Source organism: Ursus arctos, unplaced genomic scaffold, assembly GCF_023065955.2.
Source record: "Ursus arctos isolate Adak ecotype North America unplaced genomic scaffold, UrsArc2.0 scaffold_2, whole genome shotgun sequence".
In the NCBI taxonomy this organism is placed as follows: Eukaryota; Metazoa; Chordata; class Mammalia; order Carnivora; family Ursidae; genus Ursus; species Ursus arctos.
Window position 1 is genome coordinate 63,759,830 of NW_026622874.1, and position 68,249 is coordinate 63,828,078.

General features: G+C 59.6%; 1 protein-coding gene and 1 long non-coding RNA gene across 9 annotated transcripts; both read left to right on the forward strand.

Annotated features, from left to right (window-relative positions):
• The first annotated feature begins 4,452 nt into the window (after window positions 1-4,452).
• Window positions 4,453-8,004, forward strand: LOC130544322 (uncharacterized). The gene is made up of 2 exons (XR_008960523.1): window positions 4,453-4,745; window positions 6,120-8,004. It is a non-coding gene; the product is annotated as an uncharacterized LOC130544322 (long non-coding RNA).
• A 790-nt stretch (window positions 8,005-8,794) lies between these two features.
• MEF2D (myocyte enhancer factor 2D) lies at window positions 8,795-42,132 on the forward strand. Of its 8 annotated transcripts, XM_026485125.4 has the most exons (13): window positions 8,795-8,973; window positions 9,615-9,745; window positions 26,275-26,466; window positions 27,045-27,248; window positions 29,231-29,368; window positions 30,296-30,506; window positions 30,689-30,745; window positions 32,201-32,391; window positions 32,856-32,876; window positions 34,015-34,144; window positions 37,286-37,502; window positions 37,935-38,241; window positions 38,488-42,132. In XM_026485125.4, the coding sequence occupies exons 3-13, from the start codon at window positions 26,413-26,415 to the stop codon at window positions 38,497-38,499; spliced, it is 1,542 nt and encodes a 513-aa protein (XP_026340910.1). In that variant the 5' UTR covers window positions 8,795-8,973; window positions 9,615-9,745; window positions 26,275-26,412; the 3' UTR covers window positions 38,500-42,132. The 8 variants fall into 8 exon arrangements, with proteins under 8 accessions (XP_026340910.1, XP_026340912.1, XP_044234991.1 ...); XM_026485127.4 differs by lacking the exon at window positions 9,615-9,745; XM_044379056.3 differs by lacking the exons at window positions 8,795-8,973; window positions 9,615-9,745; window positions 29,231-29,368 and adding exons at window positions 10,521-10,877; window positions 29,417-29,551.
• The last annotated feature ends 26,117 nt before the right edge of the window (window positions 42,133-68,249 follow it).

Sequence of the window (68,249 nt, forward strand, 5' to 3'; positions counted from 1 at the left end):
TCCTGAGTGAGAACCATTCGGCAGGACCCAATCAATCCCTGAACCCACAAGTTAATACGAGACAGTTGTTCTTCTAAGGTGCTGTGTACAGAGTTGGTCATTACACACAGACTCACACTCGCCGACCTGCTCAGGTGGCCTGCTGTCGGATCGATTGCTCTGAGACTGGCTTGTTTTTCTTGAAGCAGACTCCACGCCCCAACGTGGGGCTTGAACTCACGACCCCAAGATCAAGAGCCGCATGCTCCAGTGACTGAGCCAGCCGGGCGTCCCTGAGACTCGCTTTCATTGTTGGACAACCTGTCTCCGACTGCTGCGTGTCCCCGGGCCAGCCCGGTGTCTTGCTTTGTAAGGCCGTGCGGCATTCCACGCAGGGACATTCCATAACGGCGCACAGAGGGTTTCTTTCATCTGGGGCCGGGTCCTCAAAGGAAGACTTACTTGGGAGCCCACCGCACGTGTCAAATGAGTGAAAAAACCTCGGGGCCCCACACGCCCCTCACGAGCCTCCCTGGAGGGAGGGCTCTTGAGGAGCTCCTAGCTTTCCGTGACACCTGTAAAGATCCCCCCGCTGGGCAGAGTGCACAGCCGCGATGTTCGGTGTGTCCTCCTTTCCCTTCATTTGGGGTAAAATTGACATAACCGTATATTGGCTGCAAGCGTATGACGTCAGGATTCGGTCTGTGCGTGCCGGGAAATGGTCACCACAATTAGCCCAGCTAATGCCCATGACCACGCAGTTACTAACTGCCACTCCGTGATGAGAGGAGCTTCTCAGTCTCGAATGTACATTCAGATCTCCTGTGCATTTGGGTAAATGCGAGTTGTGATCAGCGGGTCAGCAGCGGGCTGCGCTTCTGGGCAGGTCTGACCACCTGCTGGCTGGGGTCCATGCGTGCCCGAGTGGTTGGCGGCTGGCCAACCCCAGCCACTGCCACCTTCTTCTCTGACCTTCCAAAACTGTGGTGTGGTTCAGCCTGGAGCCGTGAGAATCTAGCTTCCCTAGTTCCCCTGGGGCCTCCGGTTCTCCCCTCCAGTCTTGATACTTTCTCCAAAATGCCTCCCAGACCAGGCAAGGCCACCGCGATGTGTGCAGGCTGGGGGGCCTCAGCTAAGCCCCACGCAGTGCACACAGGAAGTTGTGAACGAGTGGGTGGGGAGTCTATTCTCACCGTTCTAGAACTCCCATTCTCTGGTCTCCGCTTTAAATAGGTCTTGCCAGAGGACCGGGGAGAAGACAGCCCCTCTGTCCCCTGCTGTCATTACTCACCTCTCCAACAGAAGACGCTTTCTCGGCTCTTTCTTGATAACTCTGGCTGCACGCCTGACTTCCTGCGCCCCTGCCACGAGAGAGGGAGACACCTCAGAGACTCCCCACTAACTGCGGCAGGCTCGGGGCTCCCCCAGAGCATAGCTGGTGCTCAGCCAACAAGATTGCTCGGGCCCTTCAACTTGCCCTTGGCCACAGGGGATCTTCGCCTTCTGTGGGGGATGGAAGGAGAGGGGCTTTGCTGCAAGGTACCGCACACACACACAGTTTGCTTTCTTTATTGTAAACTCTACGAGTATCAGCTTCCCATTATCACTGCAGAAAGCCAGGCTCAGAGAGGGTCAGTGGCTTGCCGAAGGTCACACAGCTAGAAACAGCTGAGCCGGGACGAGATCTCGGGTCTGCTTGGCCCGGCCTTCTCTGCTGGCTTTCTCTAAGCCTGAGCAACTCTGAGGTCGCTGTGTGAGCACACGGGGTTCTGAGTGCCCTCTTCTTCTCTATTAGCGCTTGGAACACTGAGTCCGTGAGGGTACTAACTGCGCTCTGGGGTGTCCCCTCCGTGCGGACTCCTGGGCCCCTCCAGCGTCCCTGTAACCCTGTAGTCAGGGCAACAGTGAAACCGTTTTGTCCTATGACCCTTGATGGGGCAACAGACAGGCCTGGCTTCAAACCCAGAGCCCCTTCTTGCTGTGTGACGACAAACATGCTCCTTAACCTCTCTGAGCTTCTGTTCCGTCGTCTGCACAAAGAGGATCAGAATTCTGTGACCGATGGGCTGTTCATCGTATGACGACGACGAGAGTGCGTCTCGGGCCTTCCATAGTGCCTGGCATGACGCAGAGATGAAAACAAGCCAAGCTTGTACCCTTTACCCCATTTTCTCTCTTTCTCCTGGGTCAGCAATCAGAAGGCCCCTATGTCTTTCCAGCAACACGGCCCTCGGGGGCAAGTCTGGGGTGTGGGAGGCGGGCAGCTAGCAACTTCCCAGCTTTACGGAGAGGTTCCCTGCAGAATTTGGGGACCACGCCAGGACAGACAGCAAGAGTTCCCAGGCAGTAGATGTGGGATGTGCGGTGCCCGCCCCTACCCACATCCCCAGTGCCCGTCACAGGCGTAAAAACGCTGGCTCCTCGAAGGTGCTCTTTCTGGATGGGAGCTGAGCCAGTGGCGGAGCCACAGAACCAGAGTGGTGACAGCCCTGTGTCAACACTGCGGATGGCCCGAGCTGCTTCCTCGGCCTGCCAGACATGAAGCTGGGTGGGCATGGGGGCCCCAAGCACAAAGAAGAGAGTCTGTCCTGTTATGGCTACCTCTGTCACACTCCAGTCCACCCAAAAATATACGGAAAATAGCCGAATAAAAAAGTGGCCTTCAGCCTTGAGACACTAAGACTTGCAGGTGGCCTCTCCTCTGGTGAGCCCCTCTCTCACCGGGAGGCTGGCAAAGGTGCCCTCCCCATCCAGCTGCCACCCTGGCACCCCTGCATTTCCACAAGGGCCTTACCTTGTCCTGGGCAGGGCAAGCCCTCCACCCCTCCCTGACCAGCGAAAGATGCTTACCCTGTCCTTGCTCCCCTGCGCCTCCTGCCCCCTGCCTGTCCTCAGAGCTAGCCCCACAGGTGCTATGTGGTCACAGCATCCTGGAGAAGAACCACACACTTACAGGTTCATCAACACACTTACTGGGTGACAAGTACATCCCTCCTCCGCAACTGGCCTGAGGAGGATGGGAGAGGGAGCCTGACCCTAGTCCACCCAGCTCTTTCACGGCCTCCCTGCCTCCCCCGCCCCTACAATCCCTGCCAGGGCCCCCAGGTACACAGTCTCTGGTTGCTTAGCAACGGCCAGCCTCTTCCCCTACCTCAGCACCCTCCCCTGGAGCTCCAGTAGAGCCGTGGCAGGGGCGGGCCGGCCAGGGGCGGGGGCGGGCAGCCTGGACTTCACAGGAGCTGCTGCCAGGGAATGTGTGGGAACAAGCCCCAAAATAGGCCCAATGTAAAACCCAGGGTCCTCTGTGAACACTGAGGTCCCACACTGACTCTTGGAAAGTCCTGCCCCAGCTTCTGCCAGCCTGAGGCTTCCCCTCCCACACTGGACGTCCCTCCCACCCCCAATTCTGCCCTGGGTCTCTGGGTCTGCCCCTGTGGTCTCTGCCTCTCCTGGGGCTCAAAGCCTGCCTCCTCCGGTCCATCCTGGGGGGTGGCCCGGCTCCTCCTGCTCAGACTGAGCAACCCGTCACCTGCACCAATCTCCTCGCTCCCAGCGTTGCCATGGTAACCATTGGCCACACCCCTCGTTATCACCTTCCTAGGAAAGGCCTGTGCTGGGAGGGGGTCACAGAACAGGCCCCCAGGGGTACCCAGCTTCCCCATTCCCCGGCCCTAGACTGCAGGTTCAGTGGAACTGACGCTGAACTTGAGGCCAACCGGAAGAGGATTAGGCCCCCCAAAACAAACTCCTTCCTGCTGCCTTCCCTCTGTCCCTTCAGCCACAATATCAGAGTCCCCAAGAGAAGCCCTTAAAGAGGCTTAGCACCTGTGACAGTCAGGAACCTGCCTCACCCAGAAAAGCCCCCCCCGGCCCCCACTGACAGAGTGCCCTCCAAGGGCACGGTGTCCCTCTTCCTGTCTGTGTCCACCTGGCTTGACCTCTTTACCTGCACTTCCTGCCCCCCCTCCCCAGTCCCAGACGCTGGGGTTTGATAATAGGATCTGTGGGATAAGAACCAGGAGTAGGAAGCAGTCAGCAAAGGGTTGTCTGAGGGGAAACACTTCCAGAGTAAAGGAAGGCGGGTGGGGCCCAGCTCCCAGGCAGGACAGGCTGGGAGGGGTGCAGGGATGAGGGCGTGCGGAGGCTCCGGGAGGGAGGCCTGGAGTCGGCCTTCTAGCAGAGGAAGCAGGCAAACAGATGGAACTTTCAGGCAGGAGGCCGGACCCAGTGACCTCACCCAAACCATGTGCTCTGCTCTTATCGCAACCTGGCGAGCCTCCCAGCTCTCCTGGGTCCCCAAGAAGGAGAGCTTTTTATAGTTCATTCCCCAACTTGGGTTTGAATAATTAAACAAGATGGACAGAAATAGCAGCTGGACAGCAAAGTTGGGTTATTTTGGGGTTTTCTGGAACACAGAGTGCTCCTGGGCACCACCCTACCCCTGCAGGGGGCGGAGCCAGCACCAAGCCTGACGGGAGATTCCTGTGGGGACCCACCCGTGTCCCTCAGCATTCCTGAGTTGACTGGGTTGCTCTCAAGCACAGGAGGGTCTCACCACTTCTTCCCTGGCCTTCAAGGAAAGAGAGGGCTCCCAGTGCCTCCAGCTCAGAGCTCCTCCCTTGGGAGGAACTTCCTTCTGTTGTCTGTCGGCCCTTCCACTTCAGAGATGGTGACAGATATTGAAAATCAGATCGATAAGCAGCTGCGAGCCAGGCTGAAGCGGGATGAGGTGGCTTCTGCTCCTCTGGCCAGCGAGCTGGACTCAGGTGGTAGGAGGTCTCGTGCCCTCCCCTCACTCCCACTACAACTAGGGGAGCCGTAGTGGGGACTGAAGCCTGGGGGGGGGGTGGCCATGGGAATTCAGAGCAGGGCAGGGGGATGGTGCAGGATGAGCCTGGGCTCTGGAGAGGAGAACGCCAGAGACAGACTCTTGTCTGGGCTAAGAAACCCTGCAGAGGCAAGAAGCCCCTCTCCTCCAGCTCCCTTTTAATGGCCTCTGCCCCTGGCAGAAGCACAGCTCAGGGTTCCTGGGTCAGGGTTCTAGCACCTCAGCTGGGGACGGGGAGAGGTGGGGAGGCCCCCTCAGGTCTTCACAGCAGACCAATCATTTGTGGCTTGTTTGCATAATACTTTTGGTTCAACCACAATGAGTAGGGCCTCATCCCAACTCCACCTTGAGGCTCCGCCACAGAGCTAAAAACCTGGGGGACAGAGGGGGCATTTGTAAAGTTTTCTCCCTTTGGGTAAGCACTTTGGGGGCGGGTTTGGAGGTTAGATTTCAGGAAATACTGAAATCATTCATTCATTCATGTTTACTCGTTCAACAAACATTTTAAAATCCCCAACTGTAAGCCTTGCACTGTGTTGGTTCTGGGACTAAATTAGTATGGCAAGGGCCTTGCTCTCTCGAAGCACACAGTTTAGTGGTGGTGGGGGGTGGGCATCCTAAAACCTACTCCCTACCACTGTCGAGTGCTGACATGAAATGGACCCCGTACAGGAGCTTCGGCTGCACTTGACCATCAGAGAAGTCTATGGTCCGAGCAGCATTAGCCCCATTGGACACTGAGCAGAGCTAAGATGAAAAGACTTGTTGCAAATCCTTCAGCTAGACAGCAGTGTCCATGGAATTGGAACCCATGTCTCCGGGATTCCAAGGTCTGTCGCTGAAGCACTGCCCCGTGCTCCCTAATGCACGGAAGGAAGCTGCAGGGTCCTTAAGCGCTGTGGGTGCTTAAGAGAGTGTGGATGTCTTTCTGAGGGTAGGCGCTAACCTGCCAGGTGGGGCAGTCAGGGAAAGCCTCCTGAAGGAGGCGGCTTTGCATTGGATCCCACCGCTTCTACAAATACCAAATACCTGTCCACCATGCGCTTTGCTCTTGGTGCCGTAGATACTGAAGAGAACGAAGTTCTTGCACTGTGGGCATGCTGGGCAGGGGTGAAGGAAGGGGTGACGTTATAACTGGGCGAGTCTTAAATGCCAGCCTCCTTTACCCTCAGAGTCATTCTGCTCTCCCAGGCGCAAACCCCAAACTTCTGGGGAATCTAGAGGAAAGGCCTGGCCCTCCTACTCTGGGAAGGAGCAGAACTCCTACCTGTCCTCCCTAACGTCTATCCTGCATTTCTTTCTGTTTCAATAGATTTCCCCACCTCTCATCTCATTCCTCTTTCTCAAGGCCAAACTCAGAACAGCAACCCGGCAAGCCGAAGGCGTCTGGCCCTTTAAGGCCACCTTCTTCCCCCCACGTGCCGTCTGGTTGGGCTGGCGACGCTGACGCACGCGTGACGTCAATGGCAGCTGGCGGAGTCTGGGCACGAGGAGCGAAGTTAGGCTGGGGGTGGGGGGGGCGAGAGAGAGAAGGCGGTTCATTTGCATTTAAAGGGGCCACTCCCGAATTAGTGGTCAGGGCGCTCAAGCACTGTGTATCTGGCAAACTTTCTGTCTTGGGCTATGAGGCGAGAAAAAGGCGTGGTACAGCTGAAGTCGAAGGTGACTTGAGTTTGCGATGTCATTTATGTCCTTCCGCGGAAAGGGAGAAATAGTCCGTCGGTGCCCGGACTGGAAGCACGTGACCTGGAGGGGGCGGATGGGGGGGGAGAGGGAAGGAGGGAGGAGCTGGGGAGGCGAATGTCAGGCTTCGTTTCAGCTGCCCCCACCCCCACATCCTGCCCACCCTCTTGCAGCTGCCACCACATCCTGCCCAGCCTGGGGCAGGGAACTCTTGTGGGGGGGCACGGACCGAGGACCCGGCTTTGGCACCCCTTTCCTGCCCCCTTCAGATCCAGGGTGGGGCCTCTGCCCTTTGCCCCGGGCCTGGCCCCAGGCACCTGGCACTGAGCTTGGGGCACAGCTCTGCCAGCACAGGCATAGGACAACTCTCCGCTTAACTCCGCCCCCCCCCCCCCCTCCGTCCCCTTCTGGCCCAGACCTGGACTTGTCTGGGCCCCGGATCAGAGCCCCAACCCTGGGCTAGCACAGAGTGAGTTATCAGTGGACAAATAGAGGAGGTATTCAATAAAGTTTTTATAATGTTAACGAAGATACACAGGTATGCACAGATTCATGTAACAGACATTTGCTGAGTGCCTTGGACTCCAGGCCCAACAAGGCCCTGAAATCCCAAAGCTGATTGAACGGCTGCCCTCAAGGATCGGGTGCCCTCAGGAGCTCAGGATCTGGTGAAGAAGAATATACTGGAAACCAAAAACGTCAGTGCAGTCTGGTGTGTACCGATGAGGTAGCCACGTGGAGTAGAGAGAACTCTACACAAAGAGAGGTGCAGGAGGGTGCGCAAGCCCACCCTGAGGATGTGCACACAGATGGACCGCCATACCTGTGCCGACAGCCCCGTGGACAAGGTGGAAGTCATGCGGAGAGATTGAAAAACTGGGAGGAAGAATGATCAGCCCAATAGAAGGGATGGGATGGGTGGAGTGGGGGTGGGGTGGGGATGGTCCCGAGGGCTGTGAGGAAGGCTAGAGGGGTCAGTGGAGCAGCCAGGCAGAGGCTGGAACAGCAGGCTGGAAGAGAAGCAGCTCTTAGGGACGAGGAAGACCTTTCCAAGTAAAGATAGATTAGGGTGCTTGGGGAGTGTGAATAAAGGAGCTGTTGGTGCCCCTTTGCTGTAGAAACTATGAAGATCGGAATCACACACTTCCTAGGACTTTGGTGGGCACCCGTCTGACTCCTCGGGGATTGTATAGCAACTTTGGGCTGGAAGATGACTTTTCTCTACAAAAGATGGGTTGGGAGCCAGAGGGGCAGAAGGAAAAAGGAAACCCAGGCACCTGAGCTGCTGATGTGTTTCCCCCTAGAGGATTCTGGCATGGGTGATGCAGGGGCTAGAAGAAAAAGATGGTGTGAGTCAGTTTCAGGAAGTCTTTATTATAATCTAACTTTCAGCAACGTTACTCCCTAGATCCTTTCTTAGCCCTCCATGGAAATCAAGACCTCATATTTGCTACTTTTCCTTTCCATGAAGTTCTCTCTATAAATATAAATATATGTAAATTCTATCCCACTTGTAACGTCAGCCTCTGCGACTCTCTCCTCCTCTGTTCTCTAGTGAATTATCATTCAGCATCTCAGGGTCCAGGATACTCCTCTCCCTCAGCAAACTCTTCCCTCCCCTCCTTTCTGTCTCCAGCTCCGGGCCCTTTAACACCCTCCCAGGTGACTCACCTTCCTTCCTCATTCCTTTGTTAAGGACCCAACATTCCAAGGCAGGGAGGACTAGCCAGCCAATCACAGCCCAAGCAAGCCTGCCTCTGGCTTGAGATTGGCTGGAGCTGTGGTTGGCGGGAGGCTCACCGCGCAGATGTATGAGAGGTTGGGGAGGGGGTTTCTGGAAATCAGGCGTTGGAGAGAATTTGTTCTGGGCTGCTTATGTTCTTGGAGAGAATCCTTCAAGAGGACCTAGGCCCGTAGGGCTCTCTGGCTTGGAGAGCCTTAAAACTGGAGAAAGGCTGAGAACCCATCTCTCTTGGTCCCCTGGGGGCTTAGCTGCCCCCTGCCCACTTTGGTTCCTCCCCCCCCCCCCCCCCCCCCCCCGTGATCTTGGGACCCAGTGGTCTGAAGGCTGCGTTCCCAGGCCTGTTCCTAAGAAGTCTTTTCCAGCAGCCCTGGATCTCTCCAGTCTCAACATTCTGCTTTCCCGACGTCGGAAACAGCCGGAAAATAAACACCCTGATGACTAAACGGTTTCTCCAGCTAGAGCCTGGGGAAGCACTAAAAATAGAGGCCACAAGTGAGGGGAGGTTCCCTACTTGAGGGGGGGGCACTTTCCCATCTTGCTACTGCCACAGCCCCAGCCCTGGCACAAGGCTCTGTTCTTCTCATGGTCCTAGGGAACAGAGCAGTCGGGCTCGCCTTGCTTGCCCTGAGGACTTGGGGGCAAGCTAGCCCTGCCTGGCAGGGAAGACTGACATCTTCTGGTGCTGGGGCCCCAACTCCCAGGTCTGACGGGGAACTGCGAAGCTACATTTGGGGACAAGGTGCGACACTGTTTAAATCAGGTTTCCTGAAGGAGGGGCCGGGTGGAAGGGTTGGAAACTGAGGCTGAGGAAATAGGAGCCTGCTGGCTTCCCGTTTTAGGGCATACAAGATAAGCTTCCAAACTACTGGCAAGGTGGTTTCACTGATCTTGCCTCCTTTGAGGTTTGTATGGGATGATGGGCCTAAAGGGGTCTCGGCAGTCCAGTCCTTAAGTTATTATAATGTAGCATGAGGCACTGTTCTAAGCAATCTACCTGCATAAACTAATTTAATCTTCACACCAAATTTATGAGCTAGGTACTATTATCACCGTCTTCATTTTACCCATGAGGATCCTGAGGTGCAGGGCGGTTAAATAAGGTGTTGATGATCACAGGTAATACGTGGTAGAATGGGGATTTGAACCAAGGCAGCTTGGCTACTCTGATGTTGATGCTTTCAATCACCATGACTTGCTGCTTCTCTCTGTGCATATTAGTGTCTTCACCCAGAACTTAACCCAGCACTTAACCCAGAATCTAGTCTTTGTTCAGTAAATCAGACCCAGCCAGATAAAAATCAGGGTGTGTGTGAAGAACTGAGTACCCTTCTGTTCTGCAAGGTTCTTAGAGATGAAGCAGTATTCTATCATTTCCTCAAGCTCCAGGTCGACAGCGGCAGGATTTGGAGTTAACAGGGCTGCCGGAGAAGCCTGACGGGCCAGTGGGTAGGCACAGCACTGCACTCCTGTTGTAGGGCACGTGAAGATTCACCAAGCCCCGGGGCAACTAGGTATTTTTTAATTTTAATTTTTTTTTAAAGAGCTACTACGGCTTCTTTAATAAGATGCTTTTGGGCGTTTCCTGTGCTGGGGGAAATTAAGGTCCCGCCCCTTTAAATTGCCCCCCTCGGCTGTAAGCGCTCTGGGGCCGCAGGCACTGGGGATTAGGTCACCCCAGAACTATGAGCTGTCGCTTTAAATTGCTGGGCGTCTGCCGAGCCGGGGCTGGGAGGGGAGGGGCCCGACACAGGTAGAGGAGCCAGTGAGCTCCCCAGGTAACCCCTGGCCGAGAACGTGCTCCTCTCCGCGGGGCTTCGGCGCACACTAAGTGGGGGAGACGGAGTCTAGTCGCCATTTAGCGTCTACTCTGAATTTGTCTACTTAGACTGCCTCCTCCAACTCCCCCGGGGCTTGGGGGCCGAGGGGGCGCACTCGCGTGCGCCAATGCGCGGCGGCCGCCGAGCCTCCGGGGAGGACCGCGGCGAGCGCACGGGGGCAGCAGCGCCGAGGGGTACCTCGCGCGGGCCGTCCCTCCGCGGGCGGCTCACCTCGCCTCCCCGCGCCGCCGGCCCGGCCCCCCTCCCTTCCTCTCCCCTCCCTTCCCCTCCTGGCCGGCGGAGGGATCCGCCGCTCCCGGCGCCGCAGCCTAGCCTGGAGGGCGGTGGGTGGGGCGCCCGGCCCGCCCGGCCGGCCGCGGGAGGCGCGAGGTGGGGCTGCGGCCAGGCCCGCCCCCTTCTGCCCCGCCCCGCCGGCGCGGACTCCTCCCATTGGCCCCCCTGCCTGTCCATCAGCCCCCGGGCCCCACCCCTCAAGCTAGGCTGAGCTGTGCCTACGTCGGCCTCGACTCCCGGGGGCTGGAGGAGTTACCTTTGGAGCCCGAAAGGAGGAAGGAAGCAAAATATCAACAACGCCGAGGCGGCTCGGGCGCTCGGCCCCGGTCCCCCTGCCCGCCGCGCGCCTCCCCGCCCCCGCGCCCACGGCGGGGGCCCAGGCCCCCAGGCGCCGCCCAGGGCCCTCGCGGACGCCGGCCTCTTGTTATTCCCCCCCGCCCGGAGCTGCGGCTGTCCGGTGTTGAAGATACCCCGGACCGGGGGCGAGGGCCACCCCTCCCAGCCGTGACACCCTCTTCCCCCAGCGGGGCCGGTGAGTAGGGAAAAATAATGCGCCTGCCGCTTTAAGAGGCCCCCTCCCCCACCCTGTCCTGGGGTTGGGGTGGAGGGTGGTCTGGACCGTCCCCCTGAGGGGTGGGATGGGGTGGCCCCCGGGTGGGAGGAACTCGCGGAGTGCGCTGTTTCCGTGGAGCGTCGGTGGGAGACTACGTGGAGGGCTGCTTGTTTGTGTAGAGGACTCGGCCGGGGGACAAGTGCAGGGGGCTCTAATTTCCCCTGCGTGTCGGGGTCGGGGTGGGGACCCGCGCTTGCGGGCGCGCCCGTCTGTGGGTGTTGGGGGTTACGACGGCCTGCGAGTGGTCTGGGAAGGGGCGCCATCCTCAGAGGGGGTCTCCGGTGACAGCCGGGAGCGACTGACATTTTAACAGCCGGCCCTCCCTCCCTCTCCCTCCTCGCGCCGCCTGTTCACTCCTCCTTGGCCCGAAATGGTGCAGAAGGGGGCCTGGGAGGGCGGCGGGAGGGTGGGGGCGGGGGGAGCCGCAGCTGTTTGGGAAGCGGGGGAGGGAGGGGGGACGTTGTTCAGATGACACCGGGGTGGTGGGTTGGGGTGTGTGAGTGTGTGTGTGTCCGGGCCCGGGACTGCCGGGTGCCTGTGGACTTGGGACGCCGAGTCACGACGGAGGTGGGCGCGCTCGACCCTTTCTTGGGACTTCCCACCCCCATTCCGAGACCCCCGATCTGGTTTGTCAGGAGCCCCAGTTGGAGAAACCCTGGCCAGAAGTTTGCAGCTGTCCAACATCTGGGCGAGAGTTCTCCCGTGCCTCTCTCCGCCAACGGCAGGCTGAGCTGGTCTGGGAGTGAGGGTCGAGGGAGTGTTTGGGGGGTTTTTGGGGAGGGAGGGCCAAGGAGGCCAGGCGGGTCTTGTGTCTTGCCCCCATGGCAGCCCCTTCTTGTCAGGATGGGGTCTCAGGGGCATAGGAGAAAGAGCCCCTTCTCCTTAGTGGTTCAGCCGACCTCTGGACAGCCTCTGGAAGTCTCTCCCTGTGTGGGGAGGGCTCCTGGGTGTGGGCACACTTACAGCCACTGACTAGGTTATCCCAGGTTTGTCCTTCTGAGGGGGCGGCTGTCTGTACCTCCTCTTAAACAGGGCATTGTTTGTGGTTTGGGGGAGGGTACAATGGGGGATCCTCTGCCCCCCTTCCCTGTGCCCAGTGCCCTTTTTGAGGTCTCCTTGTTGGCCTGGTTTCTTTGGTTTGGGGGATGGCCCTCCCCCACCCCTCCCCCATCCCCTCAGTGGGTCTCCTAGGCAATTCAGGGACCAGCTTTGACTATGGGAAGTTTGCCGTCTGGGGCGGTGACCTTGGGCTGCTCTGGCCTCGAGATAGGAGGGGAGCCCAGGCCAGCTTGAGATTGGGTGTTTTGAAGTTAGGGAGCTGTCCACCTCCCACTCGTCTTCAAACCCCCAACAGGGAAGTCTTGGTAGCCAAGGAGAGCATTGAAGAGGCACATGTCCGCTCACAGATGTCCAGCCTGCCTGTGGCCGCTGGGTCACACCCGCCCCAGGACTTAGCCTGGTTGTCCCAGCTCCCACGGCCTGCCTGGGAATGAATTTCCTTCCTGTGGTTTCCCAGTGTGTTGGGCAGGAGATGGGGGTGGGGTGGGATCTGTGTGAGGGTGGCCTAGGACCCGTTTACGTGGGGTGATTGGGGAATACTAGAGAGTATGTTTGGCTCTTTCCCAGTTTGTCCTAGGACAGGCATTTGGACCCTGGGGTCTCAATGGTCCTATTCTCTTTGTCGTATCTCCCCACCCCCCAACATACCCTGTATGTGCTTGTGTACCTGTGTATGTGTATGTGTGTGCGTGGACATTCGTAAGGGAGGGGTCTCTGGTTTCTTTGGGAAAAGGAAGGGTTGTCACTTACACTCCTCTACGCACCAGAGAGGTTGAGCTTTTTACCTGAAATCACACAGCAGATCTGTGTCAGGGCTTTAGTCTAAGTGCTGGTCTTTCAGGCATGGCTCCATAGTGGGGAGAGGCCATGAGAGGGCAGACACAGTCCTTGCTCTTGGAACCTCTGGTCCAAGGAGAGCAGCAGGACCCAGTCAGAGAGAGCATCCTGACCCTTCTGGTGGGGGTTGGGCACGAGAGGTTGTCTCCGGTACCCACTGCCTGGAACAGAGTGGTGGAGACTAGGAACTGTGGCTCTGATGTACTGGCCATTGTCCCCCCCACTGTCTGCCTGCTGCTCCTGGGCTGGAGGGTCTGGGCTTCCCAGCTCTGCCCCTCTTGGTTCCAGGCTCTTCTCACAGACTGGGAGATAGGATAGTCTTTCTGGCTGCTGTTATATAATCTTTCTCCAGCAGGGTGGTTTTTTTTTTTTTTTTTTTTCCTTTCTTTCTTTCCTTTTTTTTTTTTTTTTTAAATCTTCCTTGGTCTTTCCTGGGCGGTGTGATAGGGGAAGAAGATGGAGGGTAAAGTCCTCAGTGGGGGTCTGGAGTACCAGTAGCAAGGAGGCTAGGGGAGGCCCCAGGCTCCTTCTGGGCCCGGGGAAGAGGAGGCCTTAGGTTAGACCCTCACTGATGGTGACCTAGCCCCTCCCACCCTCCTCCTCCAACCCTGCCCTGGGTGGGTCTCTGTTGTGGGCATCCCTAGCCCTTGTGCCCCCAGAGAGGCCTGGCCTTCTGCTCATCTTACTAACCTTCTCCCCTGGCCACCTGGGCCGCCTGCCCTCCCTGGCTGGTACCAGGTCCAGAATCTGAGTGCTTACCCTGGCCTGGTGTGGGTGGGCCCTGTGTTGGACACTTGGCCACCCACTTCTCTGCCTGTGTGGGAGCAAGAGGAGTCCCAGACGGACGGGTGGGTCCAGTCCAGCATTTCCCTAGTCGTATTTGGAGCCAGGCCCCCTGCTTCTCTGCCCTTCTAGTCCAGAAGGTGGTGGCCTTACTGGAGAAGAGGAGTAGGTTGGGGGTGGGTGACAGAGGCCCGGCCTCGGGTTGTTCCGTGTGCATAGTGGATACGAGGGTCGGATATGCGCCTAGGGTCCATCATCAGGTGTCGGGATCTGGGTTGTGTGGCGCTGTGGTGGGGGGCTCTCCCCACCCCATGGCACCATGGCTGGGACTCTGGGCTCTCTGAAGCCCCCTGGTTTGAGGCAATTATCCCGCTTTTTACAGGGAAGGAGGAGGTGGGGGAGGAGCAGGCATCGCCTCGGCATCACTGTAATTGCTGGTGGCTTTTATGAGCCAGTCATGGGGCCGGAGTCCGGCCAACCGTCTGTCCTTCTGTCCCAGTTTGGTGACTTACTCATGGTGGGAGGGGGAGGTGTGAGGTGCTAGTCGTTCTGTGTGGGCAGCTGGACACCTTGCTGTCTTGTGGTGGGGGCTGGCCTGCCTGCCCACCACTGCAGCAAGCAGGATGGAGCTCAGACTTCAGGGAGAACTTACCAGTGGCTCTAGATGACGGCCGGAGGTGGCTCTCACTTGGCCTAGGAAAGACAGGGATCTCAAAGTGCTTGCTTCTGTAGCCACCCTTGGTGGCTCTGCTTTCTGAAAGGCCTCGGAACAGTGGCCTGGTGGGGATGGGGGATTTATTTTCTCTTCTGCCCCCTTGCCTGAGGCTGAGGAGAGCTTGTCCTGGAGCCAGCGAGGGGCACTGGGTGGGGGTCTTGTGCAGACTGCCAGGCCCAGACGCCCCTGGCAGGCCCCCGGCAGTTAGTGGCACGCGTGCATGAAGGTGTGCAAGCACATACACACGGGTGTGTAGACACCCACGGAGCAGATGCTGCCCCGTGGGGGGTGAGGGCTAGTGAATGGGAAGATGATTAAGGGATTGGAGGCTGGGGATGGGTGGGGGACCAGGGGCGAGGAAGCAGAGGCCTGCAAGGACTTGGAAGAGGGAGGGCTGACTGGAGCAGGAGGGATTGAGGTTAGACTGCAGGTGGGTAGCCCCAGAGCATGGCTTGCCACTGGAGGAGCCCTGGCTGACTCCCATCACTGCCCCTGCAGCACCCCCATTGCCCCTCCCCGCAGCCCTTGCTCACACTGCCTCTCCCCTCACACGGCCCACACGCCCTGGGGCAAGTCGGCTTTCCAGGTGGACTGGAGTTTTGAGAGCCTGGTGGTGATCAGAGCACCTGGGAGGCCTGGTGGCTTGCACTAGTCTCTGTCTCCCTCCCCACTCACTCTGATGAACAAGGCCACCCCAATGTATCAAGGTTGCATCTGAGCCCGCGGGCGTTGTGGGGTAGCTCCCTGGCCCGGAGGGTGCCCAAGGCCCTTGGCATCTGATTTTTCCTTTTCTTGAGGCTGTGGCCGCAACCTCCCCTTCCTGGGAGCCTAGTCATGGTGCTGGCTGGTCGTGGCTGGTGTGGAGACTGGAGGATGTGCTCACTGAGTCTGCACAGGACCCCGAGAGCCTTCGCAGGGGTGGGGAGGCCGCTGTGCTTGCCGTGTGAGCTCTCTCCTTCTTGCTGTAGGCTGGGAGGGGAGGGGCTTGTCTAGAGCTCGGCCTGCTGCTGGCCACACCCAGGCGGGACCATATTTACTCATTTAAACTCACCCTCCCAGGAGGCTCTGGGCTCTAGGCCTGGTCACTGACCTTGGCTTGGTGCCTCTGGCTGGGTGCTCTGGCCGCTCCCCGGGGAGCTGGGCAGACCAGGGAAGCATATAGAAAGGGAGATGTTTTTTGCCCTCTGGTCAAGGGACCTTTACCGTGGGCAGTACCCCATTCACTCTTTCTTTGGAGACCTAACACTAAAGCTCTTGAGATCCCTGGGAACCGGAGGAAGGAAGCTTCTGTTCGCCCTGTCCCTGTGTTCTAGGCTCTGTGTCGGGCATGGGAACACAGGAAGACACGTTGGTTCCCCGGCATAACTGTTTTTATAACTGGGGAACTGAGTCAGAGATTTCAGTGATTTGCTTAGGGGTCATTGCTCCGTCCCCTTGCCTCCCTGCCACATGATCCAGCTGGGGTGGGAAGACCTCACAGCCCCTCTTCCCTGGTGAAGAGGAGTTAGGGGCTTTGTCAGAGGGTAAGGGAAGGGTCTTGCCCTGCAGGAGGGGCAGTGGAGCAGAGGCCCAGGGAGACCTGGGAGGAGGACGAGGACAGCACATTAAGGGAAGGGCGGACTCGTAGGAGTCCCTGGCTGAGGGCAGAGGATGAGGGCAAGCTGAGGGAGATGCTGCTTCGGTTTCCTGAGAAGGAATCGTCCCCTGATGGAGTGCCGTGGGAGAAAGCCCCCCCCCCCCGCCCTGAGCAAGGACCGAATGACACCTCAGTACCCGCTCGAGCTGGGTGTGAGGAGCGAGCGGCTAGTCGGGGAAGTCGGGCCACAGGAGCTCAGGCTGGTCTGAAGGCGAGAGGCCTGGCTGACAGGAGCCTACCCAGCCCAGAAGTTCGGGACTCTGTCCTGGAAGGAATTGCTCGAACTCCCCGGGGGAGGGCAGCCCCGTCCTGCGGTGAGCCCACCTCCGCCCCTCATTGCTGGCAATGTCAAGAGCTGCCTCTCCTGGGAAAGGAAGGAGAGTCAGTGGGGGAAACATAGGGTCCTCGAGAGCGGGTGCTTGGAAAGTGGGTGCCTCTTTCTTCTAGACCCCAGCTCCAGCCTGGCCCAGAACTTGCTGGCTCAGGCAGCCACCCAGAAGGTGGGGTGGGGGCAGGCAGTGCCCTGGCCGGGACCTGGTGTGTGGGAGCTGCCTGAGGGGGCCCTGCGGGGGGCCTCCAGGCCTAGGGCTCAGTCTGACACGGGGATGGGCTGGGGACACCGAGCCCAGCCCTGCCTCCCCAGCCAGCTGTCTCCCTGCCTCAGAGCCTTCCCTCCACCTCCACCTCCCGGTGAGTCTTAGCAGATCCCCTGGCTGCTTGCTTCCTTATTCCTTATGATTTCCCCGCCCCACCCCCACCAGCAAATGCTCGGGGTTGAGGGTTGGGAGAATGAGGAGTAAGAGAGCTCATCCCCAAACCTCTAGAGAAAACATTTGGTGGGGGTGGGTGGGGGGGGAGGGGTCTGTCTCGTTTCTGGAGTCTTCCTGCTCCAGGCTCTGGTGGATCAAGTAACATGGAGGCAAGGGGATGGTGCAGATGACCTCAGACCTCGAGTTTTTCACCTTAAAGCATGCGTGTGTTCTGTGTCTGGTGAGAGACAGTGGTTGAGGGTGGCCCCAGAGGAAGGGCTGAGACCGAAAGGGGGGCTTTAGGCCTTCCAGTCACATCTCTCCTTGACCTTTGAGCCCCTTTCCTCCAGCCCCCACAGCTGCTTGCCTCTCTGCTGACTCCCTGGTGTACCCCCCAGGCCAGGCCCGTGGGGCCCAGACTGACCCGGTGGGGACAGGTGTCCTAGCCCAGCTGTTCCCTCTTGTTTCTCCCACCTGTCAGCCAGGGGGTGAGGAGGTGAGGGACTGACTGGCAGGGGAGAGTAGGAACCCCTTGGCCCGCTCACCTGCTCCCTGGGGGCGTGCGGGGTGGGGGGGGTGGGGGCTGGTGGTAAAGTGTGGCAGAAGGATTGAGAGTAGATAGCGGGTGGGACTTCCCCACTCAGAGCCGGATGGTGCCAGATCATAGGCAGAGAAGGCTGGTTGGTAGCCAGGGGTCCTGGCCGGCAAGCCCAGGGGTCTTCGCACAGTAGGTTCATGGAAGGGTGGGCTGTGAATTGAATCTGGGGGCACGTATTTGTGTCGCTGTGTGGAGGTCCCCCCCACCCACCGGGGCCCCCTCCATCTGTCTGGGGATCTTAGCCTCACCTGGCGCCTGTCCTGCAGGCAGCGAGCTAATCGTGTAAGAGCTGCCTGGCCGGCCGCCTCGGGAGGCCCACGCAGCCGCGCTGCCCGCCCTCCCCTGCCAGGGGCTTAGAAGACTGTCCTTCTAGTCGGGAGGAGACCCAGCCACCGCCCTGAGCGGCTCCTTTAAATCCTCGGTGGCTCCCCGAGGTCATGATGTCTCTAGGAGGATTTGCTCTCTCTGATTGGATTGGCCTCTTTGGGCCCCGTCTGTGACTGTAGGTGGACGCTCACGTCCTAACCCTCCGCCTTCCCTTTCGTCAGGACGTCAGGACGGGCGCTGTGCCGTGTGAGGGCCCGGGCCTTGGGCCTTGTCTCCTCTCCTCGCACTCCTGTTCTAGCAGTCAGGTCAGGGCCCAGAGCCCGCCACCCGCCGCGGCCAGAGCAGCCCTGCCCTGGCTCTGTGCACAGGAAGGAAGGGTCCCACCATCGCCTGGAACAGCGTCCTTCTGAGACTACCTCCCTGTTCTCCACTTTTTTCTTTCCAGCCCGCTGTTCCTTCGCTCGGGGGCTTGCACTCCATAGTTACCCCATGCCCTCATTTCCATGGGAAGTCCCTCCCCTGCTCTAACCACCAGCCCACCCGCTTGCCGTGGCAGGCAGCCCAGACATGGCGCTGGTGGCATCTTGCTCACCCAACGGCTCTCAAGCTGACCCGCCCCCCAAGGCCCCAGCTGCCACTTTCACTTCTGTCTCCTGAGACCCCAGAGGGAAGTTGGGTGGGGAGGTGGAAGGTGACACACTAACCGTCCCAACCGCTTCAGATGGCCGGGGGCCCCCGGCCACCACTCTCGTGTAGATGACCAGAGTGGAAGGACTGGCTGCAGCGGGAGGGATGGAGGTTAGAGAGCAGGAAGGCCTTCCCGGGATCGCGGACCGCTAGGCTAGGGCAGGGCTGCAAGGGGCGCTGCTCTAACTGGACAGGCAGACAAGAGCTTCTCGAGGCGGCCAGGGGACGGGTTGCCTTCCAGTCCCCCTTGGAGCATCATGCCGGGGCCTCCACGCTCCCCGAGATGTTACCAGCTGCCCCTGCTTGGTTGGGTGACTTCTAACAAAGCACATTTGAGCCTCAGAGACTGCTTGGAGGCCAAAACTGCAGGGCTGGGAAGTCCTCTCTGTGGCCTAGCATGTGTCTTGCCTGCTGCACAAGCTTGTCTCCCCTCATTTGGAGGGTTGGAAGTGGATTTTAGAGATGAGGATAGAGGTGAAGGTAAAGGACAGCCAGCCTGTCCTCCTGCTGCTCCAGCCTGGGCACTGAGGGGTGGGGTGGGCTGCTTCTCCTGGGAGCCCCCAGGCAGCTGACACCGTGAGTCTCATCTGGTTCCTCTGCTGCGATGCTTGCTTCCTTCTCAGGGTCACACCCCCACCCCACTCAGAGGAGGGACAGGCGTGGAGGGTCCCCTGGGACCGAGAGCTGAGACAGTACTACGGGGATTCTTTATCGGTTCGGGGATGCTTTCTGCAGAAGGTGCCTGGAACTCCATCCTGAGTGCCTAGGTGCGCTGGGTTGGGGTGGCCCAGTTCCTGGAATGGGAAGTTGAGCCTGATGGAGTAAGGTCAGATCCCCATGCAAATCCCCATGCAAATGAGTGGTACTGAGTCATTACGGATCAGTCTGCTGGGTAGAGCATGAAGCAAGGCTCAGGCTTGGGTTCCAGAACCGGCCCCACTAATGACCATGACCGTGACCGCGGGGGGCAGTCACTACCCAAGCCCTGGGCCTGATAGGCATTCCAGATGTGTTTGGCAGCTGGGGTGGCTGAATCTCTGTGGCCAGGGTCCTGGTATGACCCACCTGGTACCCGCCCTAGCTGACCATGAGCCTCCGTCAGCCCTCTGCCATCTGTCATGAGGGTTACCGTTCAGAAAGCACCTCCGCCTTTATCAGCCCCATCTCTCCTGTCTTCTGGACCACACACTGCCCTTCCCCCTAGGCTGGAGGACAGTGGACCCAACCAGGCAGTGTCTGGAGGAACCTGCTACTGACCTCCCTTCCTTTTGGACCTCTGTAAGGAGCACGGGAACCAAATGTCCTGGCTGGAAGGGCACTCGGGTACCTACTCCCCTTCACCCACCCGTTGTGCTGACCAGTGGGGTGAAACCTGGCGGCGGCAGTGACTCGTTCAAAGTCACACAGTCATTTAGGGCAAGAGCAAGGACTAGAACCCAGGTATCCAGAATCCCCGCCCAAAGACCCTGTGCTTCCCTGGGCTGTTCATTGCCCAACCACGTCCATCCCTTTTCTGCTAGGATTCAATCTCCTATTACCCCCAGATTCTTCCTGAGATCAGGCCCAGTGGCTCCAGAAACTTGCGAGGACTTGGGGGAGGGGTGGTTCCTAGGAGCCAACCCAGAGGCCACCAGGGGAAGCCAGAGCTGCGGTGGGTGGTACTGGAGCCCGGGGGGTGGGCTGGCCGCTGCCTGGGTAGGGCACTGGACACCCTGGCTGCTGCAGGAAGGATGGGAGCTAGACTACAGGAAGGACAAGCTGGGGCGGGGAGGCAGCGGAGGAGGCTCAGGAGACAGACCCTCACTGGAGAGGCATCTCCCGGGCAGAGAACAGGATGACCCCATCCCAGGGGATTTGCCCCGCAGGAAGCCTAGGGTGGGGCTCGGGAGAGGTGTCCAGCGGAAGCTGCAGGGAGGGTGCCCAGCGAGCTGGCCCTGTGGCTGCTCCCCTGGCTAGTCCGTCCCTGTCCCTTCAGGCAAGGCTGCAGCGCCGGCCTCCACTTGCCTTCTTAGGGCACCTGGGACCTGAGACCACCCCTGCCCTGGGTCCAGCTTTCCCGGACTGGTCCTTTCCCTCCCCCCAGCCCGCCAGCCCGCCCCCAGGTCCCTGTCGGTGAGTTAAAATTAGCTCAGTGCCCAGGCTAAAAATAGCCCCTGCCCAACCCTGAGGCTGCTGGGCTGGGGGAGGGGAGTTCCCGAGGGAGGGGAAGATGGTGGGAACCAGGGGTTTGGGAATGGAGCCTGCCAAACAGAACTTTGAGGGGAGGAGGATGGGGATGGGGACGGGGATTGCCTGTGCCTTTGAAAGCAGACGCTGGAACTCTGGGTTGAATGAAGCGGCTGCCCTGGGCTGGGGGAGGGGGGTGGAACGGAAGAGCAGAGAGGAACAGGGGGCAGTGCGGGGAGCAGGCTGGGGGCGTGAGAACTGGGCTGGGCGGGTGGGGGGGGCACTGCCCCCACTTCTGAGGACTTAAGCAATTGCGAAGGAAGGCCCCCTGTGTGTACCCCAGGGCTGTGAACCCCAGCACGCCCTGCCTGCGCCCCGTGTGTTAGTGTTGGGGCTCGCCTTCCCACCCCGTCTTCCAGAGCGCACCTCCATGGGTCTCTGATTCGAGGGAAGAGGCCACAGGGCCAGGAGAGGGGCCAGGAGGGCTGCGAGCCCCGGGCTGGGGTGGGGACCCAGAGGGCCTCTGGGCTCGGCTCTGCCCACTGTGGGGGCCCGCGTGCCCTCGCTGGGACCTGCCCTCCCCTGGTCTGTGTCTTGGCTGGACTGCAAGTACTCAGAGGGCAGGCCTGGCGGCCCAGCAGGTCGTGCCCAACGCACGGTGTCGGGGTGCAGTGAAACTGCCTCCGGCTCCCTGCCTGCGCCTCCGAGGCTCGTCCTGTCCCGGCCGGGCTCCGGGCTTCGCCCTCTCTGCGTGGGCCCTCTCCTTGTCTGTGGCTGCCTCCGCCTCACACGCAGCCTTCCTCTTGGCCTCTCTGCCTCTCTTTTTCGCCCGTCTGTGTGTCTGTCCCCCTCTACCACCCTCCTCCGTGTCTGCCTCACCCACGCCTCCTCCCTTGTTAGTGAGCAGGCTGCTTGAGGCCGCCTGACTGTGGGGGTGACAGGTGGATTGGATTGTCACCCCCTCCCCCAGCGCCTGCTGCTTATTTCATGCCCTGCAGCCCAGCCACGGGGAAGGGGCGGGAGGAGGGATGACAGCTGTCTCCAGCGCCTCCTGCCTTCCCCTCCAGTCCCCAGCCTGTGGCCTGGAGCAGCCTGGGAGGAAGGGCTGGAGGGCCTGCCTAATGAGAGCTGCCTTTCTGACCGCACGGAGAGCAGGGTGGAAGCCCAGTGCTCTGTGACCAGAGGCTGCTCACTCAGGCTCTCTGGGCCCCGGCTCCGCTAGGGCAGCTCTGGAAGCAGATGCCCTCCAGTTCCTGGGGGCGCTGGGCCCTGGGCAGGCAGGTGTGGGGGCCGTGGGGAGGTAGGAGAGAGGAGCTGGAAGACACTTCTGGGCTCCCCAGGAGGGGCGGCCGGCCCCAGCTGCAGCTCCTGGAGGCGGCCCTGACCGCTCCCCCCGCACTCTCCCCACTGGCCCCAGGCCACCCTCACACAGGAACTGAGATAGCATCATTCTGAAACCCGAGAATGGTTTGAATATTGCTCAGGTACCAAGAGGTGTTAAATTGGGGGAGGCAGGGGCTTGTTTTTTCTCCCTTGCCCCCTCCAGCCTGAGACCCCCTTTAGGGTACATTTTGCATATTGTTTGCACCTCATTTGCATGTAAATACAGCCCACGGGTTCCTATTGGGTCTGGATCCCAGCTTGGACAAATGGCTGTCCACAGGGTCCCTCTGGATTTCCCACCATCTCTGGTTCCCTCAGCCCCTCCTCCTTGTCAAGGGTGTTGTCAGATGAGCCTCTCCAGCCCTGCGTCCTCTCTGTTCTCCATTTGCCGAGGCTTCTCTGCCACCAGCCTTCCCTAAGAAGGTGGGTCTGTGCCTGCCTCCCCAGGGCTCAGCCCAGCTGCCATCCTCCCTCCCCCTCTGCTCTCTGTCCCCACTCCTGCCCCCAGGAGGCCCACCCTGCCCAGTTCTGTCCTGCCAGCACTGCCTTGAGTGGGAGAAGCAGAAGCCGCCGGAGCCTTCCAGGGGCTACTTTTGGTGACACAGATGCCGCCAGCCCAAGGAGTCATAGCTGTGGCCTGAGGTCAGGCGGGCCCCGGGGCCACTGGAGCCGGAAAGCCATCCTAGCCGAGCCCCCGTGTCCATGGCATCCTGCTAAGCCCCCTCCAGGCCTGGGTTCCAGGACAGACAGCCAAAAGTCAAGTCTGGGAGGGCTTTCTAGAGGAGGAGAGGGCCGGAAAGGAGAAGAGGCATGGGGGCTGGCCAGGGAAAAAGGTGCACATCTGGAGAACACATGCCCAGGCCTCTGGCTCCTGGCAGTTGGTGAGGTCATTAGGCAGAGGGCTGATTAAGGAGGTCCAGGTGTTCATTAGGATTTTCCTAATTGAGTAGGAGGGAACCGGGACAGGATGGGCCTTCCTAGCTCGGATAGGGTCAGTACAGGGTCCTCTGTGCCCACCCAGGGCCCAGCCACCCTTCTTCCAAAGTATGGAGTGAGTTCATGTTCTTGCTCCGCGGCTCTCGGATGCTGCAGCAACGGAGAGTGGGTAGAGTGGATAGAAGGGTTTTGAGATTATTGCAGACTCAGCCTCCTCTGTAGGAGGGCTTCTGGTTAGATAGGAGGAAGGACTGCCCAAGGCAGGGGCATCTCGTCCTCTGGCAGGGTTGGCACAGAGGTAGGGGCATCAGTGGGCAGGGGGCCCAGGATATGTGGAGTTAGGAAAGTCCTTGGGGGCTACACTGGCAGAGACTGGGGATGGACGGGGCCTGGTCTTTTTATCCCTGACTCCTCTCTGGCCAGAGGATGCTGGCGGGGGGTGGGGGGGTCTCTGTGGCTTCCCTGTCTCCTCAGTCCTGATCCCTCTCGCATCCCAGCTCCCCCAGCATGAAGCGGGGGTGGGGGGGTGGTGTAGGAGATCAGCCAGGGAGCCGGTTGCCAGGCGACAGTTGCCTAAGCAACCCCATCCTCTCCATCTCCATGTGCTCAGGGCTGCTCCATAGAAGACTTTAGAGTCTCACCCTGTGCACCAGGCAGCCTGAGGATGGGGAGGGTTGAGGCCTGGCCTGGAGAGGCAGGCCTGCTTGGAGGGTCGGTGGTGTCCAAATGTCCAAGTTCAGGGGCAGAGCGAGGGGATGCGGGTCCTGCAGTGGGACTGACTGGAGTGAGACCACAAGAAGGACTTCTCAGGGGGTTGCAACAGGGAAACGGTCCCTTCTCGGAGCAGACCTTTCCCAAGCTGCTCCTTACAGGGGGTGGAGTGGCGAAGAGGGCGGGTGCGGGTCCTGCCTCGGGAAGCTCCAGCTCCTTGGGAGCCAGGCATCGAGTAGAGGCGCGGAGTTGTAACTAGCGTACGGTGGTGGTAAGGGCTAGAAGGGAGAGGACAGGGTACCCTGAGAACCAAGGGAACGAGGTCAGACTGCAGGAATGACTTTGCAGGGGCCACGAGAGCGCAGAGAGAGTTCTCTCCCCACTTGGAGGAAGAGATAGAACTGGCCCAAGGCCGATAGAGGCCACATCTCAGCAAGAATTTGGTTCTGCACAAAAGGCAGTGAGAGGGAGGTAGGAAACGGGGTAATGGAGGGAAGGTGGATGCTCTGAGCAGGGCAGTGCAGCAGTGACGGCCTTAACCAGTCCCCACCGGGCTTTTCAAGGCCGGCCAGAGAATCTCAGTGAAAAAGGCGTCTCTGTAGCCCCCTTGTCCTCCGCATGCCCTCTCCACCCTCCCTGCGAGCCCAGACCACCATGGCTCTGAAAAACACAGCTTTGGGGTTGCCCTGGGAAGCAGGGGGCTGAAATCCTTGGGCTGGGGCCTTCCAAGTGGGCCTTTGGCAGAGATGGGGGCCATAGGCAAGGAATGGGGTGGCTGCCGGGCCACTCGGGGCTGCCTGGGCTGCGTTGGTGTTGTCCCAGGGGGTGGGTGAAGGGGGACAGTAGGAGGCTCAGGGCCCACGGAGCACCTTGAGGACAAGGAAGAGAGAAAGAGGTTCTGGAACCCCGCTCTGGGGAGAGAGGGGGGTGGAGGGTCCCTCTAGTTGTGAGGGAGCGGCGTTGTTTCCTGAAGATCTCGGGACAGCAGAAAGTCTCTTTCCAGCTGAGCTAGGGAGAGCCTGAGGGACAGTCCTGGTGACGGGAAGGGGTGGAAAGGGGTACTCCTGGCTCCTCCCAAGTCCACAGATTCCCGCCTCCCCTCTCCCCTGCCCTCCGTGGCCAAGGTGACAGGGCTGAACTTGAGCATCTGTGGTGGTACCTTGGGGGCCATGGTTGAGGGTGGCTGGAAAGGCTCCAGGAAGACTCAGCAGCCCCTGGAAGTGGGGGCTGCGGAGGGGCTTCCAAATGACAGGTGGGGGACAGTGAGAGCCTACTTCCCTGGACTCTGCAGTAGGGTCTCTGCCTAGAGCTCTGTGGAAGAGGGTCCCTGAAGGGGCAGGCTGGACTTCTGTGGACAAGGCTCTCCCCTGACCCAGAGTGGCTTCAGAAAGCATGGGCCTCCTGCTTGCTGCCCCCCCTCCCCATTCTCCCAGAAGGCTCCAGCTCTGATTCTCCTGGATTCACAGAGCCGAAGGGGCCCTGGGGTCGTCGTGTGCCGCCATCCCACCCCGGGTGCTTCCAGTCCCCGAGGGCTCCCCCAGCCTGTGTGGGCACTGCCCACACCGGAGCGCAGGCATTTCCTGGGTCAGGCTGGGCTTCCATCCCCACGTGCCCTCCCATCCTGGACTCGTATGGTGCAGGGGCTGTTTCCCGTCCTGGCTGTGGAATTGGAGCCCTTCACCCTTGGGCCACGACTGGTTTATAGGCGCGTGAGATGGGGAAGCCCGTGCCTGGCTGCCAGCGGCGTCCTCGGTGCACGCCCGCGGCTCTGTGCTTGCTCCGCGCTTCGAGGTTGGGAAGGGCTACCCGGACGGAAATTGGGTCCTAGACACAGCGTGCTCCGCCGGGGCGGGAGTCGGCAGAGTGTGACTTCCAGGCTGCATCTGCCCCCGTGCCTGTTGTTACAGATCTGGTTGTAGCGGAGCTCTGCCACCCTTCTCTGTTCACCTGCTGTGGCCAGTGGCCGTCAAGTAGTTGTCCAGAGCCGAATGGCCTGCAAGGCCCAAAATAGTCATCGACCCCCTTACGAAAAAGCTTGCAGACTCCGCTCTGCAGGGGTGGTGTGTTTATTTATTTATTTTAAGCAGCAGGATTGTCTCTTCAAGCAAAACTTTTAGGCGGAGGCCCACTGAGTGAAATGGCTGTGAAGCAGCCCTGGGGGAGGCAGAGGGGGGCTCTGCAGCCCCAGCCCCACTCTGGGCCCCCAGGCTCAAGGCTTCCATGAGGCAGGTGTGAGGACCAGGCTGTAGCCTGCTCTATGTTCCTGAGCCAGGGCCGCCAGAGCATGACCATCCTGGCACCAGGTACCCCGTGGTAGCCGTGCGCGGCCTCGGCAGGTGCTCTCCGCACGGGGCGCCAGGACTGGAAGTACCATCCTAGGCCAGAGGGGCAGCTGGTGGACCCAGATGTCTCTACTCCAGGAGGGTCCTGGGGAGAGGAAAGGGTGTGGGGCATTCTTCAGGACCCAAACCCTTGGAAGCTGGCTCTGTGTGATCCAGAACCCGAGAGAGGCAGAGTTCGTGTGGAAAGAGCCTGGACCAGAGCCTGGGCCCTGGGTGTGAGTGCCCGCTTGTGCCCGGCTGTGGCATGCCGTTGCCTCAGGGCACCCCCATTTCTTCATCCTGAGGATGGGGTGGACACCGCCAGCCTCTCCCAGGGGTGCTGTGAGCCTGGCCTGTGTGCCGGTGGTCGCCGGGGCTGACCGTCCTCTCGTGACCCTCCTCTCCCAGGACGTTGTGCAGAAGGTGTCCTGCAGACCATGAACTGAGCCCTGGTCCCAGGCCGTTCATGAGCACAGTGTAAGGTGTGCCGAGACCCGCCACGCAGCGATCCCCTCCCCTCCCTAACACTGAGGATCCCCGGAGAAGATGGGGAGGAAAAAGATTCAGATCCAGCGAATCACTGATGAGCGGAACCGACAGGTGAGGAGGTCTTGGAGCCATGTAGACTGGGTGAGGGCAGGGAGCTGGCCACTGCCTCCACTTCTTCCTGCCAGTCCAAGAGGGCTTCCTGGAGGAGGGGGCCTCTGGAGGCTATTATTTATGGAAGGGGAAGGACTGAGTTGGGAGGAGAGTAACCCCCACCTCCCCACAGCTCTTGGAACCCTGTATCCCAGAGCTCTAAGGCTCTGCTGCTGTAAGCAGGTGGACCTGTGTGTCTCCCCCCGCCTCCCCCCCCCCCCCCCGGCCTACTTCCCGCCCAGGAGTCATACACAAGCCTCAGGCCGTGCCTGGGCATGCCCTGTTCCCCATGATGAATCCCCCCCCACCGCCCCAGGGGAGGATCTGGGAAGCCCTTCCGTTTTCCTTCCCTGACCCCTTCACAGCCCCTGGCACAGAGGTGTGGATCCTGTCCATCCAGATCCTCTCCCTTCGGTGAGGCGGCTCCAGGCTGCATCTTGGCCATACGTTGGCAGAGAGGCGCTGGCCTGTTTCCCCCCAGACCAGGGGATCCAGGCCGGCTTTGACTGAGCCAGACCTGCCCCCCCCCACCACCGCAGGTGACATTCACGAAGCGCAAGTTTGGGCTGATGAAGAAGGCGTACGAGCTGAGCGTGCTCTGTGACTGCGAGATCGCGCTCATCATCTTCAACCACTCCAACAAGCTGTTCCAGTACGCCAGCACCGACATGGACAAGGTCCTGCTCAAGTACACGGAGTACAACGAGCCGCACGAGAGCCGCACCAACGCCGACATCATCGAGGTGGGCCCGTGCAGCACGCACGCGCTTGTGTGCACCCGGGCCGAGAAGGCGGGCGGGGCTGCCACCCGGCCTGTGTTCTCCCCGGCCCCGTGTCCACCCCGGCCCCCTGCCCACCCCGGCCCCGTGTCCACCCTGGCCCCGTGTCCTCCCCGGCCCCCTGCCACCCCGGCCCCGTGTCCACCCTGGCCCCGTGTCCTCCCCGACTCCCTGCCCACCCCGGCCCCGTGTCCTCCCCGGCACCCTGCCACCCCAGCCCCGTGTCCTCCCCGGCCCCCTGCCCACCCCGGCCCCATGTCCTCCCCGGCCCCCTGCCACCCCGGCCCCGTGTCCTCCCTGGCCCAGTGTCCACCCCAGCCCCCTGCCCATCCCGGCCCCCTGCCCACCCCGGCCCCGTGTCCTCCCCGGCCCCCTGCCACCCCGGCCCCGTGTCCTCCCTGGCCCAGTGTCCACCCCAGCCCCCTGCCCATCCCGGCCCCCTGCCCACCCCGGCCCCGTGTCCTCCCCGGCCCCCTGCCCACCCCGGCCCCGTGTCCTCCCCGGCCCCCTGCCATCCCGGCCCCGTGTCCTCCCCGGCCCAGTGTCCACCCTGGCCCCCTGCCCATCCCGGCCCCTTGTCCACCCCGGCCCTGTGTCCTCCCTGGCCCGCTGCCACCCTGGCCCAGTGTCCACCCTGGGCAGGTGTCCTCCCCGCCCGGTGTCCACCCCGGACCCCTGCCCTCCCCAGCCCGGTGTCCACCCCGGCCCACTGCCACCCCGGCCCAGTGTCCACCCCAGCCCGGTGTCCTCCCCGGCCTGCTGCCCACCCAGCCTCCTGTGTCTTTGCTCATGCTTGTCAGGCTGGTGGGACATTCCTCTGCTCTGTCTTTCCTCCAGTTCTCTTTTGCTCTTCTTGTCCATCCTTGGTCTGTTCTTACATCCGACTCTGTCTCTGACTCTCTCTTTGTTTCCATCTCTCGTGCTCTGCCTCTGTCTCTTTGTGGGCCTCTGGGGCTCAATTTTAAAAAAGCCAACATTGCAGACTGTTGAAGGACATAGGCTTTGGAATCTGTGGTGGCCTTTACTGGCCGTGTGGCCTTGGGCCGTGGTGCCCACCTCCACGGAATGGGGCCAGCCAGCTTTGAAGGGTGTGGTGGGACTTGAACGAGACAGCCCGGTTCCTGCTTCTCACCGGGGTGTGTGTGCCTTCAGGGAACAGAACTTCTGCCAGTGAGGCGGGTGCCTGGAAAGCCACAGGCTTGCCTTCCCGGAGAGGGACTTGAACTCCAAGATTTGGAGGAAGTTATCTTAGTTTTAAAATAGAGAAAACAGATTTACGCTAGACTAGAATGTAAAATGTACATTCGTTATTCACTCTAAAGGCAGAACGAGTATCTGTGAAGGGGGAAGTGTGGGGTCTCCTCGAGACCTACCAGGTGTTCCCTGACGTGACGTGGGCCCCTGCGTAAGGACAGCATATGGGGTGTCACACAGTAGGAGCTTAGTAAATGCTGGCTTCCTCTGGGCCTTCCTCCTTTTTTCTCTCCCTCTATCTCCATATGTTTCTCTCTCCCTCTTCCTCTGAGCAGAGCCCAGGGACCAGGCTGGGCAACACCAGCCCCGATTGCCCTCCCCGTGGAGCTACCAGAGGGTGGTCAGGCAGGGGCTGGCCCTGGGCATCCGCCCCCAGCCCGTCCCCCCAGGGCCCCTCCCCGCCTGTCGCCTTGGAAGCAGGGGTCTGTGCCAAGTGCACTGCGCATTCCCTGTGGTGGGCCCTGCGGCTTGAGGCCACGTGGTGGTGCCTCCCCCGCCCCCAGCACGTGTTCCCAGGCTGCTGCAGGGCGGGGAGGGGGGGTGGCCGGGAAATGCTGGGGACCCAGAGGAAGGAGGTGGGGAGAAAGCAGGAGGGCCCCAGGGTCGGGCAAGGCAGCGAGGGCGGCAGGGATGGCGGGGGCGGGGACCCTCTCCCCCCAGTGACAGCCGGCTGACGCCTGGTGCGGTTGCAGACCCTGAGGAAGAAGGGCTTCAACGGCTGTGACAGCCCGGAGCCTGACGGGGAGGACTCGCTGGAGCAGAGCCCCCTGCTGGAGGACAAGTACCGGCGCGCTAGTGAGGAGCTGGACGGGCTCTTCCGGCGCTACGGGGTGAGCCCCACTCACTGCGTCTCTGTCGGCCCCTTCCGGCCCCCCCAGGCGCTGCACAAGAAGCACAGGGAGTGTGAGAGCCCCGAGGTGGACGAGGTGTTTGCCCTGACCCCCCAGACGGAGGAGAAGTATAAAAAGATAGACGAGGAGTTTGATAAAATGATGCAGAGTTATAGACTGGCCGTGAGTAGTCGCATGGAGCGGTCTCCCCGCGGTGCATGGTGTGGCTTCGCGCCGGCCCCCGGCCGCCCCTGACGCACGTCCCGCGCTGAGCCGTGCCGGGGCTGGCGGTGACCACCGAGGCACCGCTGACCTGGGTTGTGGATGCCCGTGACCCTTGCTGAGACTCCTTCCGGATGGAGCACGGGCCGGGAGAGGCCTGGAGCGCCCCTCTCGCCAGCAAGGCATGTGTAGATGACGTGAGGGCTTTAGATGGAAGGAAAGTAGGGGCCGTGTTCTTTGTCCAGGTCTTCTCGGGGCAGAGTCCCCGTGGGCCTGTGTGGACACCCTGGCCCAAGACGCTCGGGAGCGACGTTAAGGGAGCGCAGGTGAAACGGGTCCTGACCCTCGGTGCAGGCCTTCCCCAGCTGCGTGGGTGCGTGTGGGTCTGTACTCAGGCCCTCTAACCTGCTCCCCGTGTGTCCTGCCTGGCTGAGGACTAACCCACCTCCACTGGGGGCCTCCAGGGGTCCCTGGTCCTGTCTGCAGCGAGCAGTTCTCGTTCTCTGGGCCAGAGCTCGATCCCAAAGCACTCCCTCCAGCCAATTTCCTCCGAGAGGGCCCAGGGCAGAGAGCCTGAGCTGGGGCCCTCAGACACGTAGCCCAGAAACAAGAGGAACCCTCTCCTGCTCTCTCTCGGGTACAGTGGGTCTGGGGCGGGGGGAGGGGGGGGCCGGGCCTGATCCTGCCTCTCCATCCTCTGTCTAGTCAGCTGTGCCGGCCCCCAACTTTGCCATGCCCGTCACGGTGCCTGTGTCCAGTCAGAGTTCACTGCAGTTCAGCAACCCCAGCGGCTCCCTGGTCACCCCTTCCCTGGTGACATCATCCCTCACGGACCCACGGCTTCTGTCCCCCCAGCAGCCGGCGCTGCAGAGGAACAGCGTGTCTCCGGGCCTGCCCCAGCGGCCGGCCAGCGCAGGTGAGCAGGGGACTCGGGGATTCCGTTTCCAGCAGGGGTGATTCCCTTCGACAGCACGGCATTCTGTCGCTCGCTTGGCTGGCTGCTGAGGGACGGGACCGGAACTCCTCCCCTTGTGGGTCCTGGGCCCCGCTGTGGAAGGAGCCATCCTGCCAGCTCACCATGGTTCTGTTTGTCCCCAGGGGCCATGCTGGGAGGAGACCTCAACAGTGCTAACGGAGCCTGCCCCAGCCCTGTCGGTGAGTGCGGCTGCCCGCCTGCCTGCTCAGCGGCCTCATGGGCCCAGGGACCAAGGGGGACCCTGATGAGATGACAGGAAGGTCCCAGGGCCCGAGTCGAGCCTGAGGGCTGCCTGCAGCCCTGACTGGTGTGGGTGATCATCAGAGATGTAGGCTCAGGGAATCCTGGGCAAACTGGAAGAAGGGACCAACATTTCTAGTTGGAGAAGATGCAAGTCTTCTCCACTGAGTGGGGACATCGGTGGGATCTGGAGGTTGCGCATGTATGATGTTGCTGACGCGCTCCCACAGAGACCCCCGGCCACCAACAGCCTCTCCCCTGCCCTGTGCTGTTGTCCAGCCGGTGATTGTGACTTCAAATGTCACCATTGACGTCACACTGACATTCCTGCCATTCCCGAGTGATCCGGGAATTGGGATGAAGGCAGCCCCACGCTTCCAGGGGAACAGTGTGCTCTCAGGGGACAGAGCAAGGTGACACTTGTGACTGTGGTCGTCCCCACTTCTCTGGGCTTTAGAACCCCCAGCTCAGCCCCAGGCATTATCTCATGCCCCCTTGGCAGTGCTCATGCACTGGGGTCGGGGAGGTGGAGGGGTGGGTGGCCACCCTTTCCTCTCCAGGGAGGGCCGGAGGAGTGCCTGCAGACTTCAGGCCACGGCGATCCTTCCAGGCGCTCGAGCCCGGCACGCAGAATGCAGGTGGAGGCCTAGCGTGGCCTTCCAGCCAGTGGCGTGGCCCTGGTTGAGTCATTGTGCTTCTTTCTGCCAACCAGGCCTCGAGTTTGCTGTTTTGTGAATGGGGCTGAGCCACGCACGTCCCGTCTGCCTCGCACAGTTAGCGTGAGGGTTAAATGAGATCGTGTGCAGGTGGAGGCCCCATGTACACTGTGGCGGAAATGCACAAGGTCGTTGTCACGCTGGTTGTTGCCAGTCTCATTGTGGTGGTGGCTGTGTTATCCCGTGTAACCAGTGACAGCACTGCCACCGGCAGATGGCTCGTCTTCTCCAGAGCCGCGGGCGTCCTGTCGCATGCACCCCGTCTCCTGGCCAAAGCTGCAGTCTGAGTGGTCGGGGTTCCTCGGGGGTCCTCACAGAGGCCCAAGTCCCAGGGTGCCCTTCCTGTCTGCAGCCAGGTCCCTATGAGCCAGTGGGGCAGGTTGTGGCATCAAAAGGGCTGGACGCCCTGTCTGTGAGACCAGAAGGAGGGAAGCGGGAGGGGCGTGGCCACTGCGGCTGCCGGCTCCAGTGCTCCTCCCCCTGTGCACACAGTGCTTAGAGGTGGGGGAATAACCCCGTCATGCAGGAGTGAGGGGGCCTCTCCCCTCTCCCAGCACAGGGTGGTTTTCGGGGAAGATCAGAGAGCTCAGCACCCCGCGCGATTCTGAGCATGGACTCCTGACACACGGCTCTAGGGCTGGGTCCGTGTTTGTCCTTTGACCCGTCTCCTCCTCTCAGGGAATGGCTATGTCAGTGCTCGGGCTTCCCCCGGTCTCCTCCCTGTGGCCAACGGCAACAGTCTCAACAAGGGCATCCCCGCCAAGTCTCCGCCCCCGCCCACCCACAGCGCCCAGCTTGGAGCCCCCAGCCGCAAGCCCGACCTGAGGGTCATCACTTCCCAGGGAGGAAAGGGGTTGATGCATCACTTGGTGAGTGGGTGTCTGCACCGAGGGGCAGGGGCTGGGTCATGGGGAAGAGCCAGCCTCCAGCAGGAGAGATGCAGGCTAGCCAGTAGGTGGGACTGCCCAAGGGAGACTGTAGAAGCCAGACTTCTCCTGAGCTCTTTGTCCCTAGAGGGCCCTACGAGAGGTTGGAACGTGGACGTGCCACCTGCAAGGGCAGGCAGGAGGGACAGGAGGTGGGAGAGAAGGTTCTGGGCCGGGGAGGATGATGGGAGGGATTTGCCAGCACAGCAGAAGGGTGAGGCTTGGATTGTGAAGGTGGACGTGGGGTTGTGGCATTTTCTGGAGTCGGTCTGGACAGCCAAGAGCTGTGTCCCCGGCTGGACCGCCGTCCCACTAGAGGTAGATGGGGCAGCTGCGGGGGCCAGGGTGTGAGGGGTGGGCGGAGGCCGCAGACTGAACTGCCCCCTTGGTTTTATTTCTGCTCCCAGACTGAGGACCATTTAGATCTGGTAAGTGAGGCCCTGGGACGTGTGCCGTGGCTCGGAGCCCTGGGTCCTCCCGCGGCTCCGCGCGGAGCATGGAGCGCGCGCCCTGCCCTCCGCCGGCGGGTGCGGGTGTGCTGTTTGTTTGGTTGTTTGCCGGGAGCCGTGCTCAGTGCCGAGTGGGGTACAGAGGTGAATGGGGTGGGGGTCGGCTTAGATATGCATGTGTGTGTACCTGTGTGTCCGTAGGTGTCTTCCTGTGACGCTGTGTTCGTACAGATACCCCTTTCTGTGTGTGTGCGCGCACGCGCGTGTGCGGGCGGCGTGGGCCAGCCCCAGGCCTCAGAGGGCCCGCCTGGACGTGCCCCGGGAAGCCTGTGTTGGGGGGGCTGGACCGGACTTGCCCTCTGGCTCGGTCCCACTGAGCATGCTTGGAACCCAGGACAGGGGCCTCCTTAGGAGGGGAGCCAGCCAGGCCGTGACAGCACTTTCCAGAGGCAGCTGAGGCCCGAGGCATGGCCAGAGTTGCCAGCGGCGGGGGTGCGCCGCCTCTTCCCCGCCTCCCCCTGCTCAGTCCTGCACGCAGCCCGCCTCACATGCGCTCAGGCACATGGGGCCGCGCACGCGCTGTCACGCTTACACACTCACCCTTAGCCAGGAGTGGGGCGGGGGCTCCTCCCTCCCCAGCTCCCTGACGGGAGGCCAGAGAGGCTGGAAAAGGCAGGCGGGCTTTGGCGGCCAACACGGCGGCAGTTTCGGCCCCAGCGTGGAGCTGGGGTAAACAAGTGACTCAGCGGCAGATGGAGCTGACAGCCCCACACACGTGTGTGCACACACGCAGGCACGCGCCACGCCAGGCCCCGCGTTCCCCGCGCAGATGCTGGCGTGCTCCAGCAGGGCGTGCGCGGCCCTGGGGTGGGCCTGCTGTTGCTCGGCCCCGCGGCCCGCCCGCCATCCCCTGTGCAAGTGTGCATGCCTCCCTCCCCAGGCCTCAGCCTTTCTGGGAATGCGCCAGCGTGTGTGTGTGTCTGCAGGCGGCTCCGTGCTCAGGCGTCCCACCTGGGCCGTGGGAGGCGGGGGCACCAGCTTGGCCCTCAGAGTGGAGGGCCAAGGGGAAAGCAGTCCACCCTCCTGCCACCTGGTGACAGACCGTTTTCTCCTGCAGAACAATGCCCAGCGCCTTGGGGCCTCCCAGTCTACCCACTCGCTCACCACGCCAGTGGTTTCCGTGGCAACACCGAGTTTACTCAGCCAGGGCCTCCCCTTCTCCTCTATGCCCACTGCCTACAATACAGGTGAGTGCTCAAGCCCCCCAGCCCCCCTGTAGCTGCTTGGCCTTGGGGGAGCAGACCAGAGGGGTAGCAGGAGATCATCCTGGGGAATGCTCCAGTGGATTTGGGGGATCCCCTCCTGATGAAGGTTGTCAGAGTCAGCAGACAGAAACAAGGGTGCACACTGAAATTTGAATTTCAAATAAAACAATGAATAATTTTTTAGGGTAAGTGTGTGTCAAAGACATTCTTCTGCTAAAGTGTTAAAAAATTATTCATTGTTTTGTCTGAAATTCAAATTAATAACTAGGTATCGATCATTTTAATATAGGACCTAATGGACAGAGGAGTCCCTGCCCTTAGGGAGCCTCCTGTCCGAGGAGGAGCCGGGCCAGAGGTGGGCTGAGCAGATGATTCCAGTGGCCCAGGGCTGGGGAGAGGGAGGGGGGCATGGTCAGTTCAGCAAGGCTTCCTGGAGGAGGAAGAGGAAGTGAAGGAGAGAAGACAGGTGGAAGAGGCCAGAGAGAGGAAGCCTGTCAGGAAGGTTTGCCCAGCTTGGGGAAAGCCAAGAGGGGGCTCTGGGCAGGGGGAGGAGGGAGGAGAGGGCCTCTCACCCTGGTAGTGGCTCCATGGCAGGGTGATGGGGAGGGGAGAGAAGTCGGGGGACCGATGAAGGTTGGGGAGGGGTGTGAAGGTGGAGAGCTGCTCGGAGACATGGGAGAGGTCTCTGGGTGGGAGAATTCAGACAGGACATCCAGTGGCCGGGCTGTCCTGGGTCACCCAGTGTCCCCTCCCGGGAATAGTCGGTGGCACTCTCAGCCATCCTGGCCTGCACGGCACGCACGCTGCGGTGTCAGGAAGGACCTCCCATGGGGAAGTGCCTTGTCACCTCGTGTCAGAGCATTTGTTTCCCGCCGCCGAGAACTCAGCCTTCCCGCCGGACGGGCTTGTGCTGGGGCTGTTTTGTGATGAGATCAGACTAGACGAAAAGGCCCCTAAACTTCTCCCACCTCCCCAAGGCCCCGTTCCAGACACCTGTACAGATCCTCGCACCAATTGACCTATTCGCGGTGGGTGGAAATCTAGAACCTAGCCGCGGACATAGGGAAGCCCCTTGGGGCAGGAGAGAGCTGGAGCAACTCCGCCGTGGTGAGGGGCCAGACGCCGCCACGTGTGTCCGCTCGTCCCTGCGCCCGCTGCCCCTTTGTGTGTGGGATCCCGAGGCAGCCGCAGACGGCAGTCTCATCATCTGGAAGAGTCCCTGGCGGGCAGGAAGTTTGGCAGAGGGCGGCACGGACCACATTTCAGGGGCCACTGTATTTGGGAATCCCGAAAAGCGGCGGTGGTTTCCTGCCGTCTTCTCCGGCCCTCGCGAGGCTCTCGAAGCAGGAGGGGAGGTTAGCGGGTGTCTGTGAAGCTGGGACAGGTGCCCGCAAGGCCAGACTTTAAACTGTTTGTCAGTCTGGTGTGAAAGTAGGTTCTGACCCTGGGCCTGCCCTCGGGGCCCTGCTGGGAAGCACCGGCTCCCTTACATCCTCCCCGAAGCCGGCGCTCCGGTTCCTCTTGCTGCTGCAGTCGGCCAGCGGCCTCTGTGTCGACAGCGGGTGTTTTCAGGGGACCCCACGTACATAAACAAAAACACACTGCTGTTTATCTGCTCGCCGCACGTAGTCCTTGGCCCTGGTTCAAGTTCCGGCTGAGGGCGATCTGGCTCTGGTGATGTCCTGGGTAAGGGACACTGGCTGCAGAGGGCTGGCTGTGGATGCGGCAGGGGCAGAGCGAGTGGGCTGCCAGGCAGCCCGTGGGCCGTGCTCCTCCTCTCCAGGACAGATGGGCCAGAGTGTGGTGGCGACGTGTGGGACGGGAGTTGAGCCCCTGCCACTCCGTTGCGGAGGGTTGGCTCTTCGAGGGTGGGCGTCCTTGTCTGTACAATGAGTCCGAGGGGCTCCTTCCTGCCTTCGCTCTGCCTTTTTAAGTGTGAGCATCTCAGAGCTGCTGGCTAATGTTGTTCTGAGACCAGAGGCAAGCAGGGAGCATCTCTAGGCGAGACTTTGGGTAAGCAGCGAGGAGCCGGGGTCTTGCCGTCGCTCCGCCACTGGCTCTGTCTGGGACCCGGGGCTCCCACTCTGGCGGCTGTAGCGGCCGCGTGTGAATTAGTTAACAGCTGCAGGCCAGTCTTCGGAATACGTCCTGCATGCCAGACGCCGTTGTGCGCGCCCCATGTGCGTTCTCTAGCTCCTCAGTATTCACGGCCGGGGGTCCAGGTGGCACTCCTCTGCCTCCGAGCAGTCGCTTGCCCCAGGTCACGGGGCCTCGGGAAGCCTCGCCCTTACCCTTCATCTTCTTGTTCTGTTGCACGGCGGGGCCGTCGACACTGCACAAAGGCGGAAGCCGCAGCCCGTGATCCCTTGAGTAAGTGCACAGTGGTGGGACCGCGCAGGCTGTGCCCGTGTGCCCCCACAGTGCCATCGCCCTGAGCTCCTCAGGGGGGACCTTTCCTAAACTGTCCCAGACAGGCTGCAGCCGGGAACGCCCCAGCCTGGTGTCAGTTGTGCAAACACCAGCTTCTTCATGAAGACAGAAATGGTAGAAAGCAAGGAGCACCGCCTCGCAGGGAATGTGCCAGAATCCTGGCCGGGCATGCTGGGGGCAGGGTCCCCTTGCCACCCCTCTGCTGTGCAGGCCCAGCAGGGCACACACGTGTCTGCCGGGTTGACGTGCAGGCACGGCAGCCTAAACCCTTGCCGCAGCTTTTACGAGCTGACAGTCTGGAGACGGGGGACGCGGCCGAGGGTGTAAGGGTGGTGATGGTAGTTTGCTTCCGTGCGCCATCCCCCTCGCGTCCCCACGACGCCTGCCCCAGAAAAGCACGTGAGACCTGGCAGCTGAAGAGATGACAATTAGACGTATATTAGACCCTCCTGACTTCTTTCCCCTTCTTTTTTGAGTTGACATTCTGAAAGTGATACCTACACGTGGTTTAAGAAAAAGAAAAAGTTAATACTATTTTAAAAACGCGCCTCTCTTCATCCTGCTAAGAACTGGCACCTGCCGCCTGTGACGATGTGCATTCCCTTAGTGGGGGGTGCCAGAGCCAGAGCCCCGTGCGGTGTCCCTGCTAGGGGGGCTGCTGAGTCCTTCCCTCCTCTCCCCCCACCCCTGCAGATTACCAGCTGAGCAGCGCCGAGCTCTCCTCCCTCCCAACCTTCAGCTCGCCCGGGGGGCTATCGCTAGGCAGTGTCACCGCCTGGCCGCAGCCCGCGCAACAGCCCCAGCCGCCCCAGCCGCAGCCGCCCCAGCCACCCCAGCCGCCGCAGCCGCAGCCCCAGCCGCAGCCCCAGCCGCAGCCCCATCTGGTCCCCGTGTCTCTCAGCAGCCTGATGTGAGTCCCAGGGCGCCGCGGCGGGAGGCTCGGGGAAGGCAGAGTGGAGGGTGGGGAGAGGAGGCTCCTGTTGGAGCCGGTGCTCCGGTTCCTCTTGCTGCTGCAGTCGGCCAGCGGCCTCTGTTTCGACAGCGGGTGTTTTCAGGGGACTGGGGGTGCTCGGTCACCAGCAGACAGCACGGGACTTGGGACACTGAACGGCAGCCTGGGAGACCCCCCCTGGACCCCTTCCCCAGCCAGCCCGAATCACCAGGATGCCGTGGGTGACACGGGACAGAAAGAACTAACATGGCTCCTTCCCTTTTTGCCCCTCTTCTTCCCTCACTTGGCCCCTCTCCTCCTGGCTCCTCTGTGTCCGTGTCCCTCCCCACCCCACCTCCTCCCTGTCCCTCCCGTGTGCTGCACCTTCTCTGCTTCTGTCCCGGTGCCCAGCCCGGGCAGCCCTCTGCCCCACGTGGGGGCCGCCCTGACCGTCACCACCCACCCCCACATCAGCATCAAGTCGGAGCCGGTGTCCCCCAGCCGGGAGCGCAGCCCTGCGCCGCCCCCTCCAGCTGTGTTCCCGGCTGCCCGCCCGGAGCCTGGCGATGGCCTCAGCAGCCCTGCCAGCGGCTCCTACGAGACCGGGGACCGGGACGACGGACGGGGGGACTTCGGGCCCACGCTGGGCCTGCTGCGCCCAGCCCAGGAGCCCGAGGCTGAGGGCCCCGCCGTGAAGAGGATGCGGCTGGACACCTGGGTACTGTAACCTGTAGCGCCACCCCTCCCGCCTGCCGGTGTGTGCCGCACCCCGGGACTGCCCCCCCAGCCCCCACCTGGGCGGCCTCTGGGCCCTCTCTGCCGCACCGCAGGCCAGTCTGCCACGCCGGCACCCTCAGAGCCGGCCTGCCCCCAGGGTCCTGGCCCTGTGGGGAGAGGGGAGTGGGGGGCGCCTAGCCCATGGCCGGGGCCCTGACACCCCGCTCTCCATCTCCTCTCTCTGCAGACATTAAAGTGACGATTCCCACTCCCCTCCTCTCAGCCTCCCTGACGAAGAGTTGACAATCTCACCGCCCACCCCTCCCCGCCCTGGGCTCCTCCCGCTCGACCCCCACTTCCTTTTGTGCTCCGTGTCCTGTTGACGGTTACATTTGTGTATAATTATTATATTATTATTATTATTATTATATTTTTTTTAATTTGGATTCTCGCTTTGGAGAGGAGGACGCTCCCGTCCCCTCTTTCTGCACCCCCTGCCATTTTCCTGGCTGGGGGGGCTGTTTTTTGCGGGAAGGGGGGGACACTTTGCACGTTGTACACATATGCTGCAGGAGGGGGTGGGGAGCCTGATAGGCCTTTGGGACAGGACAGGTGCGAGCCCTGCATGCGGAGCCCTCCCACCCCATCCCCCAGATAGAGGGAAATAACCAAAAAACCTACCAAACAGCAAAACCCCTTACAATAGACTGAAACCCCGAAGTCGGCTTGATGGGTGGGTCTGTGTTCCGGGGGAAGTGAGGCACAGGTTCTGAAAAGGGTCTCTGCGTCTGGGCTGTTCCCGTGGCCACAGGCTCTTGGGGCGGAATACCCAAGCCTGGCCCCCCGATGCCCCTGCACACACAGCACTCTCACGGATTCTTGCGTGAGCTGCACCCCAAGGTGTGGGGGTGCCAGCCAAGCTTCTGGGCTGGGAAGGCTGCCTGGGATTCTGAGGCTGGGGGCAGGGTTTGAGGTGGGGGCCCCTCAGAAGCACATTTGGAGAGAGAGACGGAGAGCCACGAGGAGGGGCCGAGAGCGCGGTGAGGGGTGAATCGGGGCCCCCTTCCTTCCCTCGCAGTGTCTCTAAGATATACAGTGCAATAGCTCCCCGTCCCTCGGCTGACACCAGCTCCAGAAAGCAGGCCACAGAGTGCAGGGGGACGGGGAGGGGAGACAGCCCCAGGGAGGTAGCTGAGCAGGCCCAGAGCCCTGGCGTCCAGGGGCAGGCGTGAGTGGGGGCTCGCTCTTCCTTGCACGGACACATCCCTACAGGAGGGACACGGGGGTGGCAAGAGGGTGGGAGGCCCGCCTGCCTCCTTTCCCCCTGGACCCTCCCCAGCCCCCTCCCAGCTCCTCCCGCCGCTGACCCCACCTCCCTGCTCCGGGCGTCCCCCTGGTCGGCTACCTCCTGTCCCAACACCCCCGGCCGCAGCCCACCTTCCCTCTTGGCTACTGTAATTGTAAATAGCAACCTTTGGAAAACGTTAGCAGTGTAACAGTCCAGGAAACTGTTTTTTTTGTTGTTGTTGTATTGATATGAAATGAGATTCTATTTTTGTCAAAGTATATTGTAATAATAATGACTCAAGCGGCCGTACTGTACAGATGAGACTCTTCTGCTGTTGTTCTTGCCCCCTTCCCGCCCTTCTCCGCTGCCACCCGTGGGGTCTGGGACCTCAGGCTGAACCTCAGATCAAACTGGAGGGGGCAGGCCCCCAGCCTGCCATCCGGAGAGGTCTGGCTGGAGCGGGCAGGTGGCGTGTGCAGGCCGACGGGGGTCTGCCCCAGCCCTTCACCTGCACCCAGCTCGCTCCCTGGGGGTGTCATCCCAGTGGGACAGTAGACAGTAGACAAGGCCCAGCTTAGTGGTCCTGCCTCTGTGACCCAGCCGCTCGCAGTATTCCGACACGTGATGCAGGGAAAGAACCAGAGGCAGGGGTGTGTGTGACCACACGTGTACCCGAGCGTGTTTATGAGGGCATCCGCTATTTGTGTGTGTCTCTGAGCCCGTCGGGGCCTATGCACGAATCTGTGTGAGTCGAGCTCCGAGGGCATGTCCGTGTGCGCGTGCCTGGGTGTTTGCGGAGGGACGGGTGGCCGCTGTGCTGCACAGCCCTGGCTTCCAGCTCCACGCCCCTCCGGCTTGGTGCCTGCCGCCATCCCTGCCCCTGCCCCAGCCTACCCTCTGCTTTGACAGGTTTGGACCACAGTTGGGGGCTCTGGCAGTTGCCCCCTTTGCTTCTCCCTGGGACCCTGCCTTTCCTGGGCTCCACGCACAAGTGGCTACCCAGTCCCTGGTCCTTTGCACACATGCAGCCCCCCTTCCTGCTCTTCCCCTACCCCAGTCCTGCTTTCAGGGTGACACTCGTGTTCCTACTCCTTCTTGAAGCTTCTTTGTCTAGGCCGTGATCCTTCCTTACTCAGAGTTTAAGCCCCACCTGCTGATTGGGCACACGGCATGCCCCAGCCTGCTTGGCGGGTTCCTAGAGGGAGTTCCAGTCGAGGAGACTTGATCAGGGCCTTGAAGTTCGCCAGGGTATAGTGTTGCGCTCGCCTGCGTCCCCAGCGCCTTGCCCAGTGTCGGCCGCACAATGCTGAATGGGTGCGTGATGGGTGCTCAATAAAGCTCGAGTGACTGCTTTCCCTTCTCAGGCTGTTCTGCCAGCAGTCCGCCCACCTTTGGAAGCTGGCTTGGCCACCACTAGACACGCGGTGGGGACGCGAGCCCCTGCGGTTCACGGTGCAATATTCACCAGTTTTGCCCTCTGCCTTCGAATGGCAAACCTGGCTTTTGATTACCGTGTGTGTGTGTGTGTGTGTGTGTGTGTGTGTGTGTGTGTGTGTGTGTGTGTGGTGTGTGTGTGTCTGTCTTCTCTCTCCCTGGGGGCAGGGGGGTGGGTCTGTGAATATGTGACTTTTCTGCAATTCAGTATCCCAAGGTTTCTCTTGGGGGTAGGGGCTCCTGGCTGGCCAGACGCATGGGTCCCTGGGAACCCAGACCTCAAGGCGGGGTGGGGGGGGGCTTCATTTCTTCCTCTCACAAAGCCAAATTTGCCTCCACCTACTCCTTCCTCCTAAGAACTGGGCGTTTGCCAAAGTAATCACTGGAGTCATCCCATGCCCCTCCCCTCCCCAGCCTTCCCACAAGCTTTCAGGGACAGTGGGCAAGAGGACCCTCCCATTCCACTGGGACGCACCACTTTCCCTCCCCCTGCCCCCAGCAATGTTCTCAATGCGGCGAGACTGACCCCTGACCTTTACCCAGCCCTCCCCCCCTTGGACAGGAAGGAATTAATGCACCTTCTCTTGATGATTATTTATTTGTTTGGAGAGACAGAAATGATGTAAAAGTGTATCTAGAAATATCTATATCTATATATTTTTAACTGACTCTTTGGCATCCCCTGGGGTGGGGCGGGGGTGAATTTGGGCTTTTGTGGAGGAGAGGAGACCTGGAGCCTGGGAACTCCTGTCCTCTCCTCTGCCACCTTTGTCCACCCCCTAAGCGATGGTGGAAGGCGTGGGATCTGTGTGGGGCCAGGGGGCTGGAATGTTCTGTGGAGAATCTGGATTCTCTTTGTCTTCCCCATTCAAGCCCCAGAGGGAAGGGGGAGAGGGAGGGGAGGCATGGAGGTGCCCCCCGCAAACCCGACAATCACCCACACTCCTGGGGCTGCTCCTGGGTCCTGGGCAGGGCTAGTCCAAGTGTGTGGCTGTTGATTTGTTTTCAATATTTCTTTCCGTGCTGTATGGTGATGCTTTCTTAGTATTCTACACAATAAGAAGACAGTCCTCGGGATTCTTACGAGTTTTGTTTGAAAACTCTTTCACTATATTTGTTGTAAAGAGGTTTACTATTAAAAGAAAAAGAATACACGTTTCTGATACTTGGGCTTGGGTTCTGGTTTCTTTGGTGCGGTCGGTGGAGGAGAGGCCCGTGCGGTCCGAGCGTCCGCTCGGCACGGTGGGGGGGGGGTGGGGGTGCTCCCCGGTCTCAGGTGAGCATTTCCCCCAGGTGCTCTGTCCCGCGGAAAGCTGCACGGGGGTTCCTGGGGCACGAGAGGCAGAGGAGCAGCGCCCGAGGCCAGGTCAGGAGCAGGGTGACTGGCAAGAACTCGCCACGGATCCTGCCGGCACGGCCGCAGCGACCGCCGTCCTCTTCTCCCTTCCAGGTGCTCTAATGGTGCTGGGGAGCCTCTCCCTGCTATCCGAAGGCGCCCCCGAGGGCCCCCCAGCCGCCGGGGGACAGATGCGGGGTCTGGCTCGGCCGGCCAGCGCAGGGTATGCACAGGCCGGTGCTGGTGAAGCACAGAGGGACGTGGGGGCAGCTGCAGTGCGGGCAGTCATGTCGTGCCCCCCACCCCCGCTGCAGGGTCGGTGCTCCCTGCTCACTGCGTGGGGGGTGCCCGCGCCCGGCCTTCTCCGTCTGTGGAATGCAGCAATCTGTGCCGGCTGGCCTCCCCGTCGGGGCCTGCGGACCGCACCCCCGGGCGCCCTCAGCTGCGGCAGAAAGGAGGTGTGGGAAGGGCTTCCCACATCCTCCAGAGGAGACCCTGCACTGGCTGCCTGCGCTGGCCCCTTCCAGACAGCCTCCGGGTACCCCTGCCTGGCCCTCTTGTGGTCCTCGCTCATGGCCTTGTGTGGTCCTCCCTCACACCGACACGTGGTGGGCATGTGTGTCCAAGGGGGCCCGGGAGGCAGGAGGTGTCTGCGGCTGAGTCATGGCTTCCGCCTCCCTCCCTCCTCATCATCATTTCGGGGGGCGGCAGGGGCCGTTTTTTGGCACCGAAGCAGCTCTGAGGACAGAGGGGACAGAGTGGAGGGCTCCTATCCACAGCCTTCAGGAGAGGTCCGAGCTTCCCCAGACACTGCTGTGGGCGCCCCCCACTGGCAGGACGTATGCGCCACCCACCCGTGCCCGTGAGGGGGTCTGACGCGACACCAGATCCCGAGCAGAAACCCTCTCCCTTGTCCCTGGCATCTCTGTTCCTCGGCCGGTGTGGACTGGCCCTCCTCCTCCGCGGGCACTGCCGCCCGGCATCCTGGCTAGGCGTTACTGATACTCCTGTCCTGTCCTCTTCCCCCTCCTGGACGTACACAGCTCCCTCGCAGTTGGCTCGCCGGCTCACCCGACCGGTTCTGCCTAATGGACTGTAATGGCAAGGCACGCACATCCCTCCCGAGATCAGACTGGTGCGTGACGGGCCGAGTGCTGTCCTGCTGTAGGAGGGTCACTAAGCTGCCTCCAGGTGTTACCACAGTGGATGTCATGTGAACAGAAAATAAGCCAGAGATTCAGCATCGTGTCTGCGATATAGCCTGTCCTCTCCTGACTGATGGGGGGTCCACTCACAGCTGGACAGCCTCGAAGCCCTGATGACTGCAGCGCTCCCTTTGGGGGCGCCGACATCTCTGAATGGGACGTAGTCCAGAACTGGTTTGCCCACCGGTTCTACCACTTGGCGGTTGTGTGGCCAGCTGTGGGCAGTCAGTCTCCCCAGGCTGCTGTTGGGTCAGCTGTGAGCACCAGCCTCCCCTTCCCCGGTCCGCCCTCCCCACCGGGGGCGGAGGCGGGGGCGGGGGGCAGCTCTGCTCCTCTGACATCGCAGCGTCCAAACTCCCTGGCCTGGCTCCCAGGGCCTTCCAAGAGCCAAAACAGCCTCCTGTTCAGGCTTCGTCTATGTGTCCTGCGGCGCATCCCTGGGACCCTGGACCAGCCAGGCGGCGCGCTCTGCGTCCTGACATCATATATCTCTGCTCCTGCTCTCTTTCCGTCTAAAATGCAACAAACGTGTCTCAAGCACCTCCTGTGTGTGAACCCCCTGGTTAGGCGCTGGACGCAGAGGGGCCAGGCAGCTCACAGTTCAGGCGAGAGCCAAGTGAAGCAAGAGCTGACACTTGAGTCAGCGGTCTGCAGCAAATGTCACATAGGAAGATGAGTGGACTGCGGGATCAGACTTGAGGCACACCCAAATCCGAGCTAGGAGACTCCAGGGAGGCTGCTATGTTGGAGCTGGGTTTGAAGCCCTGAGGCGTTCCTGAGCAAACACAGACAGGGGGGACATGCCTGCTGGCAGGAAGAGCAGGGGGGGCGTTGTGAAAGAGAATGGTGTGCCCTGGAGATCTAAGGCTGCGGTGCAGGTCAAGGGAACAGCTGAGAAAGCAGGAGGCGGGAGGCCGGAGCCTCGCCGTGAAGGGCCTTATTGCCACAGTTTGGGCTTTATTCTGCGGATGTTTGGTCGTCAAAGGGTTGTATGTAGAAGAGGGACTTGGTCAGATTTGCATTTCAGAAAGCTCCTGCCAGGGCAAGCTCCTTCCCATAGTGGCACGGAGGACCAGTGGGCGACCAGTGGTGGGGAACGGGGAGGCTGTGGTTCGGAGGACCAGTGGAAGGAATGCAGAATCAAGGCCTGGTCAGGGTACTTTATGAGTGAGAGGGTGAATTTAACAAATACTATTATTTTTTTAAAGATTTTATTTTTAAGTAATCTCTACAACCAACATGGGGCTCAAACTCACCACCCACAACCCCGAGATCAAGAGTTGCACGTTCCAGCGACTGAGCCAGCCAGGTACCCCTTAATAAAGATTAAAGAGGTAGAATTATAGGACTTGGAAAATGCCTGGTGAAGGCAGAGGAGGAAGGAAGGGGAGGAGGGTCAGTGGCTCTCAAACTCATGCTTGGGATTCTGACTGGGTGGTGGGGCGACAGCCCCAGGTCCGTCTGGGGAAGTGAGGTTTTGTTTCAGACTGAGTTAGAGGCACACATTCAAGCCATTCACGGCACCGGTAGACGGTCATCCTGTTCAGGCCTGTGGGGTAGATGACCCCGTGCGTAGCGAGGCTTTTCTGAAGAGGGAAGTCATTCACGGTGTTGGTCACCCATGAAGCCGACCTCAGGACATGGCAACTCCAAGGACCATGAAGGCAGGCTGGGGGCCGGGCAGGAAGAGAGCCGTGTCTAAGCCCTGCGCTGCACACGGGTAAGCCCTGAGCTGTGTTGCGTAGGTGAGAAGAACCACAGATGTAGTTCCTGTCTGTGATCTCCTGCCTTTACCAAAGCCTTGCCTGACTCACTAGCCTTATGCTAATCTTTTTTTTTTAAGTTGTTGTTTTTTTTTTTTTTGGTAATCTCTGTACCCAACATGGGGCTCCAACTTACCACCCTGAGGTCAACAGTCTTACGCTCTTCCGACTGAGCCGGCCAGGTGCCCCTAGCCTTGTGCTAATCTTGAACGAAGGAACACTCATTGGTGCATTCTTTGGGGCATCAAGGTGGGTGGGGGATACAGGTGCTCTGCTCCCCAGGAGTGGCTACAGGGCTAGTCATGGTGGTCAGGGGAACGGGAACCTAAGGAAGATCTGGTTCTACAGGCCCAACTGTCCTTCGTAGGGACACCCAGTGCAACCTTAGAGGCTGTTGGTTTTCTTTTGATAAGGGAAGATGACACTTCTCAGGGACCTGGAGGATACTCCAGAGGAACAAAAACCATTCTTGATCCGTACTAAGTGCTCAGTGTTAGTCCTTATTTTTGTTACTGGTACTTGTCACAGACATGAGACTGGATGATTTATTCGGGTAAGAGGTCTCTGGGCCCCAAACTGCTCTACACCTGTTTCTACCTTTGAACCCCGTCCTGCCATTCAAGATTCCCACTCCTACAACTGTCCCTCCATCAAGCTTTTCCTGCCTTCCCTGCCTTCCCCCCTGGCTGTGAGCGGTGTCGGGAATCTGACCCCTACTTTAGAGTACCCATCTCATCCTACCCAAAGTGGAGGTACTGCTTCCTATTTTCTACCACGGGGCTGAAAGCTTTTTTTTTTTTTTTTTTTTTTAAGATTTTATTTATTTATTTGACAGAGACAGCCAGCGAGAGAGGGAACACAAGCAGGGGGAGTGGGAGAGGAAGAAGCAGGCTCCTAGTGGAAGAGCCTGATGTGGGGCTCGATCCCAGAACGCTGGGATCACGCCCTAAGCCAAAGGCAGACGCTTAACGACTGCGCCACCCAGGCGCCCCTGAAAGCTCCTTTTAAAAATGCACTGGGTGGCTCAGTCTGTTAAGCGCCTGCCTTTGGCTCAGATCATGATCCCAGGATCCTGGGGTCAGTCCCGCACTGGGCTCGCTTAGCGAGGTGTCTGCTTCTCCCACTCTCTGCCACTCCCCTTGCTTATTCTCTCTTCCCACCCCCCAAATGAATAAAAATCTTTTAAAAAAATAAAAAATAAAAATGCCCTGCCTCATCCATGTCCGTGCCTGGCTCCGTGCCTGGCACACAGTATGTGCTCAGGCCACAGGAGAACGTGTGCTTTGTCAACTATGGAGGGCTACGAACCTGAAGGGTTTTTTCCCAGGGTGTGGTGACTTTCTGCAGCTTCTCCTCTACTCTGCAGCTCCTGAAGGCACACCTGATCCAACACGGCTGAGAAAAGGTGTGGATCCGTTTCCTGGGCTTAGCTACGGGTCCACTGAAGAATTCGCACTCGCTGGGTTCCTATCCCCAGAGCTGGCTCTTGGGAGGCAGGAAGCGGAGGGTGGTATCTGACTGTCAGGCCAAGGAGGCCAGGCCAGTTCGCTGCAGCTCCTGTTCTGACTCATTCCTCAGTCCCATGGGCTGAGTAACTCTTCCAGCCTTGTGATTGTGGAAACGTTTCAGGAACAGCGAGCGGATGTGAAAAGGACACAGGCGACCCCACCCCGGGCTCCAAAGTGGCTCCTAGTGGAGTGGCTACAGACTGCTTATTTCTGTTCGCAGACTTCAACGAACCCTTCGCCGCTGGTAAACCCGAGGGCCCAAAGGCACAGGGGGCGCTGGGCTTCTCTCCACGGCGCCTCCAGCAGTCCCTGGCTGGCAGGTGCAGGGCAGATCGGCCTGCGGGCCCGGCCCTGATTGCTGCCGGACCGATCTCCATTTACCAGCCTTCGCCGCGCACTCGCTTTCACGCGCACGCAGGCCCCGCTCGGCCTCCCGCGAAGTGCGCCCGCCGCCCCCGCGGCCGCCCCGGGGGCCACCTGCGCTGCCCCCGCAGCCGCCGCCACGTGCCCCCAAAAGCCCGAGACGCGGCCGGGGCAGGCCCGCGCAGCGGGAGGTCACGCTCCCGCCGGGCCCGTCCCTCGGGACTCCGGGGCCTGGCGCCTCCCCTAAGGCGGAGGGGGCGAGGGGAGGCCAGAAGCCGCGCGGGCACACAGGAGGTGCTCAATAAATGGTCACTGCGGCCAGTGCCCTTCACATCGGCCCGTCACCCGCCCACTCCCCCTTCCCGCCACGACCCGGCCACGAAAGCAATTGTTAATCGCTAAGCAGCGGGTGGGCCCACACACACTACTCAGTGGGCTCGTCCACACTAGCGCGGGCGAGGACAAAGACCCAAAGCTCCGCCCAGCGCCCCCACCGTGGGGCGGGAAGCGCATCTTGAGGCTCACTCGGTTGGCCACTCGGATGACGGACGGGTTCATCAGCCAACCGCAGCCCGGACAAAACGCATGCGTACACAAAAGCTTGAGCCCTAGATGGGGAAAAAACGCTGCGGGCGCACCAAGGTGTCTGCGTGTCGCGCGGGCCAGGAGAGGGGGTTGCGCATGCGTGACCCCGCCGCCGCCGCCTCCCTGCGCGATGCGAACCGAAGTGGCGCTGCCCTGGGGGCTTGTGCCGCGTGCCCCGCAACGGAGTCTCCGCGGAGCCCCGGTGCGCAGCGCAGCCGGCGGCCGTGGCCGGAGCGGACCCCACGGGGAGGAACCCTGTCCGACCCCGCGCGCAGAGGCCGCGGTCACATGCCAGTTCGCCCGCTGGCGGGGCCTCTCTCGGGGACTCCCGGACGCCCCGCGCCCCGGGAGGAACCAGCGGAGAAGCCCCGGAGCGCTACAGACGTTCGCAACCATTTGTCTAACCTTCAGAAATAAGCAAAATTAAGCAATATAGCGTTTAGGTGTATGTGGTAAAGCGCTTTAAAAAGTCGGAGGAAGGGTAAACGGAGTTCGTTAGTAGTTAGGTTGGAGAGAGGCTGGGGGCGGGATGCGGAAGGACGGGTGGGTGCTGCCGGCAGCCCTCGGGTAACTGGGTTCAGTGGTAGATTGATGGGTATTTCACTGTGGTTTCTGTATAATACATGGGATGGTTACTCTCTTACATGTGTGGATGATTTTAAAATGAACTTGGCGGGCGCCTGGGTGGCTCAGTCGGTTAAGCCTCTGACTCCTGATACCCACTCAGGTCATGATGTCAGGGTGGTGAGATCGAGACCCAAATGCAGCCCCTGGGCAGTGCGGAGTCTGCTTCCGTGTCTCTCAAGTAAATAAATAAAATCTTAAAAAAAAAAAAAAATGACATCACCTCCCCTCCAAAAAAATACGTAGTTGGTGAAAAAGGAGAAAGCCTTCCCTATATTACGCTTGGTTCCCAGAGCACTCTACACCTGTATGAATTGATTCTTACAACAGCCCTTCAAGATTTTATCTCCCACCTGCAAGATGAAGAAACAGAACCAAAAGTTACCTGAGGCTAGCGGGACAAAGACAGGAAAGGTGAGCGTGCGGAAGGCCAGTGGGGAACCCCACGTGGTTAAATGTCCGGTGTGCCACGCACTGTGCCTGGGACAGAGTGCATGGTCAGTAAGCACTTGCTGAGTGGGTGAGTGACTGGACTCTCTCATTACGTGGGTGTCTCGTAGTGTAGGGAGCTGCCCTGGAGGCAGGTGGGTGCCCGCACAGCAGCTGGCTGGCCATTGTCAGGGTCAGGAGCACCAGAGAAGCTGTTTTCTCTCTGGGCAAAGTTTGGATGCAAGTCACCTCTAAGGCTCTGTGAGTCTGTCAGCGCCTGGAGACAAGACCATATTAAGATAATAAGGTTCTCCGCCGCAGTGGTGCAAGCAGTCACCAGAGAAAGGCCTGGACAAAAGACGTTTTGAAAGGAAAGCTGTTGCTGGAACAGGTGCGAGGTGTGTTGTAGGTGTGTGTACTGTTGCATGTTGTCGCACGTGGCTACGGGATGCTGACCCATCCCAGCGGGAGGAACGGTGGAGCTGCTTACTGGGTAAAGCGAGGTCGTCAATGAACCTCGATTCAGAAACGCCTGTGGGGAGTGCTCAAGACAAGCCAGAGTCCGTGGGAAAGAGCACTGGAGTGTGAGTTAGGAGACCCGGTTTCTAGGCCTGTCACCTTGGACAAGTCACTTCAGCTGTCTGAGCATTTTTGCTCCAATGTTATAGACCATCTACACACAACGAGAACTAAAAGGAACAAAGGCCCCAGCCCCTTCTCACTCATACAGTTAAATAGATTTCCATCACTGGGACTTGGCTTTCCTCCGTTGTCCCATAATACATTCCTGGTGCTGGGACTCCTGTGTTGTAGCCTGTGTGCACATGCGGGGAGTGCGGGCTGACCCAGGTTCCTGCTCCCCGCAGTGCCACGCACAAGAGCTCGGGTCGCGTGTGCTGAATTGCACAGGATTCTGTGGTGAAGTAGAAAGTGCATCGTTTAATCTCATCTCCGTTTCCTTGTTTGTAAACGAGTCTACTTAACCTTTAAAATTCCTTTGAACTCTAGGGTTCTGTGATCCCACGGTGTTCTGTGGATTGAGAAGATTGAACTGATCTCTGAATTCCTTTCCAGCCCCGGTGTCGAGTGATTTCGTAATGCTGACTTGCAGGCAGTGTCTCAGAAGCAGTGGTTGGACGGGTTCTCAAAGGGGAACTGCGGGGAACGTTGAGAACAGAAGCAACACCCGGTCGTCACCATCTGAGAAGGAGCAGCCGTGGCGAGTGACCCGGAAGGATGAGTCTGAGAAGCAGGAGAGAAAAACAGCGTGGCTGTCAGATCCCGATGCCCAGGGGAGCCAGGCACATGCTCTGTCGGTGGTGACTGCAGGCCCGTGCCTGCCCGGAGCCGCCCGCTGTCTCTTCCAGTTTGAGATGAAGCTGCAAATCCAGATTCTTGTTTGAAATCTCATGGTTTTTAAGTGTTGGGCACCACTTCAGATTATTTTAAAACTCCGGTAAACAACACACCGCTCCACGCCTGCCAGTCCCCAGGCCTTGACCTCTGTGGCGTGGTACCTGAGGAGCTCTTCCCACCCCCGGTCCAGCTTTACTGGAAGCGCCCTGTTTCTGTCCACACCAGTGCTCCGACATCACTTCCAGGATCGGGACCCATCACTTGGCCCTGCACTGTTTTCAGACTTCAGCGCCTCCCTTTCTGCCTACAACCCCTTCACTCTGGAAGCATGCGAAGTCTTTCCACATCCTAAAAACCCTGCCCCATTCTCCTATGCTCCCTTCCAGGGACTTTCTGGAAAGTGCTTTCTTTTCCCTTCTCCACCGAATTTCTTTTTTTTTTTTTTTTTTTTTTTTTTTTTTTTTAAAGATTTTATTTATTTATTTGACACAGAGATAGAAACAGCCAGCGAGAGAGGGAACACAGCAGAGGAGTGGGAGAGGAAGAAGCAGGCTCACAGCAGAGGAGCCTGATGTGGGGCTCGATCCCATCACGCCGGGATCACGCCCTGAGCCGAAGGCAGACGCTTAACGACTACGCCACCCAGGGGCCCCAACTACGCCACCCAGGGGCCCCACCACCGAATTTCTTTACAGAATCAGTTGCGTTCTGCTGCCTCTTCCGATTGTAAGCTGGCTTTGCCCCTCTGCTCAGTGCTATTTGAAGTCAGCCTCCACCATCCCACTGCAGCCCTTCTGACCGGGGCAAAGGTTTCTGTGGCTAAATTCATAGAACTGTTCCAACGGGGCTCAACTCCTCACACTTGGAGATCGAGTCTTGTCCTTTTTAAAATGTTATCACCAAACCAAGAAGTGTTCCATCAGTGTTTATTGAAGCAAACGGGAACGTGTTTTCAAGAAAGGACAGTCAGCATCATCAAATTTGCAGAGAGATCAGTCTGTGTTGGACAAATGCGGGCCACTGGATTGAAGAAAAAGAGATTGCTGGCAGGTTCTGAGGGCAGTTTGCGCAGAGCTGGAAGATGTGTCGCTGTATTGTGCGGTGATGGTCCTGGGGGGGCGGTGGTTACACTTCCGTACAGATGCTGTGCACACGTTCTGTGCAGATCACGCACTGCAGGAGTTTGGCACCGGAGGGAAGAGGCACGGAGCACGAGGTACTGGAGACATGAGCGCCACTTCGAGTCCTTGAGGTTGAGAAAGCCCTGGTGTGTTTGCAGGCAAGGTGGCCTCACCTGCAGCTCGCAACGTACTGAACGTGCGTGAGAAGGGATACCTGAGAGCGACCCTCGGCACTGGGAGAGAACTGACAGGTCAGCCGGTTGAAGGGACAGGAAGTGAGAAGTCTCCTCCGGAGTAGGAAGAAGGGCGAATTGTCTCCAGGCTGGCGCAGTGGGCAGCGCGGGTGCGGGAGAGCCCCGTGCGTTTCAGCGATGAGATGGAGACAAGCTCTTGTCTGCAGGCGTGGGGCCTCGGCGCGGGATGGGGGCCGCTGGCCGTCTCAGAGCCCTCACTCCCCAGCCGCGCTCCTCCTGAGCACTGTGTTGTTTGCTGGGGACTGTGTCTCTGGCTGCCCTCCCTCCTCCTCTACTCCTTGTCAGCGAAGTGTCTGTGCCTGAGGTTGAAGCCACCTCGATGATAGTGACTCTGATTCTATGTCCGTGACCGGGATGTCTCTCCTGGGCCTCCATCTGTGTGTCCAGCGTACTTCAGCTGTGGCTCCGTATCTTTATGACTGAAACCAGTCATTTCTCCTTAATTCTTCATCCGACCTGATGGTCACGATAATTTTGCAGTTGTCCAAGCCAGAGACATGTGTTCACCCCCTCCCCCCACGCGTGTATGTGTACAGGAGGATCTTGTAGAGAATATGAACATACTTGTATTTTGGGTACTATGTTTTCTTTTTTACTTAATACTGTCATGATCATTTTATCATGTCAATAAATGCTTTTTTACATTTTTAGTGGCTGCCTAGTATTATCTCTTGCACACGTACTAAAGTCTACTACCTTGAAAATGGTTTCCTATTTTCAGGGCGCCCGGGGGGCTCAGTCGATGAAGCGTCTGCCTTCAGCTCAGGTCATGATCTCGGGGTCCTGGGATCGAGCCCTGCATCGGGCTCCCTGCTTAGTGGGGAGTCTGCCTCTCCCTCTGCCTGCTGCCTGCAGGTCCCCCTGCTTGTGCTCTGTCTCTCTCTCTCTGTCTCTCTCAAATAAATAAATAAAATCTTTAAAAATTTTTGAAAGCAAATAATTATTAGAAAAAAAATTGTTTCCTTTTTTTTTATTATACACAGCACTGAACGTATCTGTACATATCTTCTATTTCCTTAGATTTAACACTTAGAACTGAAAAGAGGGGCGCCTGGGTGGCTCAGTCGTTAAACGTCTGCCTTCGGCTCAGGGCGTGATCCTGGCGTTCTGGGATGGAGCCCCACATCGGGCTCCTCCGCTATGAGCCTGCTTCTTCCTCTCCGACTCCCCCTGCTTGTGTTCCCTCTCTTGCTGTGTCTCTCTGTCAAATAAATAAATAAAATCTTAAAAAAAAAAAAAAAACTGAAAAGAGGGCCAAGGAGTGTGACATTTGAAAAGCTTTTAATACATATTGCCAAATTGGCCTTCTAGAAAACTGTCCCAGGAGTATATAGTCCACTCATTGCCTGTACCTTTGCTAGCATTAGATATTATTATTTTTAGGTTTTATCTGAGCCTCCAGCTCTCAGCCCCCAACTTTCTGCCCAATCTCCCCCCATTCCCTTCTGGGTGGTCCCACAACTGCCCTGCTTCCACACCTCACTTGGAAGGTAGAGGGTAAGGTGACGGCCGGTCCCCTGTAGGGACGATTCTCAGTCTTCCACTCTCTGCTTAGGCTCTGGCCCCACTTTTGCTTCTCTTGTGCACAGAGCTTTCTTTCTGGTGACTTTTTTAAAAGATTTTATTTATTTATTTGACAGAGCGAGCACAAGTAGGCAGAGCGGCAGGCAGAGGGAAAGGGAGAAGCAGACTCCCGCTGAGCAGGGAGCCCGATGCGGGGCTCGATCCCAGGACCCGAGATCATGACCTGAGCCGAAGGCAGATGCTTCACCGACTGAGCCACCCAGGCACCCATCTGGTGACTCTTCAGTATCTTCCCCAATCTCCCTCTTTTCCTGACTCAATGCCTTGGGAAGGAAGTTCTTCCTCGACACTGACCCTCCAGGAGCCTCTGTGCTGCCCTCCCCTCTGGAACCTCCGTGTTCTGCCAGCACCAGCTCCCGGGAAGTGTTACAGTCTTCCCTTTCCCAACAAGCAAACACACTCAGATCTCTCCTATACCGGCAAAGAGAGTCCTGTCACCCCTTACCCTCTCAAACTACTGCCTTCTCTTCTCCTTCCTTCACCATCAAACTTCTCCCAAAAGGGATCAGGAAGGGCCTGTTGGTCCTCATTTGCCTGTCTGGGTTCCAGCCCCATCTTCTCTCCTGAAACCACAGTCTTCAGGGGCCCAAGCAGCCTCAAAGCTAGTTGGGAGGCCGAGTCTCTACCCTCCCTTCAGTCAGTAGCTTGTGACACAGGCCATGGCCTTGCTGCCACGGCGAGGCTGTGTCCTGGTGGCTGTGTCCTGGCGGCGTGGCTCTGCCCTCTCCCTGTTCTCCTCCCGCGCCCTCGGGAGAGCGCCCGTGGTTCTGCGTGCCCTCTAGGGCTCCGCGTGCCCTAACCTTCGTCTCCCCTCGCTCCCCTCTCTCTGTGGGTTTTCTCACCTACTTCTGTGGTGCCAGTACCTCTCCTTTACGTCGGTGATTCAGACCCTCCCGGATGCCAGACCCAGCTTCCCAGCTGCCTGCGCACGGCTCCACCTGGATGCGATTGCCCAGGTCCTACAAGCTGGCCAGTGGCCCCCTCCTGCTCCGCACACACGGAGATCTGCTCCCCCAAGTTTCCCATTTCAGGTCATGCCAGCACCACACACGCACGCTCATGTTCACCCCGCGAGCCAGGAGCTGCCAGGCAGCACGGGCGGGCGACAGGCCAGGTGCTTTCCACACGTGACCCCGTCTGCTCCGCCCGCAATGATCCCGCGAGGCCGATCGCTGTTCCTGTTCCTGCTATGACAAAACTAGTGGAGAGTGGCGGCGTGTGCGAAGGCCTCCATGTGGTATTTCGCTGCGTCCTCTCTCCCTGCCCCTCTGTGCCACCTCCAGCCGGTCCCCAGTCTCCAGTCCCCGTATCTCTGCATGGTCACTGTGCATGACCCTCCGTGGGCCCACCAGCCCCTTGCGTCGGCTTTGGTGGCGTGTGCCTGGAAACAAGCGAGCCCGCGTCCATGACCACGGGTTGTGTTCTAAAGCACGGTTGTGGGTGCACTGCTGCCTGCGAGTGGCAAGCCCACATGGCTCTCACGCTGGACGCGGCCTACCCCGTGACCTCAGCTGCCAGGGCTCCCCTCTGACGCCAGCTTTCGTCCTCCCAGCACCCTTCGTGTGCTTGAGCTCCCTCCAGACGAGAGCTCGCGCCCTGGACACACCTGCCCTCCCCCGCCCCGTCCGCTCTCCCTCTTGCTTCCCTCTCCGGGTCCCTTCTTCCTTACCTAGCCCCCCCACCATGCGCGTCTGTTGAAAGCCCCCGACCGTTCAGATGCCGCTTCTCCCTAAACCTTCAAACCCTCCAACAACATATTTACGTCTACTTCTCCCTACCCCCACCCTTAGGATTTTTTCCTTTTCTTTATCCTATTCGTCCTGGTCTCTGAGGTTTTGTAAACGTCTGTGTCCTTGACTTGTCTCTTAACGTTCTCGGAGTCTCGGAGGGTTCGGACCATTAGCTGTCCTTGTCCCTTCCACACGGTCGCCCACTACCAGGCAGCGCCGGGAGGACGCGTGTGCTGTTGAGTGTCAGTTTGGCTTCAGCGCCCACGTTTCGGGGTCTGTCAGGCGAGCTATCTCTCCCTTGACTTGCCCTCCAGGACGGAGCCTCCCGGAATCTGGAGGAGACAGACGCCCGGCTTCGGAGGAACTAGGTTTGCCGCCTCCCACAGCCGCTGTCTCGGCAGCGTCGGGTCGAGAGAAGCCGTGCTTCAGGCCTGGAGGCCGCGGGTCTGGCTCAAGCCCGGCCCCCGACTTACCGGGACGGCCCGGCACGCGTGGCTCGAGCTGCCGGAGCCTCCGTGAGCACCTACCGCACAGGGCCGCGAGGGTTCGGCACAAGGCAGGTAGGGCGGTGCGGAGAACGTGCGGGGCAGAGATCGGAGCTCAAGGACGCCGGGGGGATCGTCCATCAGATACGCTCAGAGTGGGTTCTACCTGTTTCCACTTCCGTACGAATGTGTCTGCTTTCCTGGAAGTCCGTGTCGGTGCGCATGAAGTGACAGCACGTCTGGCCTCCCGCGCCCCCGAGTCCTGCCCGTCCGTGGGCGCCTTCCCTCGGCTCGCTCCCGGGGAGGAGGACAGTACCCGCCGTGGCCACCAGGAGGAGCCCTCGTGACGCAGGAGTGTCGCGCGCCCGCCGGTGGCGCCTGCGCCCCTGTCCCCGCGCCGCAGACACCCCTGGGGCGCACGCTCTGTGATGACACGCTGCCGTCTTGAGAGGCCGCCGCTGCCAGGTCTCCGTCCCTCCCCCGGGCACGCTCTCTACAGGAGCGGACCCTGGAGCGGCGCCGGGAGCCCCGGGACCCCCGCCCCGGCGTTGCGCGACTCCCCTCCCCTGTGAAGGGGGCCCCTCATCCCTGCCCCTGAGCCTCGGGCGTTTGCTGTAACGTGAGCCAGCCTGACAGGACCCGACACTCTTTCCGAACAAGGTGCCCGAAGGCTGCACCCGTGTCTGACCTCATTCCGTGTCATTTCTCGGTCCCGCCGTCTTTTCAGGGGCTGTTCTTCGCTCCCTCCGACCCTGGGCGTCGGGCTGGAAACTCGCGGTCCCCTCCGCCCCGGCTCACGGGAGGAGTGAGCCTGAGACGCAGCGAGAGGGACGGGCGTCGGCGTTACCTGGACCCTCCAGAGAGAGGCCCGAGCCTCGGCAACGGGGAGAGAGGACAGAAGCAGAGTGGGGGGCGGCGGCCCGCGCGGCAGCCAGCCGCGGGAGGGCTCCGTGCACTGCTGCTCAAAGACTAACACACGCAGGAAAGGAGCCCTGAATCTGTGTGGATGCGCCGGGGGGGGGGGGGGGGGGGGGAGGTATTTTAAAGTCTGGGGACACTAGGTGGCAGCACGAGGCCACGAACCGCGGGGCGCATGCCGCTGCTTGGCTGCTTGGTCGCCAGGGGCACCCTGTCCTCGCTCCCGACTGCGGGCACCGCGCGCCCCCCCTACTCTCTCGTGGTCAAGACCCGGAGCAGGCGGGGAGAAGAGACCCCGGGAGCCAAATGCGAACTCCCTAGGGTTATTTTCAGAGAGGCCCTTGGATTCGTTTTCCAGCTTTCAAAGGGTACAAAAAAGGGGAAGTTTGGAACGCTGTATGAGAAATCTGGATTAGGGTAAGGGGGCATCTGGATAGGACTCCCCAACCCAGACTCATCAGGGAAAGAACTGGTTGCAGGAATCTTTTTTTTTTTTTAATAAAATAGTGGTGCCCTGAGGACATCACTACCTCGCCCATTCCTGCCCCAGAACCCTCAGACATCTCTCCTCCAGTTTCCTCAGAGACAGAGAGTCCATAACCTTTCCCAGCAAAGCAGAAATCAGGCACGTGGCTAATGGAAACTCTTCATTTTATCCTTCCATCAAGTATTGCTTCTTTGCTCTGCCAAAAGCCAGGGACCCTTGAGAAAATCCCATCTCGGCCAGGACACCCAGAAGGGCTTCTGAGACACAAGGCAGGGAGTTGACCGTGCCGCCGCTGTGCAAGTGTTCTGGGGGCAGACATGGTCCCAGTGGAAGATGCCACCTTCTCCTTGGCTTCACTCTGCTTGCTTTTGTAACTCCGAGATGAAATCCCCTTTCTGGGTCATTTCCACTCCTCCTATTTCTCAGCCTCTTAATTAGTGGAGTCGTCATGGCCATGCAGCCCAGCAATGCCCCTCCCAATATCCTTGAGCACAATGGAGCCAAGACCACCACCTCATCCTGTCTTCTCTGTCTGTGGCCTGGGGCTCCTCGGTCCTCCCTGGTCCTCCCCGGTTCCTCCAGACCTCTCTTCTTCCCCTGCTTCTCCTTTAACCAAACTGCTATAACACTTAGTCTTTATAACAATGCCTGTAAAGCTCTTGAAACACAACTCAATGTCAATGATTATCATTGCTCTTTCTAACTCTGCAATATTTCACAGTGGATAAGAACTTTCACCTGCATTGTCTAATTCATCCAGCCACTCATTCATTCATTCATTCATTCATTCAACAAATATTCATCAAACACCCGTTATATGCCTGTCACTCTTCCGGGCACTTGATAGAGAAACGATGCACGTGACACGGTCCCTTCATGGAGCTTTCCAGGAAGCCTGAAACGTCAGCTGACACCTGAGCTGCTTTGTGTTAGGGTCTTGGCTTTGGAAATGGTGTTAGAAACCAGCTAGTTCAATCACTGACCAAAACCAGAAATTCCTTCTACATCTTCCCTGTGTGGCCATTCTTGACCAAACATTCTCTATATTTGGTCTTTTCCAGCCATTTGAACATTCTTCCTGATGCCAAACGTACTGTTTCCTTATCTACTTCTCTGCATTCCCTGGTTCTGCTCCTGCACATTAACTGAGTGGCCCCACTCGGGGCATCACAGCCCCACCAACAGCCAACAGCCAACAGCCAACGGCCAACAGGGAGAGGCCACCGCCTGTCTCTAGCAGTTTCTTCACAAAGCTTCCCTTTTGAAGAGTTAGTTCCTCTTTTTCAAGAAGGATTTTAGGGTCTGTCCCCCTCGGGCAGGTGTTGTTTTCATACCCGCTCAGGTAAGCCTCAATAATGATCCCCTGCACTTCTCTAAGGAGGGGGAGCCTCCCCAGGTCACCCCGGCGCACACGGCAGAGCCCCTTGGCTCTCCCCGTGGCCGACCCTCTGCTCCAGGCTCTTGCACGCTCGTAGCTTGTTCAAGAGGAGCTCGGTCCAAAGTACGGTGACATTCTCCATCCTTCTTGATCTGGATGGGACTGTCCCTGCTAGAGCGAAGGATGGCGTCGCTTTTAGCGGCTCCTCGATGTCACCGGTTCACAAGGAGCTTGTGCTTGCACAAACGTTCAGGTCTTACTGGTCCGCAGTCTCCTCCGCCTTCACCTAGTTCTGTACGCTGGGGGCCTACGCACCCTTCGGGGACCACCGCCCTTGCCACCGCCTTCATGAAACCTGTCCTGATTCCACATCACCCCAACTGAACGTGACCTCTTTCTCTCTCCACAGAATTTCTGTCTAATTTTCTGAGCACATGTCACGTCGTGCTGCGCCTGCCCGCAGTTTGTATCCTCGTCCGCACTCTTTGATCAGGGCGCAGTCCTCATTCCCCATTCGGGTCCCTTAGTGCTTTGTACGTACAGGTATCCAGCAAACACTTGCCAAATGAGCAAATCTTATAACCAGGAAATGAATATTTTGTCCCTACCCGTATAAATACTTTATATGCCCCTGTAAAATTCCTGGAGCGAATGCTTTCTGTGGCACCGGGTCTCGGTCCCTGCTCTGTGTCGTGTACAGAGCACCGGCCAGGAGCTGCATGCTGGCTCACTGGGTGCTCGAGGCAGTCCTCTGAGCTGGCACAGATGAGGGAACGGAGGCTGCAGACCCAGGATCACCCGGCTCGTAAGCAGCAGAGCCGGGGCTGACTCTGCCTGCGCTGTGTTGTTTCTGGGGCTTTTCAAGAGCAAAACTCGTGCCCTTCTGGAGACCAAGTGTGTGGGGGGCAGTCGCCCCGCACAGGCAGCTGTTGGCAGAGCTGGGGAGACCTGCAGAGTTTAGGACAGGCTGCTGGCAGCTGCTCTGGGTTCTTTTATGACCCCTTTTTAAAGTAAGCTCCATGCCCAATGTGTGGGGCTTGAACTCGAGACCCCAAGATCAAGAGTCGTGCGCTCTATTGACGGAGCCAGCCAGGCGCCCCCACATAGGAGAGAAGACTCTTTTTTTTTTTTTTTTTTAAGTAATAGCCCCTTGAGGTTCTTGAGTGGTTACGAACCAGCTCAAAGTGGTGGTTGAGGACAAGGCAGTGGGACCTGGGGGAAGACATTGCTGTTGCGTGCATGCGTGCAGGACTCTCCTTCTCCTCCTCCCCTCCCGAAGACCCCTCTCACCTGTGACTCTTGGCTCAGATGCCCCCTGTGCGGGGAGGCCCCACCCTAGATCCCTCAGCCTGTTTGGGTCTCATTCATGGTCCGTGGCAGCATCGCCGTGGGTGTCTGGCGGCTGGAGCTGGCTGTGCCCGCGCACACCCCTCCGGTTCCAGCGGGAGCTCCCCGCCAGGCTCCCCCAAAGCCTGTCTCCCCTGTTTGTGAAGCCCCCTTGAGTGACAGAGGAATAGCAAACAAGAGCATAAATGTGGAAAGCCTACAGAATACATGACTTCAGGTAGAATCCAACTGGTGTTAAGGTGCATTTTTGCGTCCCGTCTGCGCGGTTCTGCCAGGAAGGGGTGAAGGCTAGCTTGCAGTAACTGTCCCCCAACAGGCCCAGGTGGGAGAGACTCAAAGAGACCCGAAATGGGCTGGGGCTGAGGTGGGAGGGGCTGAGCCGCTCGTCCCCCACCCCGGCGGGGGGCTGATCCCTAGAGGCCCCGGCTGGCCGCCCCTCGCCCGGATTCCCAGCGTTGCAGGCTCCCGAGAAGAATGCGGCTCCGGAGCATAAGTGACCTTTCACCCCTCAGACAAGCTAAGTTTGTTTTCTCCTTTTCTGTCCATCCCGCAGCAGGAGGGAGGGGGGAATGGGATGGGCCTTGTCGAACTTTCTCCCGCGACAATACCCCGGAGGAGCTGAAGTGGAGGGAGTAAAGGATCTATTTATTTTGGCTTGGGAAGGACAATGTAAGCAGATGGTCTTTGATGGGATTAGCGGCGTAATCTCTAAGACCCTGGTAAATTGGAAAATGATCCATTATATTCCACGAACCTTTGGCGGCTTCAGCTCCTGGGGAGGGAGGGGCAGGGCCCAGGGGCACCTTGTTAGAAAGGACCCCCCTCTGGGAGCAGCCCACTCCCGCACAGAGAATTTGGGAAGGAGTTCGTTAGCCGAGGCGCGGCCCCTCTCCTCCTGAGAGAGCACAGACATCAGAACTCTCCCTGTGCTCTCTGAGCTCCTTACCCTCGGTCCTACTCCTCCCTCCTCGTGAGATTGCTGAGGGGTCCTGACTACCACCCCCTGCCCCCAACGCTTTCCACTCCCAGGGTGCTCAAGGTGACTCTTCCTTGTGAAGAGAGTGCCACTGGCTCTCCTGCCTTGGAAGGGCAGGAAATTCTTCTTAGAATCCAAACGGTATCCCTCCCACTGGATTTCCAGTCTGTTGCCCACTCCCAGCCCCACAGCCCGGGAGGACCCCTCCACACACACTGGGAAGCGGGGCAGAGCCGGGCCCGGAGAGGGGGATGGGCGGCCGCCTCGCGGAGCAGGGGCTGGGGAGGGGGAGAGATGTGAAAGGGGAGATAGGGTGATAATGAACCACTCCGCCCTCTTCACTCACCTTCGTCCCCCAGGGCCCCAGCGCCTCCAGGCCTAGGAGCCCCTCCATCTGGAGAATCTGGGCCGCGGAGGTGGGGGCACAAGGGAACCCCAGTCCGTGTGAGGGGTGGTGCAGCAGGTCTGGGCGCGGAAGCCAGCTGCCCTGTGTGGCACATCTTCACCCCATGGTACGCAGCAGTTTCTTCAGAAACTTGGCTGTTCAGAATGTTGTTCGGATCTCTGAACAATCGAGTGAGGAGGGCATCAGACAACTTGGAAAGCAGGTCTAGACAGGGTCATGACTTGCCAAGGGCCCCAGGTCCCTGCGGACAGCGCCTGGCCTGGAACTTAAGCTCAGACCAGGGGGTCGGCTCATGTGGATAAATGCAAGAGGTGTTTAACTCCACACCCTTGTTTATCCATTTCAGCGCTTCAGCTGTGTCCAGAACTTTCCGTAGTTGTTGAACAGGTGTCTGATGGCAATTGTATCAGATTCATAGATTTAATTTGGGGGAATTCAAAGTCCAAACACAAACAATCAAAATGTGCATTTTTGCATACACAGAAGCCACAATCCTTTGAAAGTTAGCACATACGTGATGGGAGCTAGAGGGTGGACAGGTAGAAGGGCAGTCACTCAACTCCAAAGAGAAATTACAACACCTCTGAGTGTATTCACTTTAACTGTAAGAGAAGAAGCAGGTGACTGGGGGGGGGGTCCAGGAGGAATTCGACTTGTACAGTATTTTATTTCAGGCTATTTCAATGTATTAAGACCTATTTTACTTTATTTTAGCATTTTTTTTACAGATGGACACTTGGTAACGTGTATTTTTTAAACTTTGTTTTTAAAGTGATCGCTACGCCCAAGGTGGGGCTCGAACTCATAATCCTGAGATCAAGAGTTGCCTGCTCTACCAACAACGGAGCCGGCCAGGTGCCCCTCATGTATGTATGTATGTATGTATTTATTATTTTTAAAAATTATTATTATTAGAGATACCTGGAGCTGACACAGGGGTTTGCAGACTGGTTAAGACAGGAAGGCAGAGTGGAGAGGCAGCGAGCTGCCACCCATCCCCCTCTCCACGGCCCTCTCTCCCCAGCACGAAAATCACACCGTGGACGGGACAATCCTGAATTGGAAGAACGCTACCATCTCTTGAGCGTCTGTGAGGGGCCGCGCTGGCCCACACCGGCGCTGAATTCACTGAGCTCACAGCCCAGGGAAGTTGGCTTCCTCTCCTCCATTGCACCTGTTCGGAAGAGAGGCGCCGAGATTAGGACACTGGCTTAGAGTCACACAACCAGTGGAGTGGTGGGGCTGCCATTGCAGACTGTCCTCCTCCTAACACCCCGCACCCCCCCCCAGAGACCCCCCCCACCGCCCCCGGCCTTCAGGTCGATCCCCTCCCCCGAATGCCCCGCCTGCATATTCACCTCCTGGCGGGGACTCCCGGGAAAGCCCTCCTGCTCCCTGTTCTCCCGGGTTTCTCACATGCAAGCATCCCACCCCTCACCTCCCACCCCCACAGGTAAGGGTTTTCTCTCAGGTCAGCTCATCCTCTGCCCCAGATTAAGACCCAGTGCATTTACTGATAAAATCCAAAACATTCTGGGGTAGGACTGACCCACCAGATCTGGGTTGGTCTCATTCCTTCCTGGCTCTGGTTGCCTTTGCACTGGAAGGACCCTTCCTTCATGAAGGAGGAGAGGGGTGGACACAGTGGTGAGGCCAAGGCCTCTGGGCTGGTCATCGCCACCCTTCCCTGCCCCTCCCCATCCCACAGAGGTGGGGGTGGGTGCAGGAGATGGCTGGGAGGCATTTATTCAGGTGTTCTGAGAGCGAAATGGCCACCTGACGCTCAGGTCAGCTGGGGCTTAGTCAGGATGCTAAGCTCTGGACTGAGCCAGCCTCTCTGCTGCTGTGAACACCCTGCACCTCGGTCTGGAGGCCTGGGCTGGCCGTGCTGCTTAGTTCCCTGCTCTGTGCCCTGGAATGTTAGGGCTTCCCGGAGACACTGGCTCTCCATCCCCTTCCCTGCTCCAGAGAACCACAGACAGGGTCCACGTGGGCTACGTGGTCCTAATTCTTTGGAGCCTGGCTCCCTTAGCCCCTGGAAACCTGGGTCTAAGGGCAGAATTGGGCAGCTCCAGAAGAAAAGGGAAGGGACCCTCAGCACCGCTGGAGGAAGAGAAGGTCGCAAGTCCTCTTGGCCAGACTCGCGGAGGGGGGCTCAGCCTCTCCCACCGCCCTGGTCCGGTCCCTCTCTCCTCTGTCGTATTTCCCTGGATCTCCTTCTCTGGCTTCTTTTCCTCCCCTGACCCGTGGTTCTTGGCCCCCCTTCTCCCCTGGCTCTGTCCCTCTGGTCTTCCTCGTCCTCTGCTCGCCAGGCTCCCGCGTTGCGCCAGCTTCTCCGGGGACTGATTCCTCAGCTCCCCGACCCGCACCGTGGCCGGTCCTTCCCGCCTGGGGCTGGCGGCCAGCGGGGCCGGGCGGGGAGTGGGGCGGCCAGGGACCTGGCGCCCACGCTCCCCCCACGGGCCCGGGCTTCGCGAGCCTCCGCTTAGCGCCGCGAATCCGGAGACAGAGTCTACAAGGGCCTGGCGGCCAAAAACTCGAACTCGAGGGAGGACTGAGCCTAGGGGGATGACAGTGGAGGAGGGAGGTTGTTCTTGGCTTTATTCCCCCGGAGAAGGGCTCGGCGGCGGAGATGGAGGGAGCGGGGTGGGCACTGGCACAGCCTCGAGCCGGGCTTTTCGCCTGAGCCGGGTCGGGGGAGCGGGCGGCCAGCGGAGGAGACCCCGCGGCCCCTGCTTCTCACCGCTCCAGGGACCCCCGCGTCCCCCGGTTCCTGCAGCCCCTCGGATCCCGTCCCTCCTCCTTCCTGCAGTGCCCCGAATCCCGCAGGCCGCCCCCATGCTGCATCTACCCCACTTCCCGCGGCCCCGGATCCCATGCCCCCCCCCCCCGCTTTCCGCGGCAATTCAGGCTCCCCCCGAGTCCGCAGCACCCCCGTCCCTGTATCCCCCTACACCCGCTTTCCGCGGCCCCCGCTCCCCGAGCAACCCCCCTTCCTGCAGTCTCCCAGATCCCACCGCCCCCCCATCCCGTGCCCTCCCCCCGCCCGCTTCCTGCGACCCCTGGCTTCCTGCAGCCCCCAAATTCCCGCGTCCCCAGATTCCCGCAGTGCCCCCGTTCCTGCAGACCCCGGACCCTGCAGACCCCCGCTTCCCGCGCCCCCCGTTTCCTGCAGCCCGCAGGATCCCGTGCCCCCTCCCCCCGCTTCCCGCAGCCCCCGAACTCCAACGCCACATCGCCCCGTCTCGGCCCCTCCCCTCGGGCGCCTTGAAGCCTTTTCTTTTCCATTTTGTTACCTTGCCCTTCCTATCATTTAATTTAACGTTTGTAAGATCTTTGTTATGTTTCCCTTTTATTTCATTTAGCATTATTTTATCCCTTTTGTTTTAACGTTTGATTCCTTTTCAAGTGGATTTTGTTCTCCTCTTTCTCCTTTTCTGACTCCTTGTTTCTTTCTCCGCTCCCTGGTCGCTTCAGGCGTCCGGTCCTCCCCAGGTGCCCGCGGCCGTGCGCCCCAGGGGAGCGGCGCCCCACCTCGCCCCCCTCCCCCGCGCGGAGCCCACTGGCCGGGACTTGGTGGGAAGCGGGAGCCGAGCCACAGGCGCCGGCAGAACGAGACTGGAGCAGAGGCGCGCGCGGCGTGTTCCCGCCTGGCCCGGCCCTGGGCAGGCGGGGGGCGGGGGGGGGGGACAGGCCCACGGTTCACGCCGGGACTCAGGGGCCCCTAGACATGCACGGGCAAACACCGAGATCAACAAATGTCACACGCGCAGCCTCAAACCACGAGAGCACACTACACTCGCGGAGCGGGTACGTAATGGACACAGAAGTGATCGGTACACGCTCACCAGAGAGCGCACATCGTTGCACACTGCGGATCGACACGACTCAGACACACAAGCCTGCTTGCACACACTTGGCAGCTAAGGGGGACGTCGGCGCTCACTCAGACCATCCCAGTGTGACCCTGTGCAGCACGGCCGGAAGGGGACCTGCCTGGTCTCCCCAGCAGGCACAGCCGTGGCCAGGTACTCAGCCATGGAGCTCAGTACCTCTGACTAAGGTTGTAGGGGCTCCGAGGTGGGGAGCACCGGCTGCTTGTGTAGCTGAGGGCTCCAGCCCAAATCTGAGAGCCTGAGCCCCAGACAGCAGTGGCGGCCCTGGAGAACCGTCTGCGAAGCCCGCAGACACCAGCGCCGCACAGAGAAGATGGTACCGTGTCAGAGTATCAGGCGCACGATCTGTGTGCCAGCGAGGATTCCCGGCGCCTGTGGCGCACACAGGGCTGGAGCTGGGCAGCTGCCCACTTAGAGACCATTATTTGTGTGAAAAGGAGCAGAAAAGATGTGTGTGGTTCTAGGAATAAAAGTAACATATGTGTACAAATCTAGGTACCAATACACACCTGGGGGAGGAAAAGTAGAAACTCTCCCCAGCTCACGGGCATTGTGACGAAGATGGCACGAGAGCTCGAACCTCTGTGGGCAGGTCTGGGGTTCTTTCCAGGACAGATGTGATTGGTGCCGTGGGAGCTCTGTGCGGAAAGGCTGGTTTGTGGGGAAACCACATGTATCAGATCTGTTATCAAATCACACACACAAAAAGGGGTATTTTGGCAGCTTTGGGGATGAACTCTGGGGTAAAAGACCATCTGGACTGTGTCCCAGAAGTCCTGGGTCTGGAAGGGGCCCTCGGGTGCAGCAGCACACGTGGCAGACGGGGGAGCCTGACCACAGGCAGGTGCTGCTCCGCAGAGACCCAGCCTGTGCTGGATGAAAACACAAACCTTGTTCCTGCCATACCCAGACGTGCTCCACACACAGCTCCTGACAGCCACACCGGCACGAGGCAGGCAGTGTGTGCTGACAGATGTCCAGCTGGAAGGCCAGGGACACTAACGTTGTAGGAGAGAGGTGGGCTAGGAGATATTTATGTGCATACACGGTGCTCCATAGGTTTGGGGCCAAGTTATTGGATGCAGGACCATAGAAGTAGGGAAGTGCATAGCTTGAAAGAGAAATGTCAGGGAGTCCCTGTCTGAAGCCAGGTCTCCCTGGGGCAGCCCTGGGCGGGGGGGAGGTGATCCATTGTCCAAACATCAGCGTGGTCAGACGCATGCAGGGGGACGTGCCTGATGAAGGCGCAGACCCCGTCAACAATTTCTGGAGTGTGCCTGGAGGAGAAACAGGCAAGAGGAAGGGCCACATCCCGGGTCTCCAGGGCTGGATAGAGAAGGGCAGTCTTGGCCCCGGGGGCTAGCTGGCTGTCACTCTCTTGGTCTGCCCTGTCCTTGACTGGGCTCCTGGTGCTTCTCTTGTAGGTCTTAGTCTCTGCCTCTCTCGGTGCCTCTTCTCTGCTCTGTTTGTCTGGCCTCCTTTCACTGCTTCTTCAATGCTTGCTCTGTTCAGTATTATAGGACCGCAGAGAGACACAGGCAGACCCGGGAGCAGACGGAGTCCGAGTGCATTCTGAGCGTGGGGAGGTCGCTGGCGATAAAGCCCATCCGTCTGGCCGCTCTCTGTGTGTTTATGTGACAGCACATTTTCCTGTGTGTGCAGAAATCCAAGTATGGCCATCAAAGTTTGTTTTCTTTCAGTCCCTCGGTTACTGTCTCTCTGGGGGTCTCTGTCTGTTTCTCTCAAGGACCCTTGGCCGCCTTATTGATACCACTCCCTTGGACTCGCAGCAGTTTTGGTAGCCCTCCTGCCCCCCAGTATTGGCTTCTTTGAAGTTTGCTTCAGGTGGGCAAGGGCTTTATTGACACAGAGACGGGCCGGATGGCCACGGGGGGGGGGGGGCAGCTCCTGGAGGGAGACGTTGGTAACTGGGGGGGGGGGTATGCGAGTATCTCTAGGGACATGACAAGACCTGGGGGGCCCCTCAAACAAGGGGTGGAGCCCTCTTCTGAGTGGAATGGGGGGAAGGACATCGGTGAGGCTCTGAAACCCAGGGCCAAGGGCCAGTGGCCAGGCAGGGGAAGAGGTACCCCCAGTCAGTAGGGCAAGTCCTGGGAACAATATGAACGAAAAGCGGTAAATCCCGTCAGGTCTGGCTTCCCACCCCCAGATGTGGCGGATATAACGTCTGGATAAGAGAAGGCAGAGCTGTGAGAAGGGAGCCTCAGGTCCCTGGCGACATCTAGGTGGAGAGCACAACAGTGAAGACAGTGACAGTGAGGAGACACCCCTGGGGGGAGGGGAAGGGGCTGGAGGGCGCCTCTGCCCGCCCCCCCCCCCCCCCCCGTGGCCCCGTGCGCTCACCTAGCAGCAGGGCTGGGAATGACGCCTGGGCCAAAGGCCTCTGTTTACTACGAGGTCTAGGAGGTGCAAACAGGGCGCAGGGCTTGGGAACGGGGTGTGCTCCGGGGGCGGCAGGGACAGCGGCCAGGCAGGGCTCCATGCCCGTGACAGAGCACATCTGCAGAACTCGTGCCACCCCCTCCCTCCAGAGAAGCAGGCCGGGGTTCTCTCCCAGTCTGGATTCTTTGGGCCTTCTCTCGGTGGGCCTTTGCCCCCCCCCAGCTCTGCCGCAGCTCGGCTCCCGTGAACTGGGGGTCTGTCTCCCTGTCTCTGTCCCTCCTCACAGCTTTGCTGCCTCTGTCTTCAGGTCTCTGTCTCGTCACGCTCACCCCACCGCCCCTTTGTCCCCAGAGACATCTCATGGACGCCCCCCCTTCCCAGAATAACACTGAGGAAACTGTCCCACTCCCTCGGCCCCCTCCTCTGGGGCTGCGGGCCCCTCTGCCAGAGTCAGATAATTGCTGGTGTGCGGCTCTGAGGAGCCCGAGCTGATACCAGCGAAGGAGAGGGGGAGAGAAATAAATAATAATTTGCTTCCATTCAGCGTATATAGGTTACTCGATTTGCATATATGCTAATAATGCTATAATTACCCTGCTGTTCTGGCCTATGATCAAGTTCTATAAATACATGGATAGCAGAGCGAGGCCTGGCAACACCACCCCAAATTATAAAGTACGTGTCTGTGTGCGTTTATGTGTCCCCTAAATCCACGAGCCTCTCTTTGTTGTGACATGGCCTTCGGAGACCCTAGCTCTTTCGGCGCTCCCTGCCCCTCCCGTGTTCGTGGACAACTCCGGGGGAGGAGGAACGACGGGCCTGAATGAGAAAATATTCTGGGTTATAAGTAATTTTTTGTATTGATATTATTATGAATAAATTATTACTGGTTTTAGGAAAATCAAAGATTTCCCCTAAATCACTGAATCACTTATTACCTGACTGCCCTCCCTGCCCACAGGCCCGTACTTTGGGGTGCAGGTTGAGGCTCAGGAAGAGGCCGGCTCCCTACGCTGGGCCTACTGAGATGTTTAAGAGTGCCGGCTGTGGGGTCCCCTTCCCCAAAGCTGCCCCCACACCTCAGCTTCTGTGCCTGCTCGGGCTCTCAGGACGTCAGGGGAAGAGGCTCACGG

What these genes read in the sequence shown, in the direction of transcription:
- MEF2D (XM_026485125.4), top strand. Translation starts at nt 26,413, where the DNA reads ATGGGGAGGAAAAAGATTCAGATCCAGCGAATCACTGATGAGCGGAAC. An exon ending in AGGGGTTGATGCATCACTTG is followed by an intron (nt 32,392 to 32,855) that starts GTGAGTGGGTGT and finishes TTCTGCTCCCAG; the next exon opens with ACTGAGGACCATTTAGATCT. An exon ending in CTGAGGACCATTTAGATCTG is followed by an intron (nt 32,877 to 34,014) that starts GTAAGTGAGGCC and finishes TTTCTCCTGCAG; the next exon opens with AACAATGCCCAGCGCCTTGG.